At 30.1% G+C, this 72,089-nt stretch overlaps 1 protein-coding gene across 3 annotated transcripts; it reads right to left on the bottom strand.

The window, feature by feature from the left end:
* Positions 1-22,746: 22,746 nt before the first annotated feature.
* Positions 22,747-57,245, bottom strand: LOC147065673 (uncharacterized). Of its 3 annotated transcripts, none has more exons than XM_085957100.1 (7): positions 57,041-57,245; positions 52,675-52,858; positions 38,611-38,777; positions 31,369-31,561; positions 29,741-29,874; positions 27,468-27,708; positions 22,747-22,933 (listed from the first exon to the last, which is right to left on the bottom strand). In XM_085957100.1, the coding sequence occupies exons 2-7, from the start codon at positions 52,736-52,738 to the stop codon at positions 22,839-22,841; spliced, it is 894 nt and encodes a 297-aa protein (XP_085813226.1). In that variant the 5' UTR covers positions 52,739-52,858; positions 57,041-57,245; the 3' UTR covers positions 22,747-22,838. The 3 variants fall into 3 exon arrangements, with proteins under 3 accessions (XP_085813226.1, XP_085813225.1, XP_085813224.1); XM_085957099.1 differs by having other exon boundaries at positions 22,760-22,933; positions 57,110-57,229; XM_085957098.1 differs by having other exon boundaries at positions 22,760-22,933; positions 56,861-57,206.
* Between the last annotated feature and the right edge of the window lie 14,844 nt (positions 57,246-72,089).

Below are 72,089 nucleotides of genomic sequence, written 5' to 3'. Positions count from 1 at the left end.
GAAAATAAGTATAAAGCTTTCCGGATCATAATATATTCAATTTTGAGCACTGAATCCATATCATTTGACAAGATTTATAATGGTTGTTCATGCTTGGTGACCGAAGGACAAAATGTGCACTGGAGTATTTATAGATCACGTTCACTTTAAAGCCTTCGAAGTTATCCGCCATCAATATGGATGGAAAACATTAATCAAGTTTCGGGGTATATTTTATATTGATGATATACCGTAAGATAAGGAATGCAAAAAAAAAACATAAAAAAGCCATGCTTAAGCCTATAGAAAGATCCAGCTGAGATTTTGAATAACTATTGTGAATTAATAATATATATATCATTGGTTACAAACATTGGTTGGCTTTACGATGTAATAGAGTTTAAAAAAATCTCAAATGAATTAGGGCAGAATATATAGCTAAAATAGATAAAAGCTAGATAGATTTAGTCATCTACTAGTAAGTACTTAAACGTAAACTTCTGAAAAGCTGACCTAGATGTCCCTGGTTAGGCGAAATAGTTATGTTGATACAATATTAATAATGCAACGTTCAGATATGGAAGGAATGAAATTAGCTTGTATTGCACCATACTGATAAACAGGATAATGACGATAAGAATCATGGATTAGTAGATGATTAATTATTGCCGAGTGGAGAAGGCTAGAGCGGGTTTAACATGACTGAGAAAGGTTCTGTGTAGCTATAACCTAAATATGAGAATCATAATGAAAATGATAAAATACTTTATTATTGTTAGTTTTAAGTTATGTGGCGTAAACATTGACAACGAGAATGGTCAGATGTGGATGTATGAATGTTGAGAATGAAAAGAGCTAAAGAATGTATCAGCAAAGTTGAAACAATGAAATGATGCCATATTTGGATTTATGATCCTGATTGAATGATATTATTTAAAGGCATTTGGTCGCGCTAATTATGGTGGCTCTCAATCCTTTTTTCCACCAACCTCAAATCCCTAGATATTTTCGCAAGCCAAGTGACCAGCAGTTACGGGTCATAAGTCGACCAGGATTGTAGAATAGCCAGTTAAATTCAGTTAATTCAAGACAGCGAATGCGCCTAGGCTTGTTAAAACTACGCCGTCGTAACTGATTAATTCGATTATACAGACTGATTCAGAAGTTATTTGTGGACCACGACCGGGTCGGTTAGATATAGTGTCACCGTTGTTCAAGCAATACTTCTGAATACCTGGCAATCCGTATACCGGCTCTTGTCATTCATCGAAAGTGTACCGTCAAGACCGTGCGCCGGGTAACCCAACAAAAAAATACCGCACGAGTGTTAGTGAAGCCAGACCACGAAGCAAGATCATCAACATCATAAAAGGTCAGTGCCTGACTTCCTAACGTAACCCCCCCCCAGCATCCACATCCACCATCAAAATCATTCCGCCACAAAATTACAGTCCATTGTGAAAAGCGCAACCAACATTTTTTTCTGAAATCTCAAAAGCTCAAAAATCAGAGACTGGTTTGAACTCAACAGTCTTATTTTGAAAAAAAACTGTAAAAGACAAGCGACAGCACCAACCAATATTGTCGTTAACATTGTAGATGTCTGGTAAAAATATACTTATTTAAAACTTTTACGTCGTTTTAAAGAATTTGATATTTTAAAAATCTTAAGAGAATGGATCCAGATCTTACTAACTGTAAAAGTAACACTAGGGAAAAAATCATTTGTAGGGAAAAAAAAACATTGATAAAAAAATATTCCTTACCATGAATTCCGATAAAACCATAGGCGATACCTTTCAAATATGATATAGAAAACGAACCTTTCAGCATCATTCAGTGATAGCATATTTTTTACAATTATCGTAGCGAACATAAACGTGTTTATTGTCAGCTCCGGACTCAGTCATCTCTCCCAGCTGGGCAATCTCACTGAAAGCCTCCTCCGGCCCTGCCTGAGACTCGGGTCTTGGGGATCGTAAACCAGCCCACAAATATTGTCTACCGTAAACATAAACCAGGGCAGGAGCGGACTTGCATGTGTAGGTAGTTATATCTTCAGAAAGAGAGTTTCTCATAAAGTATGTGTTAATATTAGATGTGACATTTTTTCACGCGGGAAAAAGCTATTTATATGGTGTTTTCGTATATAAAACAACTAGATATGTTCAGTATAAACGTAATAAAAAGTTTATTTTTGGACTCGAATAAGGAATTTTGACAGTGTAACAACAATTTACTATACCTTAGTATTTAGGCGAAGATTCATATTGCAGCTTTTATTTTATATATCAACTTACACATTTTCTTTAGTATTTTTGTTTTATAAAGCAACAGATAATATTGAGTATATTTTCAACAATGTATATTGATTTTTTTATATGCATACCTACTCGTAAAAACATATAATTCTCTTTTATATTCAACGTGGAATAAAAATTAAATATTTATTCGTAAGAATTATTACTATTAAAAATAAACGAAGTAGATTTTTTTAATGTGGTAAGTCCAGATCAAAATTTAGGAATTTTCTGTTAATGCCTAGAAATTAGAAAACAATGGAATATAAGAAACTCAGATTAAAAAGTTTTGGTGGTTGACTAGTGAAGTCAATCAAAGAGTTTATAAACGTATAACTACATTTTCAGCAAGGCAGTTCTGAGTGAAATAAGCGAACTTTTTTTTAAAAATTTTCTTTTGGTAATTGAATGAATGGATTGTTTTCAAAGTACACTGTAAACCTTCTGATTCGTTGAGAACTCGCAAGAGTTATCAGCATAATATGGCCGTCACAACGTTGTTATCAATGCTATATTCTCCATTTATCATTATTACGAATCATTTGAATTTTTATCTTGCTCTGTTAATTTCTTTAATAGTCATAATCCATTTTATTGTAGATTTTTTAACACATCATTACCGTGCGGTTGGCAACTTACCTTTTTGAATACAAAGGCGTAGTTCTATTTCAAAAATTATTAATATTTTTGTCGCGACATATTGTATTTGTGTACATTTTGGGAATAGGCTTAATACTTTTTCTATACGAAAGAATAACTTATGAATTCTTGAACTTATCTATTATAATTTATAATATATGTGTACATTTTCTAAAAAAATAAGCCCGGAATTTGCACGAGTCTTCTGTATAGTTCCAATTTTAATTTTAATAAGATTATTTCGAGGTCGATGACCGATAAACAAAACAAATAAAAATACTGTTTCTGTCACTTTCATTACAAACCTTACCTAAAAATAGTTACGTATTTATAAAATTATACTTGCATTTCTTTTATTTTATATCGACTTTGGAAAGGAAAAAGTGAGTAATCCACACAAATAAAATTTTACAGGGGGACAGTAAAGTTAAAATACAAAATAGACATAGGTAACTAGAAGTGCGTGATAAATTATATTTTGGTTTTTATATCTCTAAACTGATATTAATTATTGAGTTAATTAAAAAAACAACACAAATGATGGCTAAGTCTTAAGTCGTTTTTCAGTTTTTCAGTTTTTTTTTTTTTTTAATATTTTTATTTAAATTTATATAATATATAGGTATATAGAGCTTTATATTCATTGGACACAACATATATTTAGTCGTGTACAACTTCATTATGCGTTAAAACCAATTTTGAAAAACTGAGGGTTACGCTCTTTTTCCTTTCTAAAGTCGATATTATATTGATAGAGTATAGGAAATGGTTTCTGTTATTTTGCGTGAGAGACGTTCGTAAACTTTTGATGTCAGCATAAGGTTCCTAATAATTAATAAGAATTACGATATTTTTTCGTACATTCTTAGATGGGTTTTCCACATAGTAATAAATACATCTGCTTTGCCGTTTCCTTTATGAAAATTGGAAATTATCAAAATAATCCCTACCTTTTAGACCGCTAACTGGAACAACAGAGTTAAATGCTATTATGAAACTATGTGTTTAAAATCTTCAGCCACGATATTCTGTTTGAGTTTTCCCATTTATGGTAAGTTAGCATCATGCATAACGTATCCATAATACTCGTACTTCAGTTTCATATAGTTTATGATATATAAAGCTACACACAAATGAAGATTACTTCAATAAGTATATTACCTATAACTTTATTCAATAACTCTGCTCAACCAAATCGTTTCAGATATTGATAAATTCCACTTACATGAGATTAAGTTTAGGTGGATTTTGTTTCATAAATTATTAAAATATGGTCTACTAAGCTCATTTGATGTACTTTCATGTAACTTCTTTTAATACTGTTTTTTCTAATAATGCTGCGCTATTTCTTTCATTCTTCATACTTTTTTAAAATTATTTTATGTCATTTGATGAAGTCGTGAATTTGTAATTTGTAAAAATAACTATATCTAAATAAATTTATTTGAACTATATTGCACGGATGGTATATAATATGCTCCATATCTAAAGCATCCATAGACAGCACGCCACTGGTATAATACCGTCAATTACGTCAATAATTGACGTAATATATTTTTTCATAAGTATGTACACACAACACTAACTATAAGTAAATACTTAAAGCATTCCTATGGGAAAAATTCAAATTTTGATTACTCTTACGTTTATAATGTGACCTTTTTTAAAATACATATTTTAATCGTTGTTAATTTAATCTTTATAAGACATCTACTGCAGTTTAAAGTATTGTACAAAAAGTGTCCATTGTGTCGAGAACTACATGACTTGGGATATCCGCTGTATCGCCCCTATTCAGTCGCCCATCCCGAATCCGCTTCTGACCGTTTCCCGACAAAAGCGCGTCCCAAGCGGGTGCTGTGTTTTCACCAGCCAGTTGCGATAGCGCTCGAACAGCCAGTGTATCAAGAATACTATAACTTTGACAACACACTTTTAAAAATAATAATTTTGAATACATATTATATATATTATAGTATGTGAATAGAAAAGAGAGATAAGTCTTTTAAAAAAAGTTAAACAATAAATAGCATAAAAATCTAGCTTCAAATTATATAAATTGGTTGATTTTAACACAGCGGGAGTATAAAATGAAATGATAACTTTGGAGGCGTTTCTCATTTTTGAATACGGAAGTGCGATTTGCTGCACTATAGGGGATTGTTAGTTCACAGTTTCAACACGTGAACAAGAAGTTCTTTTTCGATAAAATATAAGTAGTAAAAATAGTAGTAAAATTTTTGAAGGTATACTTCTTTAGGCGCGTTTTGGGAAAACAGATCAGAGTGTATTTTTGGCGTGAGACGAAGTTGGACGCGCAAATGTAACGCATTAATTTGGCTTGGGACGGAAGTTTTACCCGCCGATGCAACATAATTTATTAGGCGCGGCGACGTTCGGGTGTTCTGAATGCTGGAAGTTTGTAATTTTCAGCTGTGATATTGAGGACTGTGGCTTGGGCCGGTCTGGTAAACACTGAATGTTGCAACTTTTATTTATGAGTACAATTATATAATATCAATAAATAAATAAATTTTGTGAATGTTGAGTTGGTAAATAATTCAAGCAATGGTATGTTGTAAATTTACAATATTTAGACAATTCATACACAAAAATACATATTTTTACAGTTAAGGATAATATTTGTCATATATCCATGCAATGTTAATTTATTTATTAGCGGTTTATAATAATTGAAGACAATAATATTTTTTATGTTTCATCACAAAAGCCAATATCACGTTTCAGTTAAACCATTAAATAGGGCATAGGCTATGTTTTACTTTTGATCTATAATAAATTATTATTGTAAACGAAAATAGTTGTACAGTCATCTGTTTAAGCAAAGATGATCGAAATAGCGGTTTGGTAAAATTTTCAAACACAAGTTTTGAGATTTTTTTCTTCCAAAGTAGGTACATTCTGCAATAATATTTTGTTTTGTTATTTTTTGTTTTGTTACGACAAATAAATATAACTTCTAACGCGCGTACATAAGTACACACACCGATTTTTTTAAAATTTAGAATTTTAATCTAGGTACGTCTAATTTTGGTTTATATTTATTATTGGTGTTAATAAAGCCTATGTAATAATGTTAATTTAGTTAGGATTAAAAGTCGATTTTCACCAAGAATCCTCAGTGAATTTATTAATACGCGATCACCTAATTATGATATTAAAATATTTCTTTTGATGGCAGAATTTATTTATTGAATAATTTTGGGTAATTGCTGGCTGACACGATGCTCAGAAAAAATATAAAGCAAAACTTGTACCTGTTCATAACATGTATTCAAGCATATTGCTGTTCTTACCTTATAACCTAATTAGGTATGTGATTTATATTAAGTTGATTATTTTTAGTTCAGCATGAAAGCGCCATAATAAGTCTGAAAATAATTTTGTGTGTGAATTAAAAAGAGAGATATGTCTAAAATCACTACTTATTATGAAAGCCAAGAACAACGTTGTGTGATGTTAAATTTATGCATGAAATTTACTAATTCAACGGCATAGTATCCAATCGGTATTTTATTGTTTACATATAATATACTCGATGTGATTATAATATTCATAAGTGGGGATTAAATATCTCTCATTTATGCGAGTACGGAAAAATACAAACCACTAAGCATTTTCGTTAAGACTTGCACACTGTATGCATTCCTTGTAGAATTCTCTGCCATTCTGCACTCCAGCCAAAATGCACTGAAATTAATAAAGGTTTAATGCTGACGATGTAATTTGTATTACTATGACTCTGCTTTCGTTAATGTATATTTCGATACAATTGCAGACATCCTGCTGCCATACGATTGAATTAATAACATAATGTATTGCAGCATTACGGTTATTATGGCTTATTTAATACAAATTTCCGATTTGTCTCCTTTCTATTATAATTATTTAATTACAAGATAATATAAATAAATACGTCATAATAATATATAAACATGTGAAAGTATTTTGTAGGTGTTTAATGATACTTTAATAGCGTTACAAAATTTATTTAGTTATATAATATATTTCGGCAAATAAACAATAATCAATATCGTAAAAAAATGGTCCGAAATTTAGATTTAAAAAAAGTAGAAATCGAAACGTCAGAAGTTTTTTCAACGACATGGAGTATATTACGAAACTGTTTTTATTTTTTTTTAGATATTTTTTGACCATGTACAATTCTAATATGACCATATGGGCCTCAACAGAGAGGAGGTTTGTATTAACAGATTTTTGTTTTTACGAAAAATGAATGTTAGCAACCTGCTCAACTACTTATTAGGTCCATGCTCTGATTCCAAACATAACTTGAAAAACAATGTGTATTTGCCAGACCCAGGATTAAAACTTGATACTCACGATACTATAAGGCAACGCGCAAGCCGTTGGCCATCGTGGTAGCAATAGTAAATTATACGTATTTGTAAGTATTTTCATATACCTATATGTGTGGTCAAATTTTCCTCATTCTGCTGTAATGCAACAATACCTACACGCTGCGGCCCTCGTACTCTAGTGTGTAAGTAGAGTTGGGTTTCGGGAATTTCCCGACGGGAATTGTCGAGAAATTTTCGAGATTTTCCATCCCGAATCTCGAGAATTGAAATTTTTAACATTTCGGGAAATTCCGGAACTCGAGAATCTCTTCTCGGGATTTGGGATTTATTTATTATCAAATATTTATTGAAAAAACGATTTTTATATGAAAAAAGTGGACAGAAAACACAAAACGTTCAAAGACTGATAGGGGCATTTAACACAATTAAGCCAACGTTGACTCAAAATGAGCGCAATTTTTGCAACATCTGGGGATTTTGTGTCTCAAAAGCGTACGCGATTGTCAGACGCAGGGATTGACAGTCTGTGTTTTTTGAAATTCTATTTTAACAAGTAATGTTTTAAAATATTTTCGTTTTCCTAATTCTATTTTGCTTGTCTTCTTACATAAATAAAAAAATCATGATTTTTTGGAATTTGTCTGTTTTTAGACTGATTTTAGGATTTTTAGAAGTATTTTTAAATTTCCCGATATCTCGATAATTCTCGAGAATTTTTTTCTGGAAATCCCGGATTTCGAGAATTCAAAATTTCATCATTGCGGGAAATCCTGAATCTCGAGATTGAGATTTTTTCGGGAAATACGCAACTTTATGTGTAAGGCGCTTGTTTTTTTTATCCGGCGGCTCCGAGTTTGATTATCGGTGAGGTCAGAATATATTAATATAATTTTCTCAAAGACTGCGTATTTGTGCTTTTTTGTCTTTTATTATTAGTTACACTACTGTTATTGGACCTCATAGTCTAATGTTCACAAAAGAATATATATATGTATATAAAATATTACTCTTTAATCTATATTACTTTTGTAGTTCAGGGCGTAAATAGAATTTGCTATACGGGATTTCTGGAGCATAGTGCGGTGAACTACTAGTAGAAATAATAGCCATTCCAACGTTAAATTAATTGAAACGAATTTATAACATTTTCTAAAAGCAGAGCACCGGGTTTACCATCTTTGCAATAAAATCTAAATGATGCTATTAAAACTTACCTACCTGACTACCTCACAGCTAAACTGGGAGAAGACATTAAATTCGAAGCACTTACATTTTGTTAATTACACTATAACTGGTCAAGATATTTTATTCCGTTAGGTATTTTATATAGTGTTTATAGTCCGTAAAAAGATAACAGTTTACGAATGCTTGTATTCGAGGTGAGGGCTTCTTTTACATGGCGCGTCGCGATATGGACGTCTTTTGTGTTCGACGCCCGATGGAAAATTTTGAAAGCGTCGCTGAAAATCGCTTTTGATCATCATCTTTACAGCGTCAATATCGTTTGGATTTTTTTCTCTTTTTTCACATATTTTAATAAGACGGTAGATTTTATCGCACGTGGTTTAGAAGTTGCTGCATTGATACGTTATAATATACGAAAGTTTAAGAAAGCAATCCTTTTTCAATAAACTATTTCTGGTTGAGCTATTTAAGTGGACTTTAATTATTTTAAGGAATGATGAGGAGGTCGGATCTAGATGTGGGGGCGATGGAACAGAATGCCAGACACTGACATTTGTGATGATGTTTGATGGCTCCGTGGTCTGGTTTCAACTGTCACTCGGGCGGTATCGTTAATTTGGGTCACCCGGTTCGTACACTCACTCACTTTGTGATACAGTTTATGGATTATATGTTAGGGTGTATGGATGATGATGATAGATTATGAATAAGTCTGTATATATTGAGTCAATCACTTAAGCGACGGAAAGCTATTAGAAGCCCGCACGCGTCCGCTATCGAGATGCAACTCAATGTCTCTTTGCAACACGGTCTTTCATGACGCATAATTGCTTATACATTGTCTGGTGATAATAACACTGGAGATTAGGAGGTGGGTCATGAGATAGGGAATGGAATGGGAATATAAATGGCCCAACCAATTTCTTTTATTCAAACGAATAATTCACAAGATTTTGAGAATGTAACATTCCATAATATATTGAACATACATAATTGGTTAATGCACAGATTGGCGCGATACCAATGGTCATACGGGTTCAAATCCCGTCGAGGTTCGTATTTTTTCAAATATGATTTGTTCTCGTAGGTATGTATCTGAAATATTTTCAAGTTATGTATGTTCAATACATTTTTAATTGAAATGAATGTATTCACATGATTTTTTATTTTATTATTTTATTTATTTTATCCATTTTTTTCATTTAATAAAGTGTCTATATATATATATAATATGGCTATAATACATTCTAAACCCTTCCAAGATGTATATATTTTTAGTGCTTTGTAAAATGGTCCGCAATATTTTATGGAACCATCACTTATATGATATTATGCACTAATGCAATAATTGAATTAATAACTATTTTTAGCACGTATGACGGCAACGATTTTTTCATCTGAAGCCGACTTCAAAAAAAAAATTTTTTTTACTATAACTTCGCAAGAAACCATTGCAAATTTCACGCTTATTTTGTTAGAATAGTACCTAAGTAGGATAAGTACAAAAAGTTGCATTTTATCTATTTTATATAAATTACAACCAATGTGTGCTGCCCGTGCTCACGTGTGGCTGCAAGACGTGGACCCTCAACACGAGAGATGTCCAAAGGCTAAGAGTCGCACAGCGAGGCATGGAGAGGTGTATGTTGGGCATCACGCGAAAGGACCGTAAGAGAAACGAATGGGTTAGGAAGCAGACAGGAGTACGCGATGTAATAGACGTGGCCAAACAGCTGAAATGGAGATGCACGGCTTCATTGATTAATATAAATTTATATTACTTAACGAAACATTAATAATTATTATATTCTTCAATATTAAAATATTTGTATGTATAGTAGATGTCAAAATGAAAATAATTCTGATAACCAAGTCGAACAAAAAAAAAAAAAAATCGAATCTGAATATATAAATTTTATCTGTTGTGAAAATTCAAATTGGAATTGGCAAGGAAAGTTATTTGAACAAACTTCTATTTATGTAGATGTCAGTTGAAGCCAAGTAGGAAAAGGAAATCAACAAACATAGTATGTATGTATGTTGACTTTTATATTATAATATGTATTCTGAATTTTCTTTTTCGCTAATATAATTAATGTGAAAAACAGTAGGTCACACAACAAATCTACTGCAATATTTGCAATTGTTTGCGTAATATTAATTACGTCTTTTGAATCTTTTGATTATAAAAATATATTCGTTCTTCTGACATGATATATCAGTTTTTTAAGGGGGAGGAGGTATGCCAACAGAGAACCTAGTGGAAAAAAAAGAAGCTTTCAATTTGAGATTTTTTTTGATAATTTACAATTTCAACTATATTAATTAATAAATATGTATCTGAAAACATTAAAAAGATTTTTAATTAAAAGATAAACTTACAATTGTAAAAAAATGTAATAAAATGTGAATTCGTTGCAGGATCACATCTTATTATTACATTATATTTTATCAAAATATTTATTATTAAAATTTAGGTTATTAAGTTTTAAATTTTTCGTCGGTTAGATTTTTGACTAATTCATCGTTTTGATATTTTTTATATTTATTTTAAAAAACATCGATTTTTTTAAAAATATAAATGTATAAAAATTGAAAACTTAATGAACTAAATTAAAAAAATAAATATGATCATAAAATATAATGTAATAATAAGACGTGACCCTGCAACGAATTCAAATTTTATTACATTTTTTTGCAATTGTAAGCTTATCTTTAAATTAAAAAAAAATAAAAAATATTTTTAATGTTTTCAGATACATATGATTTAATTAATACAGTGGAAATTGTAAATTAAAAAACAATAATCTCAAATTGCAAGCTTCGAATTTTTTCACTAGGTTGTCTGCTGGCGTGCCTCTCCCCCTTAAATAAAACTTGTCGAATATATTGAAAAAATGTGTTTCCAAAGTCAAACAACATGGAAATTATTGTTTCAATCATTTATTTACAAAAAAATGTTTAAATACGTAGTTACAATAAATAAATATGTTTCAGATTACCTAACTTATCTACTAATATAAAACAGGCTCAGGTTTTTTTACTTTGTCCGATCTTAAGAAGATCATATTTTGGGCATCGTCAGAGTGGATGTTGTATTAAGGGATTTTTTTTATAAAAAATGGATGTTGGCACCGTTAAACAAACATTGAAAAACAGCATGTGATTTTTTGCCAGACGCGGGATTCAAACTCACGAAATAATAGGCCGACACGTTTCCGCTCGGCTATCGTGAGTTATCCAGAAATGTAGCGATTAGAAAAAGAAATGAAACTAACTAACAGATATATCGCTTAATAAGCGGCTGATTTACAAATTAAGCTATCAACACCTGATTAATTAATTGTGCTTTAACATTACAAAAGCGTCAATTACGTTGAGCTACTTTACGAGCTGTTTGTTGATGAATTTAAAAGTGGGCGATTCAGCCACTGCGATTGTGATGATGTCACACAAAATTTTCCATTCGCTGAGAAGCCACAAGCCAGCGAATATTTTGGCGTGTAGCGTGTAAAGTTGACCGGCTTTCAACTTTTCTCTGTAGACTGTTTACTATCTGCTTGTTAGCTTGTTCAATGATTACACTGGGCGACTTTACAGGCAGATTGTAAATTCGCCAACAAACAGCTCGTAAAGTAGCTCAATGTAATTGACGCATAAGTAACTGCAAGTGACATACTATGTTTAAATCAAATAATATGTAACTTATTTATATGGAGAGCTACAATTAACTTATTCTTCGTATTTAACCCATGAAAATGGTATATAAAATATTGTTATAATTAAATTTATTAGCAACGTATATAATTTGAATATTTTTGCGTAACTTGTAGGTACTCCTTCAAATATTAAAAAAAATAACATAAAGGAATATCACATTTTTTGGAAGAGTAGTAATAATGGATTATTTAAAATCAAGTTCATATTTACATAGCATTAAAACCATTATTAGTCGAAGTAGAAGATAGGGTTGAGGATGCGTAATGTGAGGGATGTAGTTTTTCTTATGATTCGTCTATCTAATATGATAGTATGCGCTTTAAGTATTTATGTAATTTTTATGAGGTATGTATTTATAATTAAAATTATTTGCATTGTAATAATTGCGTATCTTGTATAAATCTGTATTTAAAAAAATATTTTTCAAATAAACATGAAACTGTTTAAAAAAATAAAAAATATTGTTTTTATAGCGTATTTATTATAAACGTGTTTTTATAAATATAGTGTTTGATATTTGCGAATTGATTAAATATTCTAAATTGTCCATTTATCAATTAAAATTAAGTAATAAAAATAAATGAAAAAAAAACAGCTATTAATAATTTGCGGAGATTTTTAAAATAATTTTATTGAATGCAATCGTTTGACATCGCCCGTCATCCATCATCGCTATTTCAATTTTCAAAATAAATTGAAATCAGCTAGATAATTAAAAATAAATTGAATTATCAATCAACTGCAGTTTGAGATCACGTCTCAATCAAGCGTAAAGTGTGCTGTGAAACCAAAAATGGATAATTATTTCTGTTAACATCGAAAAATTATTATTTAAAAAACGTATATTCCAATAATTGATTGGATCGTTATAACACGTCCGATACCGACTATATTCAGGCCGTCACACTGAATTGCGAATTATACTGGTAGTATTAGTTATCGATAATTTTTTAATGTAATGCGGTAACCTGTTTGCAATAAATTAAGACTTGATTGCATATTTCAATTTAATTTTTATATTTTTTTTTCGGTATGCAACAATCATCATTTTATACAAATAGTTTACTATATTGCATTCAAAGTATGAGCAATACCTAGCACTACATTCGAAGTTAATTTCGTATCATGGCCTGGCTGTAATAGTGGATCTTGGAAACTGTTGTAGTATTATGAACTAGCGGTAGACCATAATAATAGGTAAGTCTTGGGATTGAAGTCACCTACTTCTTAATATTTTTCAGTATGCAACAATCATCATTTTATACAAATAGTTTACTATATTGCATTCGAAGTATGAGCAATACCTAGCACTACATTCGAAGTTTATAATTTCGTATCATGGCCTGGCTGTAATATTGGATCTTGGAAACTGTTGTAGTATTATGAACTAGCGGTAGACAATAATAATATGTAAGTCCTGGGATTGAAGTTACCTACTTCATTATATTATATTGTTAATTTTGAAAAACACTTACATTATAACCAATAGAAAAAATCTTTTTGAAAAAAGTAAGCCACCTGGCAGGAATCGAACCTGCATTTCTTGGGTTTACGCCCCGTCCACGCATTGTCATCTATGCTACGAAGTGACATACTAATTACGACAATTTTTAACTATTGGCCATTTAATACCTCCTCATTAGCACTATTCTAAATCAAGATGCTATTGGCAATCGGTTTTTGTTTATTAAATCAAAGAAGGTACCTACTACTTCAATTATTAACCGACGTCACGGATGGTACATTCTTAAATCTTGTGAATTATTCGTTGAATAAAAGAAATAGTTAATTAAACATTACATTGCATTTTTTTTACAATAATTTCATCAAGTATTGCTTCTGTTAAAAACTATATGACGCTAATAGAGCGCACGTCTTTAATTACATAGTTTGCGGGTTTAAATCTGGTGGCTTAATAAAATTAACATATTGTTTGGATTAAAACCAATGGTTTCAGATAAAACATACTTACTTCAAAAAAATGACGCTCTAGTATTATTGCATATTATGACAAGAAAAAATGTCGAGTCATTTTCCTCGGTATCGCTCCACGTCTTGCTTCTACTATCAAGCGAGATATCTAGTGCGCAGATCGCTGTTGTAGCATTGCTGTAAAGTGATGTAAGGTTGGTCATGGTATTGGTAATCATGCAGCTGTGCCACAAGGGTATGGAGTAGTATAAATGTATACATACATTTCGGAAGCTTCAGGATCACAGAGATTATCAATATATTTTTTTATTGTAAATATTTCACTATAATAATGTCAATATAAATTATACCAATGGTTTTATAAATGCGTTTAAAAAATAATAAATGTAAAAAATCTTAACACCACTGCACAGTTATGTACTGAAATATGACTATATTCTAAAACATTAGAGCGAGAAGTTTAAAAAAATACTATTTTATGTAATAAAAATACTTTATGCAGTCATCAAATGTTTAAAATAAATATAAAGGATAATAAGGCTTCAAAATGATATAAATAGATTATCTACGACGTTTAAGGTATGTCCAGGACTATGCTTTGAACATAGAAAAAAAGCTCCATTTTGACCCACGCTGAGCACGTCCGCCCTTAATAAGTCAATTATCTGTAAAAATTTGTATGAAAAATATGCTCACCCATATGCTATCCATATACTGGAAATATTTTTGTTTAAATAAATGATGAACTCGATTAAATTTAGCAGCCCTGATTTTTTTTATTATTTAGATGCTTTTGGCATTATTATGACTTTTATGTAATTTTATTTCGCCATTCGTCTCTTATAATTATTTAATAATCTAAAACCATAAATAACTACTAATACAATATCGCGATAACGGCGCTTTGGTTTATCACCATGTTGAGTATTCTAGCTTCTAGAGTACTTCTAGCCATAATTATATATTTTAAGATTATAACTTTACTGTAGAATATTATGATATTATGAAGAAATATTTTATCGAACAACTAGTCCATTCAAGATATGTAGATACCTATCCACATCAAATATTATTTTCAAACTAATAAAAGAAAACATAAATATGAAAACCCAAGCAAACAAAAATATAGTTTATTTATTTTAAACGTTTATCTTCAATTATTTAGTTGACTCAAACTGACATGTTATATTTGTTATTTGACATAGACAAATCTAAACGTCAAATTTTTGATAGTTGATATAATATATTAAATATTATAAATAATAATACGAGTATAATAATTATAAATATTATATATACCAAATAATATATTAAAATTCGATCATCATAATATATTTTCCATTTAAAACTACAAAGAAATGTCACAATTTTATTTCACAATGAGTAGGTAAAAGTCCTCATCTATGCGACGGTGTATAGATTAAACATTGATAGTTTTTTTGTATTTAAAATGTAGTTTCATATTGGCATAGATTATTCTAATATTATGATCGTATTTACCCATTTAACGAGTTCTTTTTTATTAATAGTGCAATAGTATATAATGTTTGAGGCTTTCACGGTTGTTTTTTATCGTAGTATATTCTTGGGTTTCCACCGTGTCTCCTTCTTCCTTCTTTACTCGACGTGTCGGGCTCGTTGCAGAGGCCATTATCAAGAGATGATATGTTGTATTTTATGATGAAAACGTAGTGTGTGTGCTCTAAGAATGTCAAAAGGAATCCGATTAGCTAAGAGCAAACGTTGCTCAGAGTAATCTGTCAATCGTTATGACCAGGTATACCGGCTCGAATATTAGATTTTGCTGATAGGGCCGGAAGCCATGACGTTTTTAACCGTAATCCATCATCCCTATTAATATTTTCAGGGTTTATATGGATTTCAATGGCCTCCTTTACCAATCGTGAGAAATATCATTTATTCCGACCCAATATCTTGGTTTTAAATTCAAATTTGTGTCCTGTATCCATCGAGTGCTCGGCAACTGCCGACATCGTGTAATGTTTAAGTCGGTATGCTCTCTTGTGTTCACTCACACGCTTCTTTACTGTTCTAGAAGTCTGGCCTATATACTTTTTTTTGGCATCCACGACAGCTTAACTGGTATACACCTGCCGAGTCTAAAGGTTGTGAGTCTTTTACTGGTCTTAACACATTTCGGACCTTTGTCGATGTTGAGAATATTGTTTCGATTTCATGTTTCCGAAGTATCCTGGAAATAGTATCGGTGGTGTTTTTGATATAAGATAGATAGGCCCGGCCTTTGAACTGTATCTCTTCCTCCTGACTAACCGGGTTAAGGTTGATTTTGCTTTTGTTGGCTTTTTGGATCATATTGTGAGAATATCCGTTTGCTTGAAGAGCCTTTGATACTTGAGATATGTCGGATTTTAAATACGAAGATTCGCAGATACGCCGAGCTCTTGTCATCAAAGTCGAAATCAGACCCATTTTTTTGAGCAAGGTGGTGGTGAGATATAGCATGTAAATAACGATTGGTATGGGTTGGTTTCCGGTAGACTCTGTCTTCCAGAAAACCATCCAATTTTCTGATAATGATTTGCGAAAAAACGACCAACTGGTGGTTTTTACCCGCTGATAAAGGAAACGCGACAGTCGTTATGGATGCAACGGACTATGTTACCAAAATGGAAGAGTTACTGAAAACCCCTGTGTATAAACATGTAAAGCGGAACCCTACCGACAAGATTGATAGAACAACGAGGGAATTAGTTCGATCTTCCGACGACCAACTCGGAAACTTTTGGATTCAAAGTCGTCTGAGCGGACGAATGTTGGAGACCCAAATTGCGGTGATTCGATATCATGGCTCAGAATTCACGAGCAATCCGAATTTCAGATTATCGGAGTATTGCCTAGAATGTACTAGGTTGGGGGCTTGAAGATATCAGAGACCATCCCGGGCTGTTTTGTTAGGAGTGATTTGTGAATAATGATGATGCCGTGATATATTTGGTCCTGGTCATAATATATACAGATGACGTCATCCCCATTGCTCCTTTTTCTTTCTATCTCATGAATATTTTTTTGTGAGAATAGGTAATTATGTAACTAACATTTTTTAGGTATGCAAATATCTATATATTTTAGGACAGTTTAGAGCGGGCAAGGGAAAAAATAAAATAAAGATAATGATTTGAGTTACCACATCTCTATCCGTCATGCGTTATGCAGACGCTATTTATGTACGACCGCCTAAATGTGTCTGAATGAAAAATAAATAGTGTCACATTTCATTTTCCCAAGACGAACCTGCACGGGACTGTTGTAGCAACCATGCCCTTTGGTGCATAAAGAAAGAGTTTAAAAAATAAACAAAGAATCTTGACTCGCTCTGCTGTAATTTATTTTTAATGCCATGAAGTGTCCTCTGTACTCGTGTATTAGAGCTCTTGCGAAGCAGAGGAGTTGGAAATTGAATGTGATGAATGTAAGGGGGGATCAGAATTATTCTGTCTTGCATACGACGTAGAAAATTTGATCCAATAATGCATTATAGCAAAAGCACACTGCTATGACTTTCATCTGTTATTTATTTTAGATTAATGAAATTAGTCAATTTCATAAATTGTGAAACATAAAAAATATAGCGGCTATAAATAAGAGTTATAGATGCCATAATTTAAAGCACCGTTACATAACACAATAATATGTTATTATACCAGTAATTGATTTAATATTTATTCCAACTCAACCACGTTGCAAACGTTACGAAATCACCATTACGTATTGTTATCGCATAATATTATGATTACCTCTAATTTAATTAAAACCTCTATTGCAATGAATGTAAGTTTTACTATTATACTAACAAAGCAACAAAATAATTAATATTTCGTTTAATAATATAAAGTAACTTAACTAAACTTAAAATACCTACTAGTTATTTGAGTAAAGATTTTTTAATTGGTCATAGATAAAGTAAATGTCAATACTATCGTAAAAATTATCGATAGGATTACCGTGGCAAATTGCATCGGGGCAGCAAAGGACGGATATAAGAGAAAAAAGATGAAATATACTTAACTAAGAAGGGTAGAAAAATCAGCCACTTAAAAGGAAATTGAACGTAAGTAGATTGGAAAGATTTTTATTTTTAAAAACAACCGCTGCCGTAAATTTCTTTTGTTACTTTTTTTTTGAATTTAAATTATGATAGATTTAAGTTTTGTACTATTACATTTGAGTTGTTTTTACATACACACACATAAATATCCCAATACGTTTTGACGATTTATACTTCTATGTAATGTATTTGGTGGCGCTTTCTAGTCGACTGTAGGAAATAGATGATTTGGATGCTGGGGGGCTATAGAGGGATTCAATCCAGGCACTAAACTTTGATGTTGATAATACGAGTGCGCTGGGCTGGATCCGTGTTTTCGCACTCACACAACTAGTATGATCACTCTCACAGTTAGACTATACTTATGGCGGCTAGATGGTATAATTTATTGAATTACATTGATAGGCGCGGCGTGCCCGGCTATGTAATTGTCACTCGTAATACTCGTAGTTTTATGATGTTGACGCATTTATGTTCTGAAGGTAACTGAATATCAGTTATTTATTAATGTGTCTGGTATTACAGTGCCTGGATGACGGCAATAATTATGGACGTAGGTGGGGAATTTGTATGGGATTAGCGCTATAATAATTGGCCGAAACAGTATTATTAGTGATTTGATATCTAATAAGCTATGACGTAGGGTTTTTTACAAACATTACAACTATTCATATATTTTTATTTTTATACGTGTTCCTTTACTTAATAGATATGTAATACTTTTTTTACCTACTTTATTGTATTGATTTATTATATAAGTTAAAATTAACTGTATTAGTTGTCAGTGTGTATTTATCATTGATAAGTACGACGATACATGGGTTCCAAAAAACGACTCAAATGGAATAGTACAAAATTTAAATCCATTAGAATATAAAGACAAAAATCACTACGTGGTTTTTTATTTGTCAAAAAATCGAGGATTTTCCCGCGATAGTTGCGACACGTGAGGAAATCCCAGAGGATGAAAAGGAAAAATAAGGTTTTGATATCGACTCTATCCGATAGTAATATTTCATATTAACATTCTACTGTGTGGTAGTGGAAATGGAATGGGCGTGAAGTGAGGGAGGGTCGGGGTGGTTTACTGGCTGGAAAATTTTATTTATAGCGTTTTTGCATGGCTGGTAAAAGTTTCGGCACTGCCATGTGCGCTAATAGTGAAAAACTGCTTTTCCTGTGACGATTTTCATAATTGATGGGGGCTGTCATCCGGCTGCATTTTTCTTTATGATAGAGTACTCTTTTGCGTTGTTACTCACAGGTTTTTATGAACACAAAGCTTCCTCTTTAAATTAAGCAAACATCACAAAGTGCGACGACTAAACATTGTCTAATAGTTATAAAAAAAACTGTGAATTCTCAATAAACAATATATTCTAATGGATTAAAGTTTTATATTATTTCATGAGAGTCATTTTTTTGACCCGGGTTTCATCTTTTGGCATCTTCAGGCACTATGTACACTCACCAAAAGGCAAACATACACTGACTATTTATATAACTTATATAACAAATCAATACAATAAAGAAGGTTAAAACTTTTTCAACTACCTATTAAGTCAATAAAAATATACTTATATCAAACAAATTATGAATAGTTGAGGTGTTTGTAAGAAAACCCAACCTTATCAATAATAATACACTCGATAAGCATATACAGATAATACATATCGTCAAAACCTAATAATAGATCATTAGTAATTATAAACAATAAAAATACTACACTCAAGAGGTAAAATCGTCCATTCTGGGAACAATGGTAACGTATTTATTGGGAGTTAATGGAGTGTAATGAGATATATCCATGATATCAGTCTTTAAAAGTTATTAGTTAAACAATTAATATTAAATAATATTCTTACATGATACATACTTTTTTATTATGTAATATTATTTTTAAAATATAACAAATAAACCCACCTAATATAACACGTATACATACTCGTACCTACAACTCGGGTGACAAAAAAACGACTCAAATGGAATAGTTCAAGACTCGAATCCATTAGAATTAAAATTCGAATTCCATCAAGTACCCTCGGTCGATAGCATTAATAAAAAATATTTATTTAAAAAATAAGATAAATGGAACGCATTTGAATGCAAATTTGTAAATCCTTAACCAATGGACACGTTTTTTCAATACTTCCCGCTGATTTTTCACTGGTTGACCTAAAGCTTCCGGTGTTGATTCACATTCGTTGCCAAGTAGTATTCTATCTGCCATCAGCTGTTTTCAAACTGACGTATTTGTGCTGCGTTTATACTAGTGACATTCAAGTCGAGTACCTGGGATATAATACTTGGATGTCACATGTGAGTATCATACTAAACTCTTTCATCCTGCAATGATGCTACATGAGCGATCTACGTGTTGCAAGTCTCAAATAGCAGAAAATGCTGGACGTGATCCAGGACCGAGAATCTTGTAATCTGGTGCTGGCAAATGACAGTAAATAATATTTCAGTTTAATATAATATAAGAATGTCTGCTTTTAAAATTATATATCACGAGTTCAAATTACTCACCAGGAGATTTATATGTTTCTATTTTTAATGTATATTTGTATCCAGAATATGAAATAAATGCAACTACGCTAACAATTATGTCTTGTAAAACTAAGAAACATTTTCGGGAAGTAGTTAAAATTCATACCGGATTGTAGGTACAATTTTGTTATGATGGTGTTTGTGAAAATTTTAGTTACAATATATTTAACAAGTTTTATACGATATTTCCAATAATTTTCATTTAACTTTATTTATGGCTCATTTTCCACTTTTCCAAATCTTAGGGTTTCAAATGAATTTAAAATTAATTTTCCTTATGCGTTTAGATCTAGAATATATTTCAATGATTTAGTCACCTTATTATAACGTTTACAACCGACCAATTGCAAGATGTCACATTTAATTCCTACGTTTTGTTAAATTCAGCTTTGACATTTCAGCTGAAGCTATTTTACACCAAGTTAACTGATGTTTCTTAGCTAAAGTAAAGGCGTTAAACTGAATACCTTTTGGTTATATTTAATGCGGTTAATTCATTCCATGACTATCCTGAGTTTATGGTTATAAGCCAGTTTTGCGTTCCTACTTGACATGTTATTGCATTAATTTGTAATAAAATTCACATTGATTTCTTTAAATGAAACATTTTCATTGATAATTTTTTTTTTTAAATAATTTGTCCATTTAAATGGTCCATACCTCATTTTTAGGATGTCAAGCCAGTACTTTTAATATATTAGTGATTTTCATTGCTTACTTAATATAATATTTGTATTTATTTACCGTGGTCTTATATATTATAATATATTTATTTTAATCTAATTGAAATATATTATTGTATTTTACAGTTAAGATTTTTTTATCATTAGTTTTATAACAACTGAACAAAACATAATTAGCAACTTATTTTATTTCTTTCAACATTTATTTGAAAATTTTCACAACATACCTGTTTAGTTAAAATTTTGCTGACACATGTAATTATTATTTTGATAAGATATTTGTTATGAGTGAGACTACATTATTTTTAAATTTTAGGTAAAAAATAGCATTTAATATTTATAACTGATTTGAAAATGTTTGTATTCGCTGAAACCAATATCATTAAATATCGTTAATAATAATATGTTGAATATTAATATCTCATATTATTATGAATACTAGTATTTGACTGGGCATACTTGTACCATTTTGTGTCGAATTTATGATTATAGAAATCAAAATAAAAGAAAAAAAAATATTGTAATTTGTCAAAATTGTTTTCATTAGGGTCGTCATGCCGAAAAAAAAAGTATTAATACCTGGTATCGGTACTCGCAAGTAACGGTCTGAATCAGAATCGATACTTTTTTGACGGCCTTCTTATTTCATGTCGCGACACTACATCGTATGCCACCGTTGCCTATCACTGTAGTCTGTCGGAAGGGTAGCTTCATGGGGACACATTTTTTTTACAAATAATAACCTTTTCACGGAATTTAGGAAAGTCAAACAGTGAATTGATTAGACGTATTAGAAAAAGTGTTTTATTTTTAAACATCATCACAGTATTACATATAATATTATACAATATTTTTTCACAAATAATAGGTACCTACACATTTCATCACATAAGAAAAAAAATAAAACAAACGTTTAAAAATATTTATTAAAAAAAAACAAATGTTAATAAATTTATATTGAAACCCTACTTTAAGAATCTCAATTTTTTAAACATTGAAAATGAAAGGTGTTATATTATTTCTTTATTGAAAATAAATGCATTTTTAATTTACTGAAATAAGCTTTCAAGTTTATGGTTTTTATGGAATGATAAAAATATATTTGTGAAAATTCTAAAGTATCTATAAAAAGAAAATGGCTACATATATTTAAGTGTATATTATTTATTTATATTAAACGTAAGCTGCAAGAAAAACTTATATTTAAAATAACTGGGTTTTATATTATTACGAATAGATATATACAATATTCTTTGTCTTAAATATACAATACAATATTACATCTTAAGCGTAATGATCTTTTTAAATAATGTGATTCTTTTTTTAAAAGTAAATGACTTTATCAAATAATGATATACACATACAATAAACCAAAGTGAATATTTATTGCTAGTTAATGAGATCTATCTAAAGAAACCTATCGAAATTTGTAATTGATCGAAAATATGTACAGTCCTTTCAATGCAATTAGACAGGAAAGAATCAACAGGTTTGTTGAGCATGCCACATGATCTGAAAACAAACAGAATTATTAGGTTGAATAATAATACAGTACTAAAACAACTATTTCAAACTTGCGGTACAAATAACACACATTAATATAATATCCCCATACTATATTATACCACCCCTAAAATTCTTCGCAAACAAGTTATCGAGTAAAATAATTGTTCAAATATCCAATTTACCCAGAAGGCGGTCATAATAATGTATCAATTTATTATACAGGTTGAGTTATTAATTTTGATTATTTGATTATATATTTTTAATAAATGTATTAACAAAATTACAATACATTGATTATTATTCTGCTTATTTAAATAATTATAGGGATCATGCACTTTACGTGTTTCATGAGTACGTGTATTTATCTGACTAAATATACTTAATAAACAAACAACATTATAATTTTGAATCATTTGTAGTTTACACGTTGAATAGCTGAAACCACGGATACTAATTAACTAATTGACAAATGAACTGTTGTTAGAACCTTTATATTTATGTACTCATCAATTCATTCATTGATTCATTCGTTCGTTAGTTCGTTCATTTTTCATTTATTAATTCATTCCTCCATTGTCTTATTCGTTCGTTCATTCATTTAACCATAATTTATTCATTCGTTCATTCGTTCGATAATTTACCATTTATTCATTCATTCGTTTTTTCGTTCGTTCATTCCCCATGTATTCATTATTTCATTTATCCATTATTCACTCGTACGTTCATTCGTTTATTTAATCATAATTTATTAATTCATTCACTCGTTCGTTCATTCATCTATTCAGTCATTAATGTCTGTATTTAATAATGATTATTAATTAATTAATTATTTATTTAACATTACACTTTCAATGCAAACATTTCAAAAGCAAAAATGTTTTAGAAACCATCTTGTATGTAGCCAAAACGGATAAAAAGGGACCACTTATTTAATACCTATAACTACTAATTTTCATACAAACCCTGATAAAATGCTAAATAAGATACCTTTTTTTGTATACAAAAGTACCACTTATGTTAAAGTGAATTATTCTACAATGATATTTATAGGGAAATCACAGAAAGCATCTCACAGAAAAAGGTTCAGAATCTTTGCTGAAAAGTGAATTAAAACACAAATTTAATCATGAGCGTAAAAAATAATAAATAAAACATCAATATAAGAAAACTTGAAGGACCTGCAGAAAATTAAGAGCGTAGAAGCAATTTGTTAAAGTTTCAGATGATTTTTTTTATATTTTATACTAATTATACTAATAAATATTAAGACTACCAAATAAGTGATTTTTGATGGAGAATACACACGCAGAACTATATTTTGGCGGGAAATTCAACATTCAAAAGTAATTCCGGGTAGGTATAAAACGTGACCGATGGCCAATAGTTATATACGAGTGTGAAACCTTGAACTTAACGGAGAAATAAGAGAAGGCGATCCAAGTATACGAAAACAAAATTCTCAAATTCTCGGAGGAATATTTGAACCGGTTAAAGAAAACCAAAGGTGGCTAAATTTAAGGACAATATTGTTGATATATTGATGGCGTGTAAAGGCTATGATTAGTCAATCACGTTATTATTATGTGGTGAACGTATAGCTGTCTATAAGATTTATGAAGAAATTACAGTGAGAAATGGGTGGATAACGTCAAGAGAAACGCATTTATGCTGAGTGTGATAGACTGAAGAAAGAGCTCGGGATACATATGACTGGAGGTCGGTTATACTGTCGGCCATGTACCTGCATGGTATTTAGCTAGGGATTGAAATACCAGTATTTAAAAACCGGAATCCCAGTATTTTTGGATACCGAAATACCGGTTTTAAAAATCAGACGTTACCGTTATATTATTATTTTTTATTGAAAGTGGGAACAAAATCTATAAATTAACAGAAAAATTTTAATTTACAAGACAAACGTCAGCATCTCTATCATATCTTACCTTTATCTATTTTTTAAGGTTGCAACAAAATATTAATATTTTAAAGAGATATTTTTATATATATATTATTGGTAGATAATTTTGATTTTCCATAATTTATTTCACTAATACCGGTATTCAATAGGAAATACTGGTATTGGTATTTTCTTTCGGTATTGCAATCCCTATCTGTATTGCCAGATTAAATAAGTATAAGTATACTTATTAAGTTAAAATTTAAAAAAAATTTAGCAATTGTCTAAAATTCATAATTTTTTGAAATAAATTATTAAACATAGCACATTTTAAAAATGCAAATTTAGACTTAATATGTTTTGTAATTAACTATTTCTTTTATTCAACGAATAATTCACAAGATTCAAGAATATATCATTCTGATTATTGATCATAATATATAATTTAGAAAAACACATTCTGAGAGAGTATATTATAACCAATAGAAAAAATCTTTTTTTGAAAAAAGTAAGCCACCCTGGCCGGGAATCGAACCCTGGATCTCCCGGGTATACGCCCATCTACCGTATTTAACCAATATGCTACGGCGTGACATACTAATTGTGACAAATTTTAACTATTGGTCAATTTTAATACCTACTCATCAGCGCTCTTCCAAATGAAGCTACTTTGGCAATCTTTGAGAAAGTGTTTTTCTAAATTATATAATATGTTTTGGTATGCCACTTTCAAGTTATTAAAAAAAAAAGTTTTTGAATAATTGTATGAATGATACTTTTCCATGATTTCGGCAAGTTTATTGATAAGCGTTCAATGGAAAATTGTTTATTAAATTATTTCTTCATGTCGTTAAAATCAAATATCGACTCTCAAACCCAAACAATATTCATTTCCACGTCATGTCCAAAACAGGGGCGAGGAAAAATAAGTAAAAAAATAATTGTTCACAAGAAACAATTAATAGGTATAAATCTCTCTCGGTAAAGCCTCAAAGGAGTTTTGCTAACCCAGATATGTTCGTGAAAAAATTGGCTCCAGGCATTTCACAATTATATAGCGATGTTTTTATAACGGTGACCCCTTAAGACCTTCACAGAATTTCCAAGGCTGCTTTGCGGGGAAAACCCCTTATCGTCCATACACACCCCTTTCTATTAGCTTGAAGTGCGGGATAAGCCTAACCGACACCAATATTATAGCTAGCTGAACTATAATCAATTTCATACAAACTGGTAAACTGGTTACATTAAACGTATTTTATATAACATTAATTGCAGAATAGTACTATAAAACATATAAAAGAGGATTTGTTATTGAGCTATGTCAAGTAAGTATTAAAGGCAATGATTTACCGAGAAAGAATGCAACGCTCCTTAACTAATGTATACTAGGCAAATACTACAAATTTGATGGTTGCATTCCAAGAATGAACCAAATATATTAACTGACACGCAAGGCAACCTATTCTGTGGATCGCATTCTTAACACGTTTATAGCCGGCAACAAACTTAAGTATTTATTTGTTATATAAAATTCGGCTCTTACATTGCATCCGAACTAGAATTTGCGATCAAGATATTACGTCTCGAGAATTCTCGAGAAATAATCATAAAAAGCCAATCTCAAATCTCGAGAAATTTAATTTTCTGAATTTTGGAGAATTTTCATTTCTCGAAAAATTGTCACTAGGCTGAACTGCCGACCGTAACTGGAAAAAGTGGATGACATGTTGTAAACAAATTTGATTTCTCGGTAAAAAAAAGGCCTTGACTATTCGAGAAACTCGAGATTTTTCGAGAATAAAAATATTCTTGATTTCAAAAATTCTTGAATCTCGAGAAATGAAAAAAGGTTGAGAAATTACAATCTTTTTTTCAAACTATAATCAACTAGGAATGTTTTAAAATGTGTAAGGAAAAGAAAGAGTTGCCCAAGTCAATTAAACCTGGTATTGGACCTATCAGACGGTTTTGACCTGGTCGCGACAAAAGCCAATTTCATTGCTTGTTTGCGTCAAACGTTGTGTCAAATGGGAAACTTTATTAGATTCTTCAGTAGGTTTGAATTACCTTTTTTTATATTTCACAATTTTTATTTATGCCTATTTGAGCTCTTCCACTTTCATGGGCTCGCTTAGTTTCAGTCATAGATCGTTGTACAGTTAATTTTGCACATAACCGCTTTAGGGAAACTCAATAATCGATACAAAACATTATTATTTTGTACTGTTAGTAATGTAGTTTAATAATAATTGTCAAATCATCTGCGCATGATATCTGGTCAAAGAATTTCCAACAGTTATCCGGAGCTATAAATCTCAAATTAAACTGAACGATTCTCCCACTGATCGTGAATGTCACTTTGGATCGTGAGAAAAATAGAATGACTCAATTTTTTTTTGCTTAAAACTCAAGTGCTAACACCGCGACTGGTGCGTTTGGAGTACTTGGCCATTAGATATAATTAACGTGTTATTTAAATGTGGTAATTAGAAGGTAATTAAAAGTTCACGTTCGTTTTTCGTGACGGTTATCTTTTAGACATCGATAGGATTCACTCTATCGCTTGTAAAAAGTTTTATTTTAAAATGTGGGTTAAGTTATCATTTAAGGCACCTCAAATATAGCTTTGTACATACAGACCTGCGGCACTTGGCCATTTGACCAGTTTTTGATTGTCTAAGTGCTGCGGAGCGGCAAGGGTGGCGGTGACGTCAGTACTCCGAATGGTGCCAGGTATTCCGGCCAGGGTAGCGGAACACTTTATGCGGAGCAGGGTGCCGAGGAAATGACCCCTCGACAGAAGCAGTCTAAGCCTTGCTGACGTCACGAACATTTCTTCTTCGACTGCCTCTGTCGCACGGGATACGTATTTCTCATCCATCTATATAGGAATGAAATTGAATTTATTTTTAATCATACTGACTTAACCAGTATTCCAAAAAGATCTAATATCACCAATTTAAGGAGAATCAATTTGCAGAAAAATACTTTTTATATTCATTAAAAAAGATAATTTAAAAAATCATGTTGTAAAATTAATAGCATAGTGCTCAGTACACATGAGCTCGAATCCCGAAGGGTGCTGGTTTGAATCCTGCTAGGTGTCGTATTTTTTCAAATAAATATTTTTTCATGGGGTTAAATATTTCTCAGTGGTTTCAAAGTATGTGTGGTTAGATAAATATTCCCTTGGAATAACTTTTTGAATATAATGTAAAACGTTATTCCTAATCTGGTCACTGGTTAGTAATTAAGGTAATTTAATACTTTGGTTTAAAATACAAAATCCGATTGCCAATAAGTAACGCAATTTTCAGAGAGTATTGTAAAAACCGTTAGTTAAATTTGTTGCAACTAGATATTATACGCTTAGCATAGTCTTCAGTTCACATGGCCTTGAATCCCGAGAGATGCAGGTTCAAACCTGCTTAGTGTCGTATTTTTTTCAAAAAGATTTTTTCTGGTAGTTGTATATTTTAAATAAACTATTTCTTTTGTTCATCGAATAATTCATGTAATATGAGAGTTTAAATATTGAACACACATAATTTGAAAATCTAGAAAAAATATGTTTTTACAAATGAAATTAGTTTAGCTTAATAATAACGTTATTTGGTAAAGCACACTGGCGCACACCCAAAGGTTACAGGTTCAAGTCCCGTCGGATGTTGTATTAAAAAAAACATTTTTATAGTAGCTATATGCATGAGATGTTTTCAAATTATTTATCTTTAGATAAATATTCCCTTGAAATCACTTATTGAATTTATACAATATGTATAACCCTTTTCCATTTGATTAGCCATTGAGTCTTCACACTTTAATTAGCATACGTATACTGTGACATAACGAACGGAATGAACCCTTCAAACAAGTTTTAGGAACGTTCCAGGAAAAAATCCCAATACCCAGATTGTGAATTGAATGCTGTATTTCGAAAATTTTACAAGTCACAATTGTATGTTTAGTCAATATAGTGAAACAATCTCTTACCTATATAAAAATAAATAGTTTTTATGTAAAATATACTATTTTATAGCAAGTGTCAACTGTTGTCTTCAAAAAGGTACAAACAAGTTGCCTTACATTGTTTTGTGTATTTAGGTAATATGAATTTTTAAAAATTTAAATGTGACATATAACGTTTTCGAAATACAGCATTCAATTAGAGTGTAAATTGTAAAAGGTTCTTAGTTTAACTTATATTTCTGCGTATTTACCATATTAATATGACTTACTTACTGTACCATTTCATTAATCTACAAAATCCAAGATGAAAATTCAAAATGAGGCTATAAAGAAAATGTGCCAAAGTATGTGGATAGATTTTCACCAGAGGGCATCATTAGAAAAAGGGAAATGGAGTAAGTATATTCTACCACCACCACGAGAGGTGTCCTGGTTTGTAGAGTCTTCTTTAACGAGAAATGAGCTTAAGTTAATACTGAGGCTAAGAACAGGGCTCACCATGGGCAAAAGATTTGATGTCCTCATGGGAAGAAGCGAATCGCAGCTCTGCGATGAATGTCATGTTTTAGAGGACATTGTACATATAGCACTACAATGCCCTAAATATAAACTTCACAGAGTACAGCTGCAAATTGTGGATATCTATGAGAATGTCAACGAATTGAAGGGTGTCCTGGCGGTGGTTAAGACGAAAGAGCTAGGCAAAATTGTAAAGTTATTTAACAGAATAGGAGTGAGGACCTGATCAACGGATCCCCTTCTAGAAGAGAAGAGGCAATATGGCAGCGAGTTGCAGTCAAACCTCGGTAAAATCACAAATAAAAAAGATAGAAATCCTTTCTCGTGAAAATCAGGTCGAAATTACTGATTGGCATTGAAGAAATATATACATTAGTTTTTATTTTAAGCGATTTATTTACCATATATTTTTATTTATAAATTACCTGTATATCGTTAATGAAGAAATTACAAAACGCTGGAGGTGCCGACGGAGCTGTCCGGCATTTAATATCCAGCTGTTCCCCCACCGTATAAGCCGATCGTAGCCCCTCTATCCGTGGCTTTTCCAGTGGCAAAGCTGTAGGGATTAATATGTTTCATTAGAAAGAACGTACTAAGCTTGCGGGGTATTTATTTGAATTAATTTATTATTTAACTGGGGTCAAATATTATTTCGCATTTGAATACGCTTTTGTGCTGTTGTTATTCTTGCCTAATTTATTACCAAACGGAAAACCCATTAAATTTTAATTTACAGGGAGTTATTTTATTATGAGAATAAAATTAATAACTAACTCATCTAAGTGATTAATTTACTCATTTAAAAAATGAAGTTGTTTTAATGTGAATTAAAAACACAGTATTTGCATTATATTTACATTATTTAATGCTACAAGGTGCTACAATAAAAATGTGTCAGCGAAATTTTTTTGATAAAAAATAATTATATATTATATTATATCGAATTCGGAAAGTAAAAACGGCATAATCCACACAAATCAATTTTTACAGGAGGCATAAAAATGTTTCTGTTATGGTTTTCGTTCAAAGTTAGAATACAAAATATAGATAACCTTGAATTGCACGATAATTAATAATTTGGTTTTTATATTCCTAATCTGATATTAATTATTGAGTTAATTAAAAAAAACTCAACATAAATAATGATATGATGATAACTCGTTTTTTCCACGTTTCTCTATATATATTTTCCAAGCGTGGGATTTGAACTGACACTCTGCTACTGCTCGATCATGGGTAAGCACACTATTGACATTAGCTTTACTGTATTCGTTTCACGATAAGAAAATATTTATAAATGGAAATACTAGTTTTCAGCAAAATTTTATTAATATTTCTTTTCCGATACTTTTCGATAATTACTTTGGTAATAGTTCAATTGTGAAGTAAACATAAATAACAACAATACAAGATATTCAAAAAACATGTACAATTCAATTAGACATCACAGAACGGGAAAGGTTAAGAAAGAAAATAAATCAATCTTCTACTTAGGTACTAACTTTATCAAAGTTATGTTATTGTGTATTATGTTATACAGTGGTAAATATTTATATATATAAGGCTTTTCATCATAAAATGACATTTGAAGCACATAGTTTCAAAAGTCAACAAAAGGAAAAATGAGAAAAACAATTTTAGGTAGTTTTGAGAAAAATGAGAAAAAATCATATTTATAAAATCTGTGAAATTTATGTATTTATTTTATAATCCATTACATTCTAAAGAGTATTTTCGCTGTCCATTTTAGGGATATTTGAAAAGCACACCCAACCATTTTAGCGGGTTTTGAAATTTACCCTAATTTTTGATCATACGTATTGACGGTTTTTGGCGTTTTTTAAAGTTCAATCTTTGGCCACCATATAGGCAATAAAAATGTCTATCTAAATACATATATAATTCAAAAAAATTCAAAAACAGTTCTAGGGGCTTTTGAAACTAGGCGATTCATTAAACAACATCAAAGTTTGTTCAAAGCAAAATATTATTTTTGAATTTTAAATCTACATCCCGTTTAAAATTTAATTTCCGTGCTAAGCAAGCTTACCCATGACAGTCATATTTCTGGTCTCAATGGCTGTCCGGAAGGTGGGCGCTTCAGTGGAGACTTCGCAAGTGTATGCTCCGGATGCTGTCGGTGTAAGGTGGTCTAGCGTCACACTGCAGCGGCTCTTACCGCAGTCCGATCCCTCGTTTTCGTCTACCGTCGCACCGGTCAGAGGAAATGTTAGCACGCTCGGCTGAAAGTCAACAGAGGTAATTATTGTTTGCATGGAAAAGTTTTGAGTAGGTAATAAAGTGGGAGTCAAAAGAACTATTTGTCGTTTGAAAAGACTTTGTGATTCAAATTTCAGAAAAACAAAAGTAGTACATTGTGTGTAGCAAAGTCGATGCGCACTAAGATTGGGCGGAGATGAGATAATATGTGAATTTATCCGTGAAATGATTGGGTGGAAACACTTACAAAACCCTGAACGATCTACAATCTACATTATGCATATGCTCGAGTGAAAAATATGTTCGGCATGGTCACTGTATTAATGCACAAGTGGTTATGAACTATTCTAAAAAAGATTAAGAAAATTCATTCATTACAAATATTATTGATAACAATTTTTGAATACACAGTGAGTCGTAAAATAACTTGATGTTACCTTCACAATCATCACATATACTCATCGTTAATACATAATCATGATAATACTAATTAGACAAGCTATTTTTTTTGTTAATTTTATATTATTTAAGTAATTTATTTTAACAACTGTTTCGGAATATGCATCATTAAGAAGATTAAAATATAACTTAATCTAAAATTACAACGTGGACACGTGCATATGCAAATGCAGAGACTACGCTAGATCGACCACGTGCATAGAATGCCAGAGGATATACCGGCGAGGCGTGCTATGTACGCAACTCTTGTTGGTGAAATAAGACCTGGACAGCCGAAATTGAGAAGGCTGGACTGTGCCACGGGAGATTTAAAAATACTTGGTCAAAGCAATTTTTGAGCGTCGCCGCTGAATCGTCCAGAATGGAGGAAATTTTTGAAGGAGCCCAAGACCCACCAAGGGTTATGCCATAAATGATGATGATGAAATTTAAAACAGCATGTTTACCATGTGAGAAAAAAGATTGTACTATCTAAAATCTATTTATACCGTCTCTTGCACAGTTAAGGCAATTTAATAGTTTTCTCTTACTGTTTTAATTGTCATATATATTTTATTCCCGTAGAAATAAACCTTTCTACTATCCCAATTTCGCCCCCCCCATTACCAACCTTTTATTTAAAGCTTATATAACAATACATTAATATATATATATCATTACACTTATGTCTTGTGTGCTGGGAATAATGTCGTGAGTACCAGGTTTGAATTCCAGTTCTGGAAAATACACATATTGTTTTTCAATGTATGTTTATTGTCAGAGTTTGAACCTAATAGGTTGAGCAAGTGGCTAACATCTATTTCTTGTAAAAACTAAAATCTGTTAATACAAACCTCCACACTGTGGAGATTTATGTTCCTTATTGGACATAGTCTTAATGTAATAAAAATAATCATATAAAACTAGTATTCAATAAACATGGTAGTTGGTGACTTTTTGCAGTAAACTCTCGATTGTTGTTATATACTCCCTATAAGTGGAAACTTTACCAGTTAAAATACGTTTGTTTGGGGTGTGAAAAAATAGAAAGTTGTGTGTGTGTGTGTGTGTGTGAGCCTGCGTTGGAAGCTCTGAATTGACTGTTTTGAATAAAATGCAAATGGCGTCTTACTGTTGATGCTCTATGGTTATTTACTTACGTTGCTAGGTTACGTAAGAGTTAATTGTATAAAAAACATATTTTATCTATGTACTCGTAGTAATAATGCAGTCGTTATCTTAGTGTATGAAAAAGTATTTTTTGAAAAATAAATCTCACAGAGCAACACTGTAAAACTTACAACTACTGAATCTACAATTTGAACTAGCTTGCAGTTAATATTTTTTATGAAAAATTCTTCAACATCGTTTTTTTGTATAGATTGTGTATTTGCGTATAAATAGTAGGCATACATTTTCAATAGCGCATGTTCACCAGTAAAAATCACTGCAAAAGATAATAATACTGCTGGGTAGTGAATTTTTATATTTTTTTCGGTCGAAAAGTTTCAATATTTATTATGTATGGAGCACATATCAAAAAGTAGAAAGCGGTCTAAAAATGAATTTTGACAGATGTATTTAAAACTATGAAAAAATATTTTGAAAATAGAATATTGTGGTTAGTATTCATTTTTCAATAAATATATGATGTTTTATCAAATACTTTCATGAACATAAATATACCATTATTAAAATGTGAACAAATCGATAGTTATGCGATAAAAATGATAATCGATCGATATAGTGATACTTATACGTGAAATTCGTATATTCTTCATATTATTTGTGTACAATCGATACAATGATGGTTTATAAACTATCTATCCATATTAACACTGTCAATTTGACTAGTGAAATATAGGTACAGTATTGATCGATTTTATATTAGAGAGTTTTTATATTATCAATTTCATGTAATTATTTTTTGACCATATCCAAACTTCAACATTAGCATTTTTTTTTGTTTTTACGAGATATGAATGTTAGCCACCTGCTCAACCTATTAGCTATACATATTGTTTTTTTCCAGGTTCAGGATATGAAATTAGTGACAAAAATTTACAGTTGATTACTACTCTCACCATTACTCACTATTCTTACATACACAAAAACTTAGTTAAATGTGAAACTGTTGATGGATTTGGGGTAGTACATAAGTAAGTAATAACTAACTTTACGTTGAAATTTAACTGACTTAATTTGATTATTTTTACCAATTCTAATTGTTTACGAAATGAAAACAATAATAACCTGACAATGTAGGCGTATTATTTACGTATAGATGTCATAAATTTTCTTTTATTTTATTTCCGGTAAATTAAACGAAATATTTTTATAAATGCATTTTGGCTAAACAAATCTACAACCTGTGTACTCATTATAGATAGCAGAAAGTACGAATAAGGGATGACATTTTAATCAACCAGTATTTCACTTACGAGTAATTTGTAAGAATTAAAACAAATGTTACATTTATTTCAGAAATGTATATTGCAAAAGGGTGACGGTCCAATTGGATCGAAATAATATAATAAAATAATAATAGTTAGACAACATTATTATTAAATATTTTCTATTTGAATCTCTAATTGAAACATTATGTTGAAATTATCTTTATATGTCAAATAAAAGGCACGTTTTTTTTAAATTCGTACAAATTAGAGTATACGTTTTATAATTCTGCACTTTTTTGCATTTTTTACTACAGTAAAATGCCTCTTTGCCTGATTACCTCGCATAAATTTAGATCTCACGATGTTTACTTGTATTAATATAGTATGTAGTAATAAAAATAGATAATATATGTAAAAAATATTTTAAGAATATAATATTACATCATTTTCATCCTAGAGCCAGAGTGCAACGTCATGAAGCGTATACACTACCCGTCGGCGAAATGATGGTCGACGATAATGTCATTCTTAATGCTCTTCTACCATCTGTAATGGGTATAAATGTAATGTATTCAAATATACGTAATTTGTACAGATACGTTCATACAAATTTGACGTAACTGCCATATGTATGTAAAATTATGTTCGCGGCCAACGCTCAGCATTATTGACCCTTACTAAACTATGCTAGAATATCCGACTTGCTTATGTAGCGTGTGTGAGTGTCCACATATGTCAGTTGAAAAGGAAGAGCTTCTCAAGTTGGTCCGACTCTCAGTTTGACCGATCGGCTATTGCGACTTGATATCTACGAGGGAAAAATTCTCAAAAAGTTTACGGAATTTTACGGCGAGTAAGGCCTTTTCTCATTGAGAATTGACCGTAAAATATTATATGAAAATGGAAATCTAACTACACGTTACTAATCTAACAAACGTTAGTGCACGCTAACTGAGGTATTTGCTCTTGGGACACTCTCAATACACATTTGAAAGGCGCCTAATATTCTTTACGTCACGGTATATGCCCGCATTACGGTTGTTGATACGTGGCGGTAAAGGAAAAGAAAATGTTTGTAAAATTGTGTCAAACCGAATTTAAAAGTTGCTTATTTTATAAAAGCAGTCTCTTGTAAATTTATTAGATTAACTTCAACACCAATAAAATTCTGTGGGTAAGTATATTTTATAACTGACTACCATCTTTACAAATTATTATTTAAATATGTAGTAATATTTACAATATAGTTATAATAATAATATAATAGTTTCCTATCTAAAAAGATGTATTTATATTTTTTGCCTAATATTAAAATGTATGATGCAAAAACTTATTAGATAGGTACTCGTACTTTTATATACTGTGTTTTATTTGGGACGGAAAGTTATGTATTATGAATTTAATATAAGAGAAAAACAAATACTTTTTCAAATATCTAGCGATTTTATCATAATATTATGGCTTGGAAGGAATTTTTGTTCTCTGTCAATAAACGTTCAAGTTGGGTTCATAAAATTGCACTTTTATTATGTGCAGTCTTTTTATCTAAATTCATATTTTTTTTACATTTATGTATATTTTTTAAAATAAGTTTTTACATTTAATGTGTTTTATTTTCAAAAAAAGTATAATATATTTATTTTTTTCACTTGGTACTAATTTTTTTGGGCGCATACAGTGGCGTATAAAATAACAGTGCTTTCTGAAGTTATGCCAGAAGAACTTGATAATTAACGACTTCGCATGTCTAAAATTAAAATGACAACAGATGGAGAGGATATAAAGTCTTGGTCGCTTAAAAAATGGCAAAATTTAAAGGTGGTTAGAATCCTTAGCCATGAGGAAACGGCCAAAAATAGTGCAGGATGTTTAAAGACTTTTTTGTTTTAAATAATCCATTTGATGCTGAAAACGTGGAGAATTATTAGTCTATAGGTACCATTTCAAGCACACTAAAAACTGATTAAATTAAAAATATATTTGGATAATGAGAAATAAATATATATCAATTCATGTTATTTTAATTAATTTAATTTTTTTTAAATTTTATTTATTAAGGAAACATACAGTTACATATTATTGATTACAAAAATTAAAAATATAATAATGAAAAGTTATTGCAACCAGCAAAGTTTCCATGTATACATTATAATGTATTTAAGCCTAACAAGATAGAGAGTAAGAATAACGTAAATATAAAGAAATTACATGAGAAAAATGAGGAAGAATAATGAATAATTAAATTACATACAAAAAAAAGTAACATAAAAAATATGTTATGAATGATACATTAAATATTGAAAAGAATAATATGTAGTTCCGCTTTTAAGTAAAATTGACTCGAAGGATTTATGTTTTACTTATAGGTTAATAAAAATGTAAGACAGAGTCACTGTTTTATTGAATTCCTTTATCAAAATTCATTTCTTGGTATATAGAATGGGTAAGATGAAATCTTATTTAATCTATTCAAAAACAATACTTTGATCGAAATATCGTAAAAGGGTTTTGATTTTGTATGAAATATGTACTCATGATAATAAAATATCGCGAATAGAATAGTCCATGAATAAATATGGAATATTATTTTTGTTCACAATCTTTATGAAAACGTAATATATTCAATACAAAGATTTGCACTTCGCCGCATTTATATTTGCTTTCGCAGAATATCGTATTTTGATGAATATTAAACTCCACGTTCTGACAAGGCTCTACACATACGCAATTCGTCATAATATGATTTAAAAATATACCTCATAATAAATAATTGAAAACGAGAATTTAAGCAGACTTAATTATTTAATTATAATGGATGTGATTAATAATATTTGTGTATATTTATTTAACATATGTACTGACAATAAAATTTGGAAATCAAAAATAAAAGGTCGGGTATCCGATTTTTTTTTGAAAATGAGGTATGAATGTAGTATAACGTAGATTCTTTATTTATGTATTGGAAAACAATGAATTACGTACAATGAAAAATATCGAAATTAAGTTATTGTATAAAGCCTGATGTCCAAAGTTTTCTTTACAAGTTAATAGTTTGCAGTTATTATACATATATAAAATTTAAAATATGGCAATATAACAAAACAATAATATGTTGTTGGTGAAAATTTAAAAATATGTGATATCCTCAGAGTAATATTATAAAAAAGAGTGGATATTGTTCGGCAAAATGAAGCCGTGTTTCTTGCGTATAATGAACAGTAGAACCTCAATTTTGTTATTACTAACTTAACTATGCAACGTTATATCATCATGTTGCTTCTCAGTAGGTACGGCTACCAAATTTAAACACAAAGTAGTTAACCATATTTTGTACTAAATTAACTAAACTAATTACCAATAACTATTATACTAAATATTTAACACAAAAACAATAAATTTTAGCAACGCGTGCTCACAGTTTGTAAATGAATGTATTCATTCAAATCAATATTTACCGGCGACGCGACAAAAATATTTAATTCAGCCGTAGAAATTCTATCGTACTCTAACACATATTGCGGAGATATAAGCGTGTCGAATGCTTTCTCACTCGCTCTTATGGTTCGTTTTTGCTCAGGCCTTGGTGACACCCGATTTTATACTTCTGACATACGGAAATTATCTTTAAAATAACTAGGAACAGGTTAAGTTTAAATACTTTGATAGCAATTTCACAATAGTAAATTTTTATTGCTTTTTAAATTATATACAATGACTTACAATACAAGGGAATAATCTACACGGATATTATTGATAAAGATATGGTGGTAATTAAATGTTTTGACTCTTATGTGGTACAATATTATATTTTATATTAAGTTAATGTAATACAAAATTAGTTAATGTAATACAAAATTAGTTAATGTAACACAAAAAGCACATGCGCTCTATGAGGTAATGACAATGCGAGAGTTGCACTGTTTCACAGATGCATAACAAACACATTGTAGCGGCAAATGCAACAGCAATAAAAAATTAGCTGCATTTCTCTTTTCATAAATCTTAATACTGCGAACTCAAATGATAAAATCACATAATCTAGTAGTTTTATCATTGTTGAAAACATAGTAGGTATTATGAATTTCAATTGATGTTATGTGTATTTACATTTAATCGATTTTAAGTTATAATATGTCACGTTAGCACCAAAATAACAATTTATTACACCAATATGCAATGTGCTCATATTATAAATAAGTTTAGTTATGATATAAAATTACTTATAATGTTATGTTTACCTTATGTGTGGGCATATATCTGTAAAATTCGTGATCATCTTTGTACCACTTGACTGAAAAGAGTGCATCCTGGCCTGTGTCATAAGAGCATCCAAGACTTGCTGACTGACGAAGATCAGCTAATGCAGGTACAGCTACTCCGACTATTTTCAGACATGAACTGCTTCCTGTAGGAAAAAAGAGAACTTTTATAAATAACAATGGAAATAATACGTATTGATTTTCATAATGTTCGCTCTTCTGGAGCATAATAATTATTATGAAGGGTATAATACAGATTTTGACAAAACTCCTTAGGATCAAACTCGTGACATACAGCTGCATAACAATGCATTCTTGATGGCCTAGCTCAGTTTTTCCTAACCTTTTTATATCTGCAGACCGGTGAAAATAGAATAACTATATCACAGAGTACTATCAAATAAATAAAAACTGTTATTTATGTAGTATTTTGTTTATCAATTTTAAATCTATATTAATAAAACTGACAACATTCTGATTGCGAATATAAAATATAAATTCTATTAATAATTCAAATAATCAGAAACCGATCAGTAAATTAATTGTTATTAATATTTAAACCTACTGAAGTTTTGAGAAGTCAATATTTTTTTGGTTAAATAATGTGAAATCGGCTGTAACATGTATTTGAATTTTAACGGGTTTATTAACCTGCTGCAGTTAGTTAAGAGCATGGTATTGCTCTATAATTTATTCATTGATCGAAATTATAATAAGTAGATAGTAAACTAAAAAAAAATTAAAGTTTACAGCACGAATATAAGTGTGTATTAATTTAATTGTATAAAAATATTATTTGATACCTAACATGAAAAGCATTTAAATTAAATTTCCTTGGGTCTTAATTTATAGCGCTCTTTTTTTTTAAAATGATGTGCAGTTTTATTTTCTTATGTAAAACTTAATATATTATACTTTTAGGCCTAAGCTATGTCTTTGACTATTCAAATGTGATAAACATCCTACAAATAATGATTGTTTTATATTAATTATTGACATACGAATAAGGTAGTATTTTTTTGAAATACGCCATTTCTATTGGCATTTCCCAGTAGTTCGGCTACAACATACGGCCGTAGCAATAAATTGACAAACTATAACTGAAGTAGGGAGTAAGATTATGTTACCGCGCGTGTTTGAACATGTACCAAACCGAAAAAAATCGTCTTATAATCAATATCTTTAGAATTATCTTTAAATGTGATAATCTTGCCCTATTTTTGAATAATAAAATGCCTAATTCTTTTCAAATTTGGGATCACAGAGATTATAAATATATTTTTTTATCGTAAATATTTCACTATAATAATGTCCACATAAATTTTAATGGTTTTATAAATGCGTTTAAACATTAATAAATCTAAAAAATCTTAACACCACTGCACATGGATGTACTGAAATATGACTATATTCTAAAACATTAGATCGAGAGATTTAAAAGAATACTATTTTATGTAATAAAAATACTTTATGCAGTGATCAAATGTTTAAAATAAATATAAAGAATAACAAGGCTTCAAAATTATATAAATAGATTATCTATAACGTTTAAGGAATGTTCAGGCTAATGCTTTGAAAATACCATAAAAGCTCCATTTTTACATACTTTGGGCATGTGGGCCCTTAAACTCGGTACAACCAGCTGTTCGATTTATTGAGCCGTCCCATTTGGTAGTCACAAACGCCAATTGAAAAGCTTTAACAAAAATTGCGCTGCCATACTGCGAGCATAAAGATCTCTGGATCATATACCAGTGGCAAAGGGTGGATGTAGGCTGTTAAGATCCGCTATAAATAGTGCACTTTAAAATTTGTTAGTCATACGCATTTGCTTTCTTTAAAATAATAATACAATTTACATATATGGTGTTGGTTAGTTTTCAAATTCAATTAAACCCTGCGGACACCAAGCCATAATAAAATAGTAAAACAATACTCGTCTATCTATAAAATATCTAAAATTATGCAATTAAATCATACATAACCAACAATATGTGTAATATGTATTCTAATTCCAACGAAAACCAATAATTATGTGTATCATTAGCGAGGGGTGGAGGTAGGCTGCTAAGATCCACCATAAATAGTGCACATTTAACATTGTAAGCTATACATTTTTGTTTCTATAGAACGAATACTACAATTTACAGATGGCTTTAGTATATTTTGGGCTTAAAAAAGTGTACACAATTTTGTCGTACCGCCCAAAATATACCAAAACTATTATTGTTTGATTTTGGTAAGGATTAATTGATTTTTGAAAACTAACCAAAACCATCTTTAAATTGTAGTCTTCGTTCTATAGAAACGAATATGTATAACTAACTCTGTTAAATGTGCACTATTTATGGCGGATCTTATCAGCCTACCTCCACCCTTCGCTACTGATAAATACATAGTCCGGTTGCCAGTTTTGTATTAGCTTTGTTTAATATGTTTTATGTTTTACCTCTCTTATCTCTCATGGGTACTCTTAGATTGATGCAAAAATGAATTATGTCAAAGTATACGTGGCGACCTCAATCATGGATATCCCTGAAACATTGCCAGGCGTGAAAGTTGTATACGTTAGACGTCACCTATTTGCGTTTTGTGATTCTCCCGATTAAGAACGTGTGTGATTACGGAGGTGTTTTGTCAAATGGTAAGTTATATTAAATTATCAATGGATACTAGACCAAATTTAAATTCGGCGCCGCTTTTAAAAAACCATGTTAGGACTCGCTTATATTATACTAAAAAATGGTAACATATTTTTTCCGGATAGTTTTATTTACACTAAATTAAAATAAGTATGAAATTCTTTTCTTTTCTTTCGACCATCCTAATAGGATCATATGGGCCTCCATAGAGTAGAGGTTTTTATTAACAGATTTTATTTTTACGATAAATAGATGTCAGCCACTTGCTCAACCTATTCGGTCTATACTCTGACATACACAAATTGAAAAACAATATGTTTACTTTCCAGACCCACGATTCGAACATGGGTAAACCCTCGATACTATTTATAGGCCAGCGCTGAAAACTTAATATATATTAACTAATATATAGGAAAATAAGTAAACAAATGATTTAACAGTCTGATGCTGTGGGAAATATAAACGAATTAAATATAGGTGAATTCATAAAAACAAACTTTTAATTATTCAGGAAAATTCTGTGGATTATATCACGACAGCTTATTAATCCAGAAAAACCGTTTTGGTTGTCAAACAATAATTTACATACGTATTTCGAATAATCATTCGGTCAGATCAACAGGGTCGAGTTTACATTCAATTTAAATAAGCACTACTAAGCACTTGATTTTCGCAATTGTTCGTTCTTTGTAAACTGTTCAATATGACTAAGTATTTTATGAAATACTATAGTCGATTTTCTTTGGTGATTATATAGTCTAGACTATTTTTGTGATTTTGAAACAATGTTTTTTTGTTATTCTAAGATGTTTGAGTTATTTATGTTGCGCGCTGATTGGGGCTTTAAACCCATCCCCAGTACGGTCAACAATAACTATTTCTAAAAATTTAAACAAATAATATAGTATAACTCTCAGATAAACATGATATAGCGATAGGGTTTAATGTTAATAATATCTGTTTTTCGTCTCGTTTACAAATTGTGGCAGTCTTCATCACTTTTAAAAAAATAATTTTAGTTATATCAATTTATAGCACTTGTTTTAAACAAAAAAGTATTTATTTATACTTATTTAAATTGAGAATACTATTTAACAAGTAAAAACTACGTCACAATTTTAGAAAGCATATATCAACATATTAAACTTTATCGTGACCATCTAAACTTGAACATTAATTATGTTCCAAGTATTTATGATAAGATATCGTAAACCCAGGATTCGAAATGCACCGGAGTGCACCGAAGCATAGCTCCGGTTCATGAGCTCTCGAGATTATCATTCCGTCTCATGGAAAAGTTAATTTGACAGAGTGAGCTAGGTAGGCCAAATAACAAAAAATTTAATACAGGTATTTTTAAAAATAAAATATACATAAAATTAGATAAATATGTTAATATTATTGGAAAATTATCGAGCGCTCTGGTTCGTAAAATTTTTCATTTAGTGCGCTCCGTAGAATGTTCCAAGGATGTGTGTATAGCCCGAATCAGCCGTTAATATAAAAAGCTCAAATATCGTAGAATTAACCAAAATGTTTTAAGTATTTGGAAACCATTATAATATTTAGCTATCGCGTAAATGTCAGTTTAATTAAGGACTCTTATACAATTACAGGTCCAGAATTTCTAGGATATCCAAATATTCTTTGTGATATTTAACAATAATTATTGAGAAAAACATCTGGTTTATCTCACATAATAAATAAAACTGATTCACCTACTACAGTAAGTGCAACACCCTCACCGACCAGAAGTATTTTTTCTTTTTAATATTTTTACATCCGAATTAATCAAAACACTTTAAAATATAAATTATCAAAAAAAATCCTGAAATTGCAAGCTTTTTATTTTACCGCAAGGTGCCTTTTTACCTTAATACATAAATCATTTTCATACATCATACAGTGACGTTCCTAGGCAAAATACCGCCCTTAAAAAGTCTTAAAATGCCGTCCCCTTTCATTTGTAGTCTCAAATTGCATGAAAATTCGTTTTGACATCGTAAGGTATTTTAAACAGATACCTGTAACAAAAATCACGAAAAAATGACATACAAATCATCTACTGGCGATTAGGGCATTTCTTTAAAACACACTGTTAAACAGCGGTAATTTTAGGTATATATGTGAAGGTTTGAGGTTCTGACAAGTTTTGAGCTCCACTTGAGAAAAAAATATCTGTACAATAAACCGCTATATAGTATTCCGACGGGTACAGCAGTATGAGATTTTTAAGCTTTTTTATGTTTTAAACTAAGATATTGGTACTTTATAACGAAGTGACCAAATCATCTACTTCATGGAAAACCTCCACTCAATTAAAATGTTGTAATATTTGAATTCTTTCTTTCATTAAATTTGCCACCTTTTATCAAATGCCACACCGCACGACCTGACTAATCTTACGGGATTTCACTGCTTAATTGTATGTAATAAAAAAGTTTATATTAATCAGTGTTGTAGTCTTGCACCAAGTTGCCTTTTCTGTCAAGTTTATGACGTTGATGACGATGTATAGACATCTAAAATATTTAAAGTGTGTCTGTTTTAATTCAAGTATTGATCGTTTACACTTTACAGTGAAGTATTTTCATAATTAAAATCGCCTTGACATGAAATCTTCAAAATGTTTTGTTGATTAAATTTCAGTCGATGTCAAAATTGTTTTTGAGTCTATTGCGACAACCAGCGCTTTGATAATGGTATACAACACTTTATAAAGTATTCCTTTGTCACCGCTAGACTTCAACAGGATTACAAATATTTTACTTAATCAATGCTTATTATTCGCCAAAATTATCACAAAGTGTTACAGTACAATCAAAATAAATTTAATTAAACACTGCCATACTGGGGAAGGTAAAAACCGAAAAATTTGTTTTCCATCAAACGGAATGAGGAAATGTTTTGTAATAAATTAGTAATATTCCATTTACGAAATTGTAAGTCTTGTTTTTGAATCTTAAGTCTAGTAAATTTTCATTGTGTGTTTGGACCTATGGATGAATCTAATAGATTAAGAAAGTGATGAATATCCATTTCTCGTAAAAACTCTGTTAAGAAATCCTTTCATAAGTCGACTAAGATACCATTAGAATTGTGGAGCCAGTTGTCTCTCAAAAAATGTATGGTTACCCAAAAGTTTTATAGTCTTAAATTATAGTGAAAAAGTGTGAAATTAAAGTAAAAATTCGATAGACCTCACATAAATAAAAACAACTGTTTAAATTAAATATGCCTGAAAATTCAAAAAATATTTAGATAAATTATTTCATTTTTATTATAATATATATATATATATTGAACGACATAAACATTTTCATTTGCTTTGTCAGCAATTTTAAATAAATCGATGCAAATTTTAGACTTCATTTTTTGAAAAATTAAAAATTATAAGTAAGTTGTTTGAAATCCCACGATTTTTTTGTTGGGCCTTATATTCAAAATTAAATGAAATTTCAAAATATTTTAATATATTTTTTTATTTATATAATTAAGTACCATTATATAACATATAATGATATTTCATACGGTATGCACGGTGGTACGGTTGCTAAATACCTTAAATAATATAATATGGCAACATAATATGGAACGTTCGAAAAAGAAGGATCTAGGAACATAAGGAGCAGTATGGCATATTGCGTAAAGGTGCACACTTTGCGTGTCAAACAATGTAAACTTGGATAAGTAAAACCTAAAATGACAAGGCGCGAAGAAGAAACAATTGCTGGACACAATCTAGTCATAGTACTCGATAGATACAAAACATACACCTAAAGGCCGCTAGATTGACACAATTAAATCCAGCAGTAGTTTGTGGTTAAGAAATTCTTATTATCAGATAATAATGGAATAGCTTAGAGATGCTTTAATCTTATTGTAGATGAATCTTGAATTTTTATGTACAAATTCAAAATACTCAATTGGTTAGAATATTCAAGAATATTCTTCATAATTCGATTACTTATAACACTTACTATAAATAAGTAAAAACTAATATTGTTAAGGCAGTGTTGTCAAAAGTTAGTAAAGTTTTTAGACAAAGCGCCTGTCTCCATCTTCGTACTGGATTAAATTCATATGTTTTTTAGAATGCCTTTTTGAAAACAGAGCATGAATCTATGACGTAATAATTTGATCAAATTACCAAGAACTTTTCCTTGAAAAAATATATACTACAATACTATACTAGGACACAGTCGAGATAAAATATTGGCATAACTTTTATTAAAATTAGCCAATTATATAATAAGTAAATCATCAAGTCAATGAATATCCTTACCATAACATGGTTATGTTTAAAACTGTAAATTCAATTGATTGCCCCGAAGTATTGAGCATGAATCAGTAGACACACAAAAATTGAGATTTTTTGACATTGATTATTTAAAGCCAACTTCTCTTTATTTTCTTCAAAAGGTACGAAGAATCATTCTCCTTCAAACAATTATTCTATTGCCATGCTCAATACCTCCGTTCAAGGACCCAAGCACTGCGTATTTTGTTGTGTATTTATTATTGTTCTGTATGCTCAATTTGACTCTTTTATTATATTACCTATATACTTTCTCTTCTTACGCGCCGTTTGTAAATAAACAAATATTTTATAAATTTTTAATTTTGTTGTCAATGTAGTAAATTAATTTTCACACATAATACTAAATAATAATAACAAGTACCTATTCCATATTGAAATCACTACCCCATTTATTGTAAATATTTTTATGTTAATACATATTATTGTGTTGAAGAGTACTCAAAAAGATTTAACATTAATTGATGCACCCCTAAATGGCTGATATTCAAATATGTCTTACTGAAATACTGGGTAGCGTCATTATTTATTAATACGGATAGCATTGATTTTTATTATCAAACACACTTTGAGCTAAATGATTATATCAACAAACAAAATCCCGCGTTTTAAAATAGTAATGAGTAATTCATTCAAGATTATTAATTGTACACATAAAAAATAGCAGTTTGGTGTGGGATAACACCTTGATTGGTCGTAAGTGCATATTTGACTAAGAAATGCCGTTTAATGATGACTGCAATAGATAAATGATTTTAAAAACCGTTTTTACTTTCTGAACTAATAAAGCTAGCCATGAAAAACATATCGTTGTAACAGGATGGTATTATGAGGCCCACATAACTCGTATGACAATGGACGTACAAGTAGAAGTATAATCGAAACGCATAATCTTGAAACAGAGATTTAAAATTGCCGACGCGTTCATGGAATTTGTTAAGGCTATAAATACCTCAGTTGTAGCATGGTCTAAAAAGATTGTAGCTTTGCGATGCGCGGATTGTACAAATGACGCGTGCCGAACGAAATATAATTTGTCATATAAATCCAACATGCGTCCATTTAATGTTCTGTTTAAGTAACAATAATAAAATATTAATTGACATGTTTTCTTTTACAAGTAAATGGGTAACGTTTTTTTAGTCATCTTTACACGATTTAAGAATTAATACCCCCGTCGCCATCACTAAACAAATTGACATGTTCACCGGTCGACGTTTGCTCTCCGATTGCCAGCGAGTCCAAAATTTTGTCGCACCTATAGTTGAAAATTATTTGCCGTTTCACTGAAGTACCGTCTTAACCTCATACCTCTTATTTGGGACGATTTAAGCTTTAAGGTAAATGTATATATAAACAAACCAGTAATATGTAAGTCTTCACAAAAAAAAAAACATTCAAGATAAAATATATGTTCTACCACAAGAGACTCTGCGTACAGTTATAAAATATCTAAAAGGACTTGAATCTCTCAGTGCTATTTTCAAAACATAATAACGAACAACGTATTGTATTACACTTTGTATTTGTTCAAAGACTTTATACTAAAAAGAAACACATATTGTGGTGATTAATATGTTGTGACACCTTTGTATACAGCAGAAGTTTAATATTGTAAAAGTTGGCCAGAATAAATTTTCATTTATCTACTTATTTCAAAAGCCATTATTTAAAATGCTATACAATATTTCAAATTAAGTAATATCTAAGACTTTATAATAACGTGGTAAGCCAAAAGGTTTTCAAATAAGTTAGTGATTAAAACCAAACGCTTATTTTTTGGCTAAAAGTAGGCCAAGGATTTTATGAAATTTCGCCTTATTAATTTAAAAAAACTTTTCGACATTCTCAAAAATGAAACTCGAAACGCACCGCACGAAATAATCAACTTAATTTAGCTTCATATTATTTTAAACCAAAATAAAGCCTAAGCATATAAAATAATATTCCAAACCTTTTTGTTATACGATTCACACGTTTTTATTGTTTTGCTTTACTTTTGTTTGTTGTTTAAATAAAGTTGTTAAACCAACTTTTGCATTAACATGCAAATGGTTTCGGGCAACAAAGAATCACAATGTTAACACATACTTCATAACAGCAGTTTTCCCTTGCGATACCTTGGTCCAAAAAATTAAGTCGTTTTGGTAACCAGTGGAAATTGTTTCAGTGACGCACACACAAAGGCTATGTGATAACTTTTATTTCTATTTATAGGTTATAATACAAAGCTGTAAACGTGTCATATATATTTTCTCTTTGAGATTTTCCGTTTGAAAAAAGAACAATATTTTTTTTTATTAGAGATCGAAAGCCTGAGAGTGTACTATATGGATCACAAACATAATATTTCATTCCTTATGGATAGTTAAAAAAAGAATTTATTGTAACGACAGTTTTGAAAAAAATATACATCGTATTTTGCGATCAAATATATTTAAAAAAATATATATTTCTGTTTTCGTATTATTGTATTATAACATCATAATAGCTAAAGTATTTCTGTGTTGTCGGCATCATGTTTTATCTAGAAAATCAGTAGTAAATAATTACAAGATAAAAAGAACTTTTTATATATAACGTTTTTAAATTTTCCGTTGAATTATTGTGCTCAATATGCTCAAACTTGTACTTGATATGAACTAAATAAAAAACAAACAAATATAGAATACTGAAATGTCATTTTGACATTTCATTTTAATGTCCATAGTAACGCACGTATATATTAATAATTAGGCTAGGACCACCCCCTTAGCAACCAATATAGTATTTTACTTTTTACGAATTTTTCTGAAATAACTTTCCATACAAAACAGAATTAAATGAAAATAAACTCAATTCTGCTTAAAGATAGCTAAAAGGATAAAAAGAATGCATTGACATCGTGTTCTAAAAGTTTCAAATGTCTAGCTAGTCGGAAACTTAGTTAAAAATCGATTGCAAGATTTTTACTGGACAAAAAAACATCGGAGAAACAAGAATTTGAGCTAATAAAAACGTTGTAAAATGGGTGGTGATAATTAGTAAGCGGCTATAAAAAATTATCCGCAACCAAATCTAATGCTTCCTTGTTGTAAATAATATAATATTATTTTTGTAAACATATTTATAAAAAAAAAGAAAAACGTAAGATTGATATCTTTAAAATGTGTCATGGCAAAGAGGATAAAATATCTCCATTCTGAAAGAAATAAATGTCTAAAATCGAATCACAAAAATATGTCATCAAAGACTTCTGTAGCTCTAATACATAAAATAAGAGAAAAAAGGTTATCGCCAAGAAAAAATCAAGAGTTGATATAGAAAAGGGAGGTTGTTTATATGGTGGGCTGACTAAGTGATAGACGCTATGCGGACTTCAAAACCGGGACTCGTACAAAAATCTCATAGTATAATGGCTTACTTTTTAATAATTCAAAATTTAAGAGTAATACAATGTCTAACCACGTCAGTGTATGACAGGCATAACACGGGGTGACCACAAAAGAAATCAATGTATAAGGAGTCGGATAATATTAGGTAAATTTTTTTATTTTTATTGAACTAGTCACAATTCAGTTGGAAGAATTCCATTTTACAAAATGATAATATAAATTATATTAAATTCTATATGATATTGACGTTGATAGCTATTTCGGTTGTAACACCATTATCAAGACAAAAAATAAACGTTTGTCTATGCTTAACATAATCACTGCTGACATATTAATTATTATTTAATTACCACATTAAAATATCATGTTAATTATATATAATGGCCAGGTAATGAAAACGCGCCAGTCGCATTGTTAGCCCTAAATGAGTTCAGTATAAAACTCATAGAATGAGATGAAATGACCTCTCTTCCTTACTCTGGAACTATTCAAGAATAATACATAATATTTAAATCTAATCCGTATTAATTTATAACAACGAATTTATATTTCTACAGATTATGTGTAACATATTAAAGTATAATACGTACTTACATGGAAATCATATCGCGTTTGAATATGTACAACGTTTTATGTATACTAAAAATGATATTTATTCATTTATTTATAATATGAAACAATTTTAACATCTTTGTTATCATATGCTAATTGCAGATGAGGCATATGGTGTAAAAAAATAACTATTTTAGAATATACATCCTTTCATTCAATGATAGTAACAAAATATTAGTTTTTTTTTAATAGTATTGGCCAGTAAAAAATATTGTCGTTTCCCGTAAACCTTTAATTCCATTAATATAAAACAGGTATGGCCAGCAGTTTCCACCTTTCCATTAATAGTATATTCCAAATATACAAACTCATCGACTGTTTTTAGGTTAAGTAATTTACTTATTACTGGTAGAAGATTATCTCGATCAATAACCATTGATTGTTTGATTCAGACTTATAATAAATTATAATTATAAAATTATACAAAATTCCTGAGATTTAAATTATTAATTAAGATAGTAACATTTTTTTGCTATCCTACCAATAACATTATCGCGCACGCCACCGTAAGTACTGTAGCGTGCCGTTGGTGCATTTAAATTTTATAACTCGACGTAAAATTTTCTTTGTGTTTTTATTTTCTCAACAGAGTGATGGATGTTGCCATAAAAGACGGTTTCCTCGTATTCTTTTATACATTTTAACAGTTTTCTCGTGATTTGCTCGGCACAACAGAGTATAGGGCTGTTAAAAAAACGGAATAAAGGCTCATTAGGGTAAAATCTTGGTGGCCATCGTAATTTGGGCATTTATTTCGCTATTTAAACCACCAAAAATTATACAGCCATTCAAACATGGCTTGGACTAAAAAATAAATATTATGTAAATTTATTATCGATATACTGTTTATTTATAACAATTATATTGTACATTATGCAAACATGTTCGTATTGTAAATGTATAGAGAAAATAATAGTTCATAATATGCATTAAGTATAATGATAGTATTGCATGCCACCAATTCAATAAAAGTGTTGTGTTTTGTGAACTATAAATTGGTAATATTTTTTTTATTTAAAAATTCTGCCTAAAATTTCATATTCACGAGTATATAATAATTATGAGCTCTTGCTTGTTGTTTTATTATAAATATAAAATCAATGTTTTTTATGTTTTTTAACTAAAAAATCTCAATTGTCATTAAATATTTTAAAGTTGAAATTAATAACAAAATTCCCACAAAAAACAAAAACATTAAGTACCTAAGTATTTTGTGCTGTGTGGTGAAATGGAGAAATAAGAAACATTGTGCAATTTATAAAAATCAATTTTAAATTAAAATTTTTTAATTTTAATTTTTAATTACCTTTAAATCAAACTCGTGCGTACTGGCAGTTAATATGAACTATTTAGTAATGTTTAATTAACTATTTTTTTAATTGAAGGAATAATTCACAAGCTTTAAGAATGTATCATTCTACTTATTGAACATACATAATTTTGAAACTTTTGAGAATATATATTATAACAAATAGAAAAAATTTTTTTTTGAAAAAAAAGTAAGACACCTCACCCCGCAGGATCAAACCTGCATCTCTCGTATATCGCGCCTACGTACATTGACCACAATGCTAAAGGAGTCATACTTAATTACGATAAATTATAACTGATGGCTTTTAATACTTTCAAAATTATGTATATTTAGTTATAAATTTACGGTTACCTTATCACAGGCGAGGGATCAAATAATTATACATTGTCTTGAAAAGGAACAATTAATTAAAGTAAGACACAACATAGGTGATAAGTTTATTCACTGAGATTATGTAATTATAATAATATTCATGCATTTAAAACATTATGAGTTGAATTTATAAATAACCATAATTCCTGCATTAAAACGGTAGGTGTAATATCGTTATATTTTTCGATCAAGAATAATTTTAATGTAGGTGGATGAGTCTTATTTAATATTTTCAAAGCCACCCTTAACTGAGGGTTATTGCCATTTATTTTTATTTATTTATAATATACTCATTATTAACAATGTTGTTTGTACGCTATGACAATGCCAGTTATCGATTTCATATAGTATAGTACGTGTATTCATAGATAGCAATATCATAATATAAATACAATGACGTAGAATGATGTCCTTTACACATTGATATTCAATAAAACTGTTATGTTAAATTCGTTTATAGCTCATGAATAAATAAACATTATAAAAAAATGATTTCCATATTCCGTAATGTTTAAAAAGAAGTCCTCTAACGATAAATATCAAATCTAAACTCTTAAAAGTCGGCGAGGCGAGTGGAAAAAAACAGGTGTCGATAACTGCGTTCCGGCGGTTATTTTACCAGAACCACCCTCACTAACAAAAATGTACTTTTACATCCACTAACTCTCTGATTTACTTTGCTATTTAACAGTTATTTAAATTTCGATAGTCCTTAAAACTTAACTAAACAGTTTTGAATTGCCGGGCACCACTTGAACTTGCATCCATAGGCTTCCGACTAATGTGCTTTACCAATTTTGCCACCTAATTACGTCGATATTAACTAATAGTGATACGATTGAAGTACTATTTGGTCATTAGATGTAATTAAGATGTTATTTAAATGTGGTAATAAAATATTAATTAAAAGGTCCGCAGTGAATAGGTATTAGCGACTGAATTCTCTGATTTGAATCAAGGTACATGTACTTGACTTACCTTGATTACTAGCCAGCATCAGGAGCTTTACAAATTTCAGTCTTAATGTACTTGCATTTTCTAAATATTTTTTTAATCAACAAATAATTGACAAGATTTAAGAATGTAACATTCTCTATTGATCATACATAATTTGGAAACATTTAAGAAATATACACATTTGGAAAAATCCTGACAAAAATATGACGTCGATTCGCACGTTCGGTTTGAGTCCTGTCGGGTGTTAATCATTTTCAAGATTTTTTCGATTTTGAGATTTTTAAAAATTATGTATAACCTATCCAATTATATACAGCTATTTTTGGTTACGAATTATTCACCTATATTCAATAGGCAGTATTATTAAATAACTGGTATTGAGTATTGTCATATACAAATATATTTACATAAAATATTATAAATTTATTATAAGTGAGTAATTCAAATAAAACTTACCAAAAAGTATAATCACTGTGTAGGCTGAAAAAATAGTCCTCAAGTTTTGATTTATAGGCACCATTGTTTTTAGAAGAACGCTTTTAAATCACCAAACACAAATTGTTTTGCAAGAACTGTCTTACATTACTTTGTTAAATCACTTTTGAAATTATACACCATGACCTCTGAGAAAATTTATGGTCTGAAAAAATATGCTTCCTGTATATTTAAGAAGGAAAACACTAGGATAGGGAAAGCATCACAAATTAACCTAACTAAAACAACTGTTAAATGAATTGCTTACAACCACAAGTCATTAAAAAGGCTATTAAACTAAAGAATATTTATGTATGTTAGCTTACATTTTATAAACATTGTAATATTCTAATGTCGGCATATAATAAATGATATATAATTTATTTTTCTACCCAATAATAATTCATATTCTTATTTGTATTGTTGAATATTTATTTATTCCTTTATTTATTTTGAAGTATTGACTTTACTTTTTATATAAAAATATGGTTGCTCGTATATATTTAAATAAATTATTAGAATAAAAATATATAACATCATTTAAGAATATGATAGAGAATGTTTATGAATTATTTTTTAAGAACAAAGTACCAAATTTTTTAAATAAAATCATATTCTATGATACAAAATAATTTTACTTTCATTTTGATAATAACAAAAATTTAAATACTAAAAAGCTGTGATTTTACATAATTATTAATATATAGGTAATATATGAAAATTTTTTAGTTATATATATCGTTATATTGAGGTTAAGGTAGATTGTTTTGTGGGTATAAGAGCTGGTTTTTTCTTTTATATTATATAAAAATGTGATAGAAAATACCTTTATGTTAGTTACTTAATAATCACTTGTTATATCGCACATTTTTTTCGCAAAGTTTCAACGCAATTTATATTACTTTAAATCACATGAAATACAATCGTTACTAAACAATGCGTTTTATTTAATTTTTAATACAATGCAAATTACCCATTAAAAATCACATACTTATTACTAGAAATTTATTAAAATTATATTACTAAGTTTATTACATACCTATATCATTAGGCAAATAATATTATAATAAAATTCAATTTATACTTTAAGGATCTATAAAAAAGTCTATTATCTTTCCCCCTTATTTTCACACCAAGAGATATTTAATAAATTCCCCCTAGCATTTGTGAGTGTGGCGAAAAGCATTTCACGGAACTTTATAAGTTGATCGTTTTCCTTGAAAAAGCCATGTGTTGCAAGGCGTGTTATTGTGGCCCACCCTACAAAATGTCTGGATGATCTCTTATCGGATTCACAACTTCACATCTCTAATATTACATTACACGAAATAAAAATTATTGCCAAACTCCTTTTTAAATAAAAAAATATATTAATAAAATTTGTTTTTTCACAAAAGAATAATGTAAAAAAATATTATACACATAATTAATCCGAATAACAATAACCTTTATATTTTTTTTTGCCAAAAACGCTTGAATAGATTAAGAAAAATAAGGTTTCTAATGCAAAGTTATCTGAAAATATATGATTTTTTTTAAATATCAAAATACATAAGTGACTTTTTAATATAAGATATTTTTTGATATACACCAAAATCAGGAATCGAGCAATTAAAAAAGTATTGGTACAAAAATAAAACAGAAAATTGTGAAACTTTTATATATTATTTGACCATGTAGGTATGGTATCTTAAACGTGTTTAAAATATAGAATTTTCAGTGGTTATGGTCAACAAATATAATACTTGAGGTCAATATAGAATTCAGTGTTTCCCAACCGTATTTCTGCCAAGCCCCACTTCAACGCTTCAAAAATCTCCATCAAAATTTTATAGTTACTAAACTAATTCTGAAAAAATGAATCCCTTCAAATAAAAAATGCACATATACGATACTATTTTTAATTTATCTTTCGTAAGTAAATATGTATATTACGTTACATGTACAACTTAGAGCGATCCTTGTGCCAGTCTTCAAATGATTTTCAAGATGACCTTTTTGCCCCCCAAAACATTCAAATTAGCCCCCGGTAAGGTGTACGCCCAACGTTGGGAATCACTGATATAGATAATTTAATAAATATTTATAAACATATTTTTATATGCATTTTAAAAAACCGTGTTATATATTTTTTTAATTATAGATGCCTAATTAAAAAAATTAAGTAATTATTATGTTTTTATTTAAATGTAATAATTTAAAGTATGATATAACTATTAAAATAAAACTTAATGGATAGTCATAATAACAGTAATACATATTATTAAGAAACCACCTTGGAATTATGTAATTTTATAAATAACATTCTTGTGTAGGTATTACATTCAATATTGAATATAAATTATTTGTAAAAAAAACCAATAACGTAAAATAATAAAGTTGTTAACATAATTCAATCAAGCAAACAAAAAAAAACCGACCTTTCAAAATACACCGATGAAGAAATATCAAAGGGTAACGGCAAAAAAGCTACACACTCGTGCACTATATATTTTATTCATACAAAGAAAACTTCGAAAGCCAAGCACTTGAAATAAATTTCAGAGGTGATGTTCCAATAGTCGTAAAGAAAAGCTTTCTTCTCGATTCAACCACTCAAAGTAAAACTTTTTCCTATATGGATGGATAATGAACCATTCAATCCAGATAGTAATAGCCCAAGTTGGTTTCCCATATAAAATAGAGCCGTAATAGGCTCGAATGTGAATCCATCCAATGCGATACTTTGAAAGTTATTACCCAAAATTACATTATTGATCAAAGTTATAAATTATTTATTATATTCAAACTAATAGTAAAACACGGTAAAAAGCTATACATCTGCATTAACTTTTTATGGGCTTCACGGCATAATACTTGTGATTACAAAATGCGGAATTTCTAATTATTTTACTGTATGTAATGTAATATAATAATAATATGAAACTACATAATACATTTATATTTTTCTAACCGTCATTAGTATTATCATTGGCTGCACGTAAAACATATTTTTCAATACGTGGTAATTAATTACCAATTTATTTGTTCAAAGTATTTGGTCCAAACATAGATCGAATAATATCATGAAAATTGACTGATTTGGATTCGAATTAGCAACTCACAGTTTTAGAGACTGACATTCTGCCACTGTGGGTACTTTCTGTTTTCACACTGTCTTAAATATCAAATTTAAGGAAAAATAAATGTTATTCAAATAAATTATATAAACATATTTTTCACGATTTTATTGTGTGATGAGATAATAAAAAAAAATACATTAGTACGTTATTATCTTGATATATGTTTTAAATAAAAAGAAAAAAATCACACATTCAATTAATTTTTTTTTATTATAGTATAAAGATTTTATATAGTAACAACACAAAACAAAATTTACCTAATTTTAATATTTATAAAACAAAAAGGATTAAACAGAATATACATGGTGTCAACATTTTTACACAAAAGAAGAAGGCATTAATCCATATGAAATTATTCCAAAGGTTAAGTATATATTTTATTTTACTTAAAATAATATATTTCACATGAATTAGACATAAATTATTTTTGACCTGAATCACATTTAAAGAAATTTTGTGTATGTACTGCAAAAAAACATCACATAGTAAAGTGTTTCAAAATATTTTAACTCATTTAAATTATGTCATTTTATTCTAATAAAAAAAATGTATCAAAGTTAAATCGAAATTATTAATAAATAATGTTGTTTTTTTTAGTCATGACATACTTTATTTTGCCTTCAAAGATATCAATAAAACAAAAAAAATATTTACGACATTTTTTGCCAAGAAAATAATAATATTTTGTATAACATTTTTGTATGTATATTACCAATTTTTTATTAAGCAGTATATTATATCGATGTTAAAACTTTAATAAATATTAATCGTAAAATAATTGAATTCAAGTAACAAACATAATAATATAATACGCACACATATACTAAAACGTACACTTAAATTACAGAACATATTTTGCTATCCCTATTATTTAATTTTGAGTTATATAGGTTTTCATATTAAAGAACATATTATGAACACATAAAACAAATAATTTAAAATTAAAACGGTAAGTTAAATTGTGCTGCTTACTTAAACTAATCATTCTAAAAGGACATGGTGAAAAACTTTCCAAGAAAAGAATTTCCCCTTCCTTATAACCTTACCCACAAAGTGCACGTCACGAAGGAAATACACCAAATCTAATTATTCCCCTATCGTAGCGAAGAAAAATAATAAAATGATAGGAAACACTCGCACAGAATTTAATCAAGCAACACCACCCACCTCCAAAGTAAGGGTAGTTTAGTTACACTGCATTATGCACTTAACTTGTTGCAACTCACCCTCAAAATCAGCCCCAAGTCAAAGACATTTAACGACCCTTAGTTTATTGACCTCTCTTTTCTACTAACAATGTCTACTTTCAATATTATCCATATTCGCTTCCAGACAGTTAGTCATATCAAAAGAATCGCGAAAGTTATTCAATGGTTTTACTATAGGGAGAAATAATACACGTCCATGCAACTCAGTGGTTGTCTAGGTACTAACTGAGTTTTTAGGGGGCGCGTTTGCGCAGTATAATATTATTTATATCAAACTGCCCGTACAAAGACTTCAGTAGATAAGGCGGAAAAAGAGTAATTACTAATTAGATGCTTATAAACACTTTTTTTATATTCTACTGTGCTGTAGCAATCGATACAGAAATAACAATTTTAGATACATACTTAATTATTATTGTTTACGACTGATAATTATTTCAAAGAAGGTAATTTTATATTTTCGTGTTTCTTATCTTCAGACAAAGTTTCTACTGACTTTATTATAATTTTATTTTGGCATTATTATATTATTATACATAATATTTACTATTAACTTTTTAAATAATTATTTAATTTATTCCAATATATTATATTTAAATTTAGCTCTTTGCCAATATAGAAAATTATTGGAGTTATATTTTGTTATACGCTCGATGGTCGAGAGGCTTAAGCATCGGTTTATAATGTCGTTGGTCCTAGGTTCGAATCCTGGGTTTGGCAAATGCACATATTGTTTTTCAATTTGTATTTGAAGCCAGAGTATGGACCTAATAGGTTGAGTTGGTAAGTGGCTAACATCCGTTTCTCGTAAAAACAAAATCTGATAAAACAACTTCCACTCTGTGGAGGCTCAGATGATCACAGAAACGAACATAGTAATAACGAGTGTGCCGTTAATTGAATCTGTAAAATATATATTATCCTATATCCCATATGATAGTCCTCTAAGGATCAAACATGGCAAAAATGAAGTAAGAGTATATTTTGATTGAACCATTATAAATATTTATTTTATACTCCTATATTATAAATAATTAAATAATTGATTCTTAATTGTAATACATTGAATTTATATGATTTAAGTCAATATAAAACTAACAAAATATTTTAATATATCCTATTCTTCTAATTGATTTAAAGTTTTGTAATATTCTATTTGAGTCGTTTTTTGCGATCCGGGTCGCGCCTTTCAACATTTCCAGGCACTAAGCGCACTCACAACGTTAAAATACACCATGACAATCAATACAGTTAAATATCGTTTATATAACAAATTATTACAATAAAATGACGAGAAACCTTGGAAGAAGTATAAAAACTAATTTTGGAAATTCTTTTTAAGAATCCTCTCAAAATATTTCAATCCCTCTCTAAGTGCCTATACTCGGTCAATAGTATTAATTATCTTATTCTTTTTATTAGTTTACTTAGTCTCATTGTGTGGAATATACGAATACCACGCGTCGCCTCTAAAGATCGCTGTTACACGGAAATTTTTCTACGTCTTCATTGGTCGAAGCATTAAAATGAAAATTTTCAGTGTACCTACCGTGTAATAACACAAAGTGTCCTTTGTACTCATGTACTGAAACTGTGCTATAATAGAGGAGTTGGGAGTTGTTAGTGATTAATCTAATGAGAGATCGGAATTATTTCGTTCTACAAAATATGATGCTGCAAGCTTTTCAATAAACTTTATAAGTAGTTTATTAATTACTTACTTATCGTATCCAAAATCACACCACTTCTCATAAAATATCACTTTGTCGGCCTAATTCACTAGGTCATTTTTTATTTTATTAAATTTAATATTTACAAGATGGCAGACTCAAATTATAGTGTAGTGCATTTTGTCACATTTTCGTCAGACGTCCTCAATGATTATGTTGGTCCATATTTTCAGATTCGTCTTTCTAGAACGATTTATACTAGAACATAATTAAAATCGCGTGAGGTCACGGTATGAAAAAGTGTAATTTAAAAAATTATGGGACAAAAATGCTGCTTTGAGCCGAACTCAATAGTATAACTTTACTATACTAATGTATGCAGTGCCTTTATAACAGAGAAGAGAATTTCATATTGTACGACACGAAAACAGTCTCCAGGCGACATGAATGGAAAATTCCTGAAGATCAAATGCGTTTTATTGTAATCAAGCACCGCTTGTGAACGGAAGTACAATAACCTCGCCAAATAATCAAACATAAATACCGGTTTATTAATATACCATTTTTATCATGTTAATTAATAATTATTATTTCGTTGCAAATTTTACATCGACACATCAAAATCGATATTAAACCATAGTCATCATTAGAGAATCAAATCCCGAGCCAAAATTCTGATCCCGGATTTCGGGATTATAATTTGACAATCCCGGGATTGGCATTTTTTCCATTGTTAATATAAAATTTTTATATTTACAAATGACATTGATAAAATCGGTCAAAAATAAATCTATTATAATTTATACTATTTAAGACAATTTTATTGTTAATTAGTATACGTTCAATCTTGGAAATACATAAGTTTAATGGATTAAATAATATTGTAATATAAATAATAATGTGAATTTGATATGAGATTGCTGTTTTTGATAGTAAAGACTTAATGAATGGGTTAGCGAGGTTTAAAATAGTAAAGCAAATTATGGTGTACTTATAGCCTTTCCGATTCATAAATCTAATTAGTCAGTTAAATATGAAACTGCTGTAAAACGTATGAGATAATGGTGGAATTGCTTTGTTAATAGTGCTAAGCATTGTTTTTTTTCCAATTTTTCTCATTTTCATTAATTTATGTGTAAAATAAAATGAATCGGCAACTTACACATGGGTATATATCAAACTTAATTCAAACTCAGTTTATTTATATTGTAGTTATTTGTTATTAAAAGTATATTTTCTGTTATATTTTCGTTTTTATTTTATTTTCCATAAGAATTGATAAAACAATCGATCCCGAAAGTTTCGGGATTATGTGTATCAATCCCGGGATTCATAGGTATCGAAAATAGCTCGGGATTCCGGGATTGGAATCCCTAGTAATGATACGTAGGAACTACGAAATATAACATTTTATAATAATTTATCATGTTAACGAATTTTCAAACTTTGGTATATTTACTCTTTATTTAAAAATTATCGCAATCTTTTGTAGTAGTGCACATGAAAGTGAGGAACGTTATTCGAGTAAATGTGCTTTAAGCTCAAGAGAAACGCCTTTGAAATATTTTCTCACTTTATATTATACGATCGTGATAACATGCATTCATATTTTCTTTTTGAAGACTAAGTACCTACGTATTATGAGTGTTTTGCATACAAATTCTGACTATCTTAAAAAAATGCATTACTTAAAAAAACACTCACAAGCCACTTTATAATATTATGAATATTTACGGAATATATGAATCTACGGAATACGGAGTATATTTTTTTGGTAATAGTGCCGTAGATGCCCGCATGAGCTTTTATATAAACCAAACCTAACCTAAACTAGCCTAACCTACCCCAACATAATATAACCTAATATAATCTTAGTGTGTGATAATAATGCATCGAAATGTATGAAAATTTCAAAATTTAAAATAACAGTTATTATAGGATCGAAAAGCATCTGTGCCGACAGAAAAGGGTATTTAATATAATTGTCTACATGGAATAAACCGTTTTCGTAAAAAAATATATAAAAGCTCACCCTTTTAACTGAAATATACATAAAATTACAAGGGTTGGTTGTTAGCCATTTGGTCAGATAGGAAATTAAATATACGCATTGGATTAAAAAAAATGTACTTGACCTAGCTGTAAAACTTAAGCCCGCGACTCTCTGGTTAGGATCCAAATATGCTATTAATTTTATTAGTAACATGGTGGGCGGTAGTATGTATATATATTATATATCAGTGTCTAAGAGAGACTTTTTGGAAGTAGTTAGGATATATGGTTCATAGTATATAGGCAGGTATTTATCAGTCATATACTTACTGGACTTAAAAATGTATTACAGCCTTTGAACGCATATTAGTATGTAGTGTATCTGTAGGTAGATATTGCGACAACCATTACCACATATATTATATTTGTCTTGTTGCATCTTTGAGAGAAATCTTATGTAAATATGAAAAGAGCGAAACGGCGTATAAAATGGGGTAAGGTGAAAGAAAATATTCACGCAAACGCAAATTCTACATTTGAAAAATAAAAACTGGCATGAATATAAAGGAATAGTTTATTTTAATCGGGCTGTGAATGAAAACAAATGAGAGGATACTCTCATAATATTTTGACTGATACTACAGTGCAGTACAGGGTATAAAAAGACATTACAATTAATTTGTGACAGATCGACGGAAAGGTAAGGCAGTAATAAAGTCTAAATATGATTTTGATCAAAGTAATTAATGTTGCAGAACTAGCCCAAATTGTTCAATATTGGTAGGTGGCACTGCCATTTATAGTTACCATTATTATATTACGTAGCGATGCCTCTATTAGTCTGCGACAGTGTTGTGTGTTGTGGTTTTTTTGACATAATCTCTAAATACACACATCTGTTTAGAGATTATTAAATTTATGTCAAAACAATCTAATAATTTAACATAATATAAGAGAAAAAGTAGTTTAAAACTTGGATTCTCTGACTTCACTAAAACCAAAACACAGTATTTTTCATTAGCAGAGCAGTATAATATCGTATAAAAATATTTTTTATTAACTTAGGCTTTAAACCGCATAGTAACGAGTCTTTATTACTGACATAATATTATACATATGATATAATATATATATATTATACACACACACGCGCACGCACACATACAGACTAGAATAAATATTAGTTAGGATTTATGAGATGTTGCTGTTATTTATACTAAGAGCACTATTATAAAACATGACGGTAGATTTAACAATAATTCAAAACGATGTAATGCCATTTTCCGCTGTGACATTTAATGTATAGTGGGCGACACGGACAGAGGTATATAATAATTAATAAAAATATAACTTTTACAATGTATTGTAATATTTTCCATTACTATAATTTAGAGGGAGGCAAACTGCGGACCGCGGGCCGCATGTGGCCCGCCGGGTATTTTTTTGCGGCCCGCCATCGTTAATTGCACTTCTGATTACGAATAACTTTTTTATAATATACAAAAAAATATATTGATATAGATTGAAATTTGTTCAGCAATAGTACGCGATCCATTTTTAATAGATATTAATAGTGTACCAACAGAGCTACAACTTGAGATTATTGATCTGCAGTTTGACACTGATTTAAGAGAATCGCATCGTCGTGAAGAAATCTCCAAATTTTACAATGCCCTTAATTCACACAAATTCGACCAACTTAAAGAGTATGCAAGAAAAATGTTCGTTATTTTTGATCAACCTATACATGTGAACAAACATTTTCGATCATGAACCTCAATCAAAATTCTTAACGATCAAATATCTCCGATGCCCATTTACAAGCAGTTTTGAGAATATCAACTACAAAATTAACACCAGAATTTAAAAATAATGTTAAAAAATGTACAACAGTTTTATTTTTCTCATAAATTTTTTTGTAATATTTATTTTTCGTGATAATAAATAGTGTAATGTAAATCTTAAAATGGTATTTTACTTGCGGCCCGCCGCTCATTTTGAATTCTTGAATTTGGCTCTCCATTCAAAAAGTTTGCCCCCCCAGCAATAATTTAATACAACTTGAAAGCACCATTACAGTAGTATGTTATATAACTACCTGATTAATAAAGTAGCAGATTAAAAGAGACAGTACCCATTCACATTTGCTAAAAATAAAAAAAACAACTGACAGAGGACATTTAAGTACATTGAATTTGTCACGAAAGGAAAAAAATAAGGTAAATTCATCTGCAACGGAAACTAGATGCTAGACTGCATTTGACTGTAGTCACTCGTAACGTCGACAGAACATTAAAAGACAATGCACTGGCAGCGTGGAAAATGTATTATAGCATTAAAAAGCTTTATAGTAGGTGACTGAATTATTTTAGTGTTCAATTTCAAATTTATTGTATTCTAAACGGGAGGGAAACGGCTTTGGATATACTTGAATGGAAGCAGATGCTGGCGGAAGCCAATACCCATATATGGTTATCAGGAGCGAAGGTTGGGGATGTATGCTGTTAAGATCCGCCATAAATAGTGGATATCAAATAAACTCTGCCTAAACCAAACCATAAAAATTTTGGTAAACTTTGTACAAAACGACAAAATTGTGCACACTTTTTCATTCATACTTTTGTTTTTGTTGGATTAAGAACACATATTGCATATATTTTTGGTTCATTTTTTTAAATTCATTAAGTTTTGCCTAAACCAAACTATGATAGAAACAAATATAGGTATTATATCTATAAAATATTCCAAGTTATGTATATGAATGACAAAGTTTCATTTGCACTATTTATGTCGGTTCTCAACAGCCTACCTCTACCCTTCGCCACTAATGGCTATAGTTTGAGGTAGAAAATTTAATACACTCTGTATTTGAAAATTATGCACATAATCTATATTAATGAGAGTAATATACATATGGGAAGAAAGGGCGGGTTGTGTTTAAAATACAGGTACATAAATTACCAAAGTAGCTTAGTGTAGAAAGATGCATGCTGGGCATTACGTGTAATGACAAAAACTAAATAATTATACGAGGGAACAAAAGAAAGTTTTGAATCACATATACCTTGGATAAATTATGTAAATTAAATATCATAATTCATAGATTTGCTATTAGTGCCTATTTTTATATTAAGATAATTAATAAGTATGCTCATCTCACGGTGGCGAAGGGTGGAGGTAGGCTGTTAAAATTTGACATACATAGTGCACACTAAACTTTTTCAGTCATACTTGTTTTCAGTTTTCATTAAACTACGAATACATTTTGCAGGTGGTGCCGGCTAGTTTTTAAAATTCAATTAAAACCTGCCTAACAAAGCCATAATATTTTAGGCATGCTATGGGTAATAAGATAAAAATAATGCACACTTTTCAGTCAGTTGATTTAAGAATACATATTACAGATGGTATTGATTAGTTTTTCAAAATATATTTAGCCCTGCTTAACCAAACCACAATCAATAAAAAATATTCTTATAACTATAAAATATCTAAAATTATGGATGATTTAATGGCAATATTTAGATATTTTATAGATAAATTATTTTTTTTGACTATTATCTACTAATGGCTTGTGTTAATGAGTTAATGATAAATCGAATTTTTAAAAACTAACAAACACAATCTACGTTATTGTAGTCTTTATTCAATGAAAGCAAATACGTTTGATTGAAAAAGTTTAGTGAGCATTAATATTTACATCGGAGCTTAACAGCCTACCCCCATCTTTCGCCACTGTAATCTCACTACAATCATACCCATTAATATAATAAAAAGAGATTCTAAGTAAAGAGTATTCAAATGGACACTAAAGATCACGCAAATTACAGCCTAGTTCAATCGGATCTTTGATGACTCTCTCACGGCCTGGTCCGAGCCTTATTATTGAGACATATCAGGCTCCGTTAAGGACCCAATACCCACGGCAGTGAGTCGTGGAAGTAAACTTACCCTTATATTATCCAAGATAGTTTTGTTCAGGGCGCCACCAGATTCTTTCACATGCTGAGGTATTAATGAGAACTCTGCCATTCTGGGCAGTGGTGATCTGTGTGTCCCTGATAACTATCTTAGAAATAGAGAGTTGTTTATTCTCCTAAGGTGCAGAACCATGGTAGTTCCAATTGGGAAGACGATAACTATGTTCAACCAAATTGGTTCGGGTGTTGATATATTCCACTTGCGTGAGGGTGAGTTTAGGTGAAGGCTATTTTATAAATTTTTAAAATAGGGTCTCCTTAGCAAACTCGGTGTACTTCTTTAAACTTCTTGTATTTTCACTACTTTTGCATGTTTATAATAATATGTTTTCTCTTTTTATATTTCATTTTATATCATTTTTATTACTTTTCTTCTTTATAATAATGTTTCGTGTCATGTTGTGAACGTCTTAAACTTATAATTTGTAATGTCCAATGTATGTTAACAATGTATGTTAAAAAAAATAATTGAAATTGATATCTATAGTTATAAACAATAGGAAAAATTCAAATGAAAGAACTTTGAATTAAAAATAAACGAACTCTATATTCAAATGAGGAACCATACAGAGATGTGATAAGAATGACTACTTATTACTTACTACCCAACAAACGGGTGCGTTATTGTTTATAATATTAACTATAACTATCTTTAACTTATGTTAGAACGATACAAATAAATAACGAGTTTCCATCCTGGTAGTTATTGATTCGACATATTTAGATTTCACCGGGCTCTTCGGGTCGATAAATACAAGAGAAGCGGATGTTTCGTGCGACCGTCCTAATCAATTGTTGAATCGTCAGAGAGATAATTCCGATGTCCTTTTCAATGAATTGAATTCACCAAGATCGCGGCGCTCGATAATGATTGGCTGACGCAATCAGTCTAACCACAACACAAGTGACAGTCAAGCAAACACAATAAACGTCAGTGTTGCTATTCACGATTGATATAAAACCTCTTTGACCATGCGTAACGAAATGTGCAACATGACACTATATTAAATAAATCGAAAACCTTTGGAGAGAATACACTCGAATATAATATAATAAGGTGGCACTGAATGATAACACTAATAAATATAAATGCCGAAGAGTGTATTAAATTTTAAATGTTTGATTAAGGTACGTGACTTAAGCATGGGAATCAGAAAAATAATGATATAAGTATGTTTTCGGTCCTTCTGCACAGAGCGGAGGCACACAAATAATGCTAAAGAACTTGAAGCTTTTGAAATGTGAGTATAAAGACGTATTCTCAGTATGTTTTTCATGTATAAAGTTACAAAAGTCAAGCTGAGTCGTCATGAATGAAAATTTCCCAAGAAATAATGAAAGTTTAAACTAGAAAAATGGCATTCTTTTTCCAGTAGTTGATGTAATATCTTGAGAAGTATGAACTGCATCGTCTTATTATGGATACAACTGGTAAACAAGACCTTGGTAAGAAAATATATTTTGTATAGCAGGCTGAGCCGATTTAAATACTGAACTTTATTGCCATTCAGAGCAGTAGTATAAGATAACGATAAAATTAGTAAAACATTCACCGGCATTCCGGAAGCAGGACATAAACAAAAAATTTGAATATCGAATAAAATTTATAAAATGCGTTATCATTTGGTATTTAAAAAAATGTTAATTATTTTGGACGATCACTATCTCTTATAGATTCAACGATGGTGAGTGCCAACACTAATGAATTAGTATTTAGAATTATTATTCACTATTCGTGCTAATTTCAATTAATTTTAACAGCTGTACATATTGTGCGTACGTTAAAATTACTTTCGATATTACGAGGGTGGGTCAATAAGTCCTTAGAAAAGCCGACAGGTGGCGCGACTAGTACTGTAAGCGGTTTGTTTTCATGCAGCGGCACTACCGATTCAGTATGCTGCGAAGTTTCAATCAGATTGGTCGGGTTGTTGTGTGTTTCTCGTACATTTAAAAAAAAATTTTGCTTGTGGAAAATGGAAAAATGGAAAATGGAGAAAATTGAGTTTAGAGCTGTTATTAAACATTTTAATATAAAAGGGTTAACAGCAAAGGAAATAAAAAATGAGTTGGATTTAGTTCACGGCATATCTGCTCCTTCACTTGCAACTATTTATAACTGGTTAAATGAATTTAAACGTGGTCGTACATCAACAAAGGATGAACCACGCTCAGGACGTCCTGTAGAGGTGACTACACCAGAAATGATCAATAAAATCCACGATATGGTGTTAAGTGACCGAAGATTAAAGTTGAGTGAGATAATTGAGGTTACAGGGATCTCAAAAGGTAGCGTCATTTCTATTTAACATGACAAATTGGGCATGAAAAATATTTCTGCAAGATGGGTGCCGCGTTTGCTCACAGTCGACAATAAACGCAATAGGGTAGTGGCCTCTAAAGCCCTGTTGTCGCTCATGCAACGCAATCCGGATGAATTTTTTCGTCGCTTTGTGACTGTAGATGAAACATGGATACACCACTATACTCCCGAGACGAAAGAACAGTCAAAGCAGTGGATTGCGAAGGCAAACCATGTCCAAAGAAGGCGAAAACCGTAAAATCAGCTGGTAAGGTTATGGCTACTGTATTTTGGGATGCACGTGGAATTATTTTCGTTGACTATTTGGAAAAAGGAAAAACAATAACAGGGGATTATTATGCATCTTTATTGGACCAGCTAAAAAACAAAATTGAAGAAAAACGGCCTCATTTAAACAGGAAAAAAATCCTCTTTCACCAGGACAATGCCCGTGTTCACACATGTTTACGATCAATGGCTAAAATTGAAGAATTGAAGTTCGAATTGGTCGACCACCCACCGTATTCGCCAGATTTAGCCCCCAGTGACTTTTTCCTTTTCCCAAACTTAAAAAAATGGCTAAGTGGACAACGTTTTTTTTCAAATGAAGAAGTCATCGATCGGACAAATGCTTATTTTGAGGACCTTCCGAAAACTTATTTTTCTGACGGTTTAAAAAAAATTGAGAAACGTCTAACCAAGTGTATTGAGCTCCAAGGAGATTATGTTGAGAAATAAAAAAAAAATACAAAAATCAAAACTGTTTTAATGCTTTTTTCTAAGGAATTATTGACCCACCCTCGTACATCCATAGATAATATTTTAAACAGAACCAAACCTGCAGACCATAGATAATATACAACATTCTTACAACCGCTAAAAACAAAAAAACAGGTGATTTTGACATGAGTCGAAAATGTGTAGGCATGTAGAAAATGAGAAAAATCATTCATTGAGTCATACAGATAGATGTCAATGCAGAGCAGTACAACGTGAGATGACTTCATTGATGGTCTGGTGATATCGGCAGATTTTGCTAACTAACAGTGTTCGTTTAAAGTTTCAAAATATGCTACGGGGTGGGAGCATCAGTTTGATTACATTTTTTCCCCGTAGCAGCAGCTTACTGTGACGTCACGTGATAGTACGCGACTTGCAGCATAATATAATCACAACTCAACTCTCATGGTGAGGTTTCTCAAAGAGCAGTACTGAAATTTACCTTTTTTAAAACACCCAATTACCCATAAGAAATTTAAAATATATTTCGTCATCCCAGTTATATAGGATATTGGTATAGTATGCGGTAATGAAAAATACTGAGTAATAAGCACTTAGACCGATTAATAAAATATTGGAACGTCTAATGCAGATAGATTAAAACGACAAACATATTTTGTGATAACTAGGTTTGCCATACGTCTGAATTTAATCCGGACTATTCTCAGCAGTCCTCGTAATCCTGTTCGGATTCTTACCTTCGTTCGGACCTTTATCCTGTTGGATTATTTATCCTATTAAAAAAAAACATTATTAAGCATTTTACTATTAATTAATCCATTGTTTGCAAAATAACGCTGTCTGATAAACGTAAGGCCAAACGCAAATAAAAAAATCTAACGAAGGAGTTTTTATAGAAAATATATCGCGTTTTATGCTATGGTAATATTAAAACCTATTTGAATATAATATTATAATATTTAGTCCTATGGAAAAATAGTTTTTCAATAATTATGAAAAAGATACTTGATGAAGATGTGCTTTTCATTTCCAACTCCAATAAACATATTTTAATATTTAACTGTACGGACTTAGTTCTGAAAAATGATGATAGCCGATGGAAATATAAACAACTATTTTTCTTTATACCAGTGGTGTTTAAATTATTCGCCCAGGTACCCTAGGCCTAGGGCACTACAGCCTATTTTAAAAGAGAATAATTCTACTTTAACTTGATAACAATGGTAAATTATATCGTTGTATTGTTTCTAATGATTTCTCTCACGATATAAAATTGTTTTTGAACAGCATCTATTTTATCTTAGAAATGATTTTAAAAAGCTCTTTCTGGAATAATAATATAGATAAATTTACATGGATTCAATATCTGAGAGAAATAAGGTTAGCTTTGCCTCTAAGGTCACGTGTTTCTTGGGAGCAGCATATTGAAAAAATAAAACATATAATATTATTTTTTTGTATATCTGTTTTAAATACCTAACGAAATAATTTTGTACCGCTGCCGTGTCCCCTTTAAACGGCTATTAGATGCAATGTTATTTAAATATTGTAATTAAAACATAATCAAAAGGTACGAAGTGATTGTAATAAGTAAGTAGATACCTAATTGGTTTACATTTATTGTTCTGTCTAAAATACTAATGAGGCGGCATTTTGAGTAGTCTTAAGGGTGAGTTAATTCCAAAATTTGAGTAACTATGTGGAGAATAATAATTAGTGCATTCATCTCAAATATTAGTGAACATACATAATTTTGTATTTGTATGTATTATAACCAATAGAAAAAATCTTTTTGAAAAAGTAAGACACCAAAAGCAGGAATCGAAACATTTTCTCAGAAGTATTTTTAAAATTATGTATGTTCAATGCTTAGAATATTACATTCTTATCTTGTGAAATATTTGTTGAATAAAATAGTTAAAAAAAAATTATTAGCAAGTTCAAGTAAGTTACAACACAAAATATCTTGGAGTAATCCGTGACGTCGGTTAGTAATCAAAGTAATACCTTATTTGATTTAAAGTACAAAAGCCGATTGCCAATGTAGCTCAATTTTGAAAATCGCTTCAGAGTATTATAAAAGCCATAAGTTAAAATTTGTCGCAATTAAGTACGACGCCTTTAGCATTATGTTCAATATGCACGGGCACGTGACGATATGCAGGTTTGATTCCTGCGGGGTGTCTTAGTTTACTTATTGTACGTTCGTGTTACGTTCTCAAATTTTGTGAATTATTAAATTATTATAATTAGTATTATTAGGACGCTGTTTGAAAACTTTTGCCTTACATGTTATAAACAAGATGAAGATGATGATGATTCAAAAGCATTAAAATACAAAAGCAACGTGATTTATCATCTTGTGTGCAAATTATGGTTGACGTACAATTTTCACGCTAGATTATCTGTGGAAATGAGAAAAATGCTTCGCTGAAAAGATGAAATTACTCGCACACGCTGTATGCGGGTGCATACATTGGCGGTGACGTTTTGAAAAACAGCAACGGAAGAATGGGAAAAGTAGCATGTCGGGGTGCATTCTGTTTAAATTTAGTCGCGTCACGTCCCCACACTATTACTGAGAGCCACATTTTACGGATGGCATCTCGTTTGCGTAATGAAATTCGAGACTTTCTTCCCGCGAATGTGAAGATTCCTATGGTAAAGTAAGTGTTCGTGTCAGATAAAATGGCTTATCAAACGTCCCCTTGGCTATGGTTCGGTTTAAGGCGGTAAAAAATGACGTGCACGGAATTCGGTGCAATAAGGCAAAAGTCGATTATTGCATTTTAGATTTTATTCTTAAAAATATATCTTATTCTTTAACATAATTAATATAATATAATTCTGATTGAGAAAATATAGCCAATTGAAAAAATATTTTTCGAAAACAGTAAGACACCAGGCAGGAATCGAACCCGCGTCTCTTGGATATCGCGCCCTGTGCATTACCACTATGCTACGACTGCCGTGTTGATTGCGACAAATTTATACTATTGGCTTTTATTAATACCTGCTCATTAGTGCTCTTCAAATTGAGTTACGGTAGGCGATCGATTTTTGTATTCTAAATTAAAGTATTTATTACCTACTTTAATTACTAACCGACGTCACAGATCTCTCCAATATTTTCTGTTGCAACTTATTTGGACTTGCTTATAATTTTTAATTAAGTAACTATTTCTTTTATTCAACGAATAATTCACAAGATATAAGAATGTACCATTCTAATTATTGAATATACATAATTCTGTAAATACTCATGAGAAATAATAAATTTAAGATATTCACAACATGACATAAAACATAATTTTAAAGAAGAACGAAAAAGAAAAGCAATAAAAGGGATAAAAATGAAAAATATTAAAAAGAACACAAATATATAACATACAAAAATTTTTTAAAATACAATTATACATAATATTATAGAAGTTCAAAGAAGTACCTACACCGAGTTTGCTAAGAAGACCCTATTTTAAGAATGTATAAAATAGCATCCACCTAAACGCACTCTCATGCAACTGGAATATATCAACACCCGAAGCAATTTGGTTGAACATAGTTATCGCCCTCCCAATTGGCATTACCAGTGGCAGGTTGTTTCTGCACCTTGGGAAAATAAACAACTGATGCTCTCATAATAATTTAAAAAAGAAGATAATTTAAGAAGAGTTATGATATGGTATAGTAAAAATACATGAATTTCAGCAGAAAAACCCGGAAAAGTTGGATATAAGAGTCATTTAACAGGCGACATTAAATCAAAAATTTCCATTAACAGACAATGAAAATATAAAATGGACGTGTTATGTAATACGATTTTATCAATTTATCGATTAAAGACGCCACTGGTAAACATTTTAATATCTAAATTTTAAATCACACGTTTGGGGTTATAATAAAATGACCCTATCTCGACCCAACGAAATTTTAATTGGTCATTTAGAACTTAACACTTTTACTGATAATAAACACAAAGTGACCTTATCCGAATTACTTTAACGATGTGATTGTTTAATTTAATAGCAGACACAGTTATCTATAAAACGGTTTTTTTATTGTAATATGTTATTATATAGTAAAAATATACAATAACTTACTTATTACAAAAATTATTTTATTATTTTTAAAAGATTTTCTTTTCCAAATTTAAAAAAAACGGAACGTTTGCTTTTTTGGAACGTTGGATATTTGTATTCAAAAAGCTCTTTTGATATATCAGCTGTATATGTTGAATATTAAAACTCGGTACCAGTAAAAATATATAATGGCGAGCAATGAGAAAATCGACAGTTTCCATTTTTTATACGTCATTGAGAAAGGTCATTGGTACATTTCATTCGCTTGAGCAATACATAAGCTTGTCAAGATTTCGTTAAAAT

The sequence above is a fragment of the Rhyacophila brunnea genome, unplaced genomic scaffold (assembly GCF_057557595.1).
Source record: "Rhyacophila brunnea isolate RB1 unplaced genomic scaffold, BYU_Rbru_1.0 scaffold_6, whole genome shotgun sequence".
In the NCBI taxonomy this organism is placed as follows: Eukaryota; Metazoa; Arthropoda; class Insecta; order Trichoptera; family Rhyacophilidae; genus Rhyacophila; species Rhyacophila brunnea.
The sequence above is the reverse complement of the archived record's forward strand: the minus strand, read 5'-3'. Positions and strand labels throughout refer to the sequence as shown.

What these genes read in the sequence shown, in the direction of transcription:
- LOC147065673 (XM_085957100.1), bottom strand. Translation starts at nt 52,738, where the DNA reads ATGGTGCCTATAAATCAAAACTTGAGGACTATTTTTTCAGCCTACACA. An exon ending in CACAGTGATTATACTTTTTG is followed by an intron (nt 38,778 to 52,674) that starts GTAAGTTTTATT and finishes TTTTTCCTACAG; the next exon opens with GAAGCAGTTCATGTCTGAAA. An exon ending in CAGAAATATGACTGTCATGG is followed by an intron (nt 29,875 to 31,368) that starts GTAAGCTTGCTT and finishes TAATCCCTACAG; the next exon opens with CTTTGCCACTGGAAAAGCCA.